General features: G+C 35.3%; 8 protein-coding genes across 19 annotated transcripts; 3 read left to right on the top strand and 5 right to left on the bottom strand.

Moving 5' to 3' along the window:
* Positions 1–7957: 7957 nt before the first annotated feature.
* LOC130728217 (SPX domain-containing membrane protein At4g22990-like) lies at positions 7958–19511 on the bottom strand. 2 transcript variants are annotated; one of them, XM_057579602.1, is made up of 11 exons: positions 19384–19511; positions 15654–15854; positions 14986–15106; positions 14149–14460; positions 13873–13986; positions 12835–13289; positions 11649–11950; positions 11341–11522; positions 10612–10802; positions 9368–9501; positions 7958–8444 (listed from the first exon to the last, which is right to left on the bottom strand). In XM_057579602.1, the coding sequence occupies exons 2-11, from the start codon at positions 15704–15706 to the stop codon at positions 8206–8208; spliced, it is 2103 nt and encodes a 700-aa protein (XP_057435585.1). In that variant the 5' UTR covers positions 15707–15854; positions 19384–19511; the 3' UTR covers positions 7958–8205. The 2 variants fall into 2 exon arrangements, with proteins under 2 accessions (XP_057435585.1, XP_057435584.1); XM_057579601.1 differs by lacking the exon at positions 19384–19511 and adding an exon at positions 16292–16627.
* A 6212-nt stretch (positions 19512–25723) lies between these two features.
* LOC130714360 (uncharacterized) lies at positions 25724–26187 on the top strand. Its single transcript, XM_057564261.1, has 2 exons — positions 25724–25879; positions 25981–26187. Exons 1-2 carry the CDS (start codon positions 25724–25726, stop codon positions 26185–26187), a joined length of 363 nt encoding a protein of 120 aa, XP_057420244.1.
* A 5896-nt stretch (positions 26188–32083) lies between these two features.
* LOC130728216 (uncharacterized) lies at positions 32084–34992 on the bottom strand. The gene is made up of 5 exons (XM_057579600.1): positions 34887–34992; positions 34712–34801; positions 33303–33505; positions 32723–32899; positions 32084–32266 (listed from the first exon to the last, which is right to left on the bottom strand). The coding sequence occupies exons 3-5, from the start codon at positions 33480–33482 to the stop codon at positions 32255–32257; spliced, it is 369 nt and encodes a 122-aa protein (XP_057435583.1). The 5' UTR covers positions 33483–33505; positions 34712–34801; positions 34887–34992; the 3' UTR covers positions 32084–32254.
* Positions 34993–40627: 5635 nt separating this feature from the next.
* Positions 40628–47399, top strand: LOC130728215 (protein mak16). Of its 2 annotated transcripts, none has more exons than XM_057579599.1 (11): positions 40628–40784; positions 41522–41589; positions 41708–41841; positions 41946–42055; positions 42348–42466; positions 42568–42665; positions 44830–44917; positions 45007–45129; positions 45252–45360; positions 45971–46107; positions 47019–47399. In XM_057579599.1, the coding sequence occupies exons 3-11, from the start codon at positions 41780–41782 to the stop codon at positions 47061–47063; spliced, it is 891 nt and encodes a 296-aa protein (XP_057435582.1). In that variant the 5' UTR covers positions 40628–40784; positions 41522–41589; positions 41708–41779; the 3' UTR covers positions 47064–47399. The 2 variants fall into 2 exon arrangements, with proteins under 2 accessions (XP_057435582.1, XP_057435581.1); XM_057579598.1 differs by having other exon boundaries at positions 41699–41841.
* Positions 47400–51134: 3735 nt separating this feature from the next.
* LOC130728213 (chalcone synthase 4) lies at positions 51135–52802 on the bottom strand. Its single transcript, XM_057579596.1, has 2 exons — positions 52467–52802; positions 51135–52264 (listed from the first exon to the last, which is right to left on the bottom strand). Exons 1-2 carry the CDS (start codon positions 52642–52644, stop codon positions 51273–51275), a joined length of 1170 nt encoding a protein of 389 aa, XP_057435579.1. The 5' UTR covers positions 52645–52802; the 3' UTR covers positions 51135–51272.
* A 2442-nt stretch (positions 52803–55244) lies between these two features.
* LOC130728214 (chalcone synthase 4-like) lies at positions 55245–56818 on the top strand. The gene is made up of 2 exons (XM_057579597.1): positions 55245–55554; positions 55689–56818. The coding sequence occupies exons 1-2, from the start codon at positions 55377–55379 to the stop codon at positions 56678–56680; spliced, it is 1170 nt and encodes a 389-aa protein (XP_057435580.1). The 5' UTR covers positions 55245–55376; the 3' UTR covers positions 56681–56818.
* Positions 56819–59886: 3068 nt separating this feature from the next.
* Positions 59887–64204, bottom strand: LOC130728212 (pentatricopeptide repeat-containing protein At1g62670, mitochondrial-like). 5 transcript variants are annotated; one of them, XM_057579594.1, is made up of 7 exons: positions 62259–64204; positions 61550–61623; positions 61397–61462; positions 61213–61302; positions 60619–60742; positions 60275–60439; positions 59887–60191 (listed from the first exon to the last, which is right to left on the bottom strand). In XM_057579594.1, exon 1 carries the CDS (start codon positions 63943–63945, stop codon positions 62332–62334), a length of 1614 nt encoding a protein of 537 aa, XP_057435577.1. In that variant the 5' UTR covers positions 63946–64204; the 3' UTR covers positions 59887–60191; positions 60275–60439; positions 60619–60742; positions 61213–61302; positions 61397–61462; positions 61550–61623; positions 62259–62331. The 5 variants fall into 5 exon arrangements, with proteins under 5 accessions (XP_057435577.1, XP_057435573.1, XP_057435576.1 ...); XM_057579590.1 differs by having other exon boundaries at positions 60275–60742; XM_057579593.1 differs by lacking the exon at positions 60619–60742 and having other exon boundaries at positions 60275–60605.
* A 904-nt stretch (positions 64205–65108) lies between these two features.
* LOC130728210 (F-box/kelch-repeat protein At3g06240-like) lies at positions 65109–69444 on the bottom strand. 6 transcript variants are annotated; one of them, XR_009015601.1, is made up of 4 exons: positions 68163–69443; positions 67690–67798; positions 66674–66980; positions 65109–65424 (listed from the first exon to the last, which is right to left on the bottom strand). XR_009015601.1 is itself a non-coding variant. In XM_057579588.1 (3 exons), exons 1-2 carry the CDS (start codon positions 69358–69360, stop codon positions 68200–68202), a joined length of 735 nt encoding a protein of 244 aa, XP_057435571.1. In that variant the 5' UTR covers positions 69361–69441; the 3' UTR covers positions 67516–67798; positions 68163–68199. The 6 variants fall into 6 exon arrangements, 2 of the variants coding, with proteins under 2 accessions (XP_057435571.1, XP_057435572.1); XR_009015599.1 differs by having other exon boundaries at positions 66680–66980; XR_009015602.1 differs by lacking the exon at positions 65109–65424 and having other exon boundaries at positions 66436–66980; positions 67765–67798; positions 68163–69444.
* Positions 69445–70315: the final 871 nt, after the last annotated feature.

Below are 70315 nucleotides of genomic sequence, written 5' to 3'. Positions count from 1 at the left end.
CAACTCCTCTAGGTGGCGGCCTCTCAACCTTTGTCTGATTTCACTTTACTCATTTTTTATAATAGTATTAGTAACTTAATGATGTGAGCAGATAATGTCATATATTATATTATTCATATATTCTTGAATTTCGAAATAATAATGTGTCTCATAAATATTTTAAATTTCAAATTATTATTTCGCCTCATTAATATGTTAAAATTCAAGAATGATGAATTCCTAACATTACGATAACAAATTGATAAAGGAACAAAATAATTAATCTTAATCTTTTTTACTATAGAAATCCTTTTTTCTTAGAGAAATGTAATGAATTTTGTCCTAGATTTGGTTATTTTAGTTATTAACTTTCCTCACAACATTTAATCTCATTTATGAATATAGACAAAGTAAAATTTAAATTTATTAACAATTATTGTATATTTGAGTCCAATAATGATACCAGATAATAGTAGAAATTAAATTTGAATTTCTCTTCAACACAAAGTAATGTATTTAACACTAACGTAATTTATTATTCCTTATAATTAGACTATTTTGAAAATACAAAAATAAGTATATTGTTATAAATACCCAAGTAACTAGTTTATATATCTAACAAATTTTCTTGCACGTGATTATTTTCTCTATTGTTTTTTTTCTTTGTTTTCTGAAAAACATAACATCATGAAGGGTACCAGCCCACTATGCCCAAGCCCAATCCCTAGCAAACCCTATCCTTTTAACCTCTCAATTCTTCTCACCATCTCACTTTTCTTCTCCAGCCGTCACACACTTCCTGAAACCCTAGCTTAACCTTTTTTTCTTTTCTCTTCTTCCCACTTCCCCACCTAAACCGGCGGAACCCTCCACCCACCATGACCTAGCCAGCCAATCTCATCTCTTTTCTTCTCCACCTTGCCGCAACAACCCTCGTTTTCTCCCTTTCCACTCAAAGAGCCCTTGTCTTCAGTTGTCTTCACCATCTTCATCATCAATGCTCCTCCCACTGTTCATCAATGTCATCCTTGCCTTGTCTCTTTCTCCTTGACACATATCTGAGTGTGCATGCTTCAAAAGTTACTCCTTTATCTTACCAAAGGAGTTGAAGTTGCAGATCGGATCGTAAGAGGAGTTGATCTTGTTACGACAGCTACGATCTCTACACGGTAGAGGTAATCTCGTCAAGGTGGAGGCAGCTTTGGTTCTTGGTTAAGAGCTCCTCTAATTGGTTCATCTCTATTTATGAGTTTCTCCATTTATTTGGGTTTTTTCAATTGATAGATTATTTCCATGGTTCTGTAATTGTTATGGTTGTTCATCTTTTGTATTGAATGTGAAATTTCAGTGATAATTATGAGTCTTCATTCTCTTCTACTTTCTTGTATTGTATTAACTCTCTCTTGATTTTACTTTCAGTTACCGTCTAACTGATCCAACGCACCTGCAACCAGTAAAATCTGAGAACCGACCAAACCGGTGATGTGAACGAATGGTGGCGGGCCTACGTTTTCGTGATTTCACACAACGAAACTGATGCCCGAAACCGACCGTATTCGTTCCGATAGACAACCCTATTTGGAACATTGCAGGATTAAAGTTGCGGTCTTTGATACCCTAGGGCAGTGTATTCTGGTGTTTTAGACAACATCATGGAAGTGTTTGAACAAGGGTTTAACTTGCCGACTGACTAGTACCATGATCCTCAACCCAAGGTTAGTTTTTTGTTGACTGAATCAATTTGTCATCACAAGAGTTCTTGAACTCAATTACTGGGCCTGTTTTTAATCTTTTATGATGTCTGCTTGATTGTTTTTCCTGTTCCATCAACTGAATTGTTATTGAAAAATTGCTCTCCAGTATTTACATTCATGTAATTCACTCCTTCTTTGATTTCTTCATTCACCAAATTGAGAGTAATTGGCAACAGGTTTGCTCATTTGTGCTTTGCTTCATAAGCATCAGGGAGCAGGATAACTTCATCTTGGTTTTTTGTCTGTTTTATTTCATCAAGGTCCATTATATGAGGTTGTGACATATCCTAGATTGCAACCTGGTTCAGTTTCAGTTTCATACGCAAAATCACTCACTTCCTTCGGGGATTTTGCTTATTAGTTGGTTCAATTCCAGCAAGATAGCCAAGATCAACTGAGGGAGTGGGTGAATCTGTGTATGGAATGCAAATCGAACTAGGTTTCAATCAAGGATATGCCACAACCACGTGTTATGGACCCTGTTGAAATCAAACATACCAATAACCACAAGGCCGAGGAAGTTGCACTTGAAGCTGAGAATATTGTGTTTGATGCAAAAACAGATGTCATAAACCAATTATCCGAAAAGCTTAAGTTGTTGGGTAAATGACTCTGAATGGTTTTATATTATATTTCTAACAGATCTCTTTGGAGATCAACTCTCATATTAGTGCTCTATCTTGCAAATTTTGGTGTTTGAGACGACGTCGTGGAAGGGTTTGAACATGGGTTTAACTTGCCAGCTGACTGGTGCCATGATCGTCATACTAAGGTTAGCTTTTTGTTGATTGAATCAACTTGTCATCACTAGAATTCTTGAACTCAATTACTGGGTATGTTTTAATTTTAATGATCTTGGAACTGTTTTAGTCCATTTTTTGTTGTCTGTTACATATTTCATTTCCATCAGCTGAATTTTTTGAAAATTGGATTTGCAGTATTCACTTTCATGTATTTGGACATAAATAAACTTTTTTTCTTCAATGGCTTTGCTTATATAGAATGGAATTTTCAATTTACATGAAATTAATGTTCAAATTCATTCATCAATTCTACTATTTTTTTGATATGGTTGCTGATCTCTTAACCTATAACATGATTTAGATTTGATACCGTTTTTTTTCCAATATCATTGCATCTTGCTGATGAAAGGAATTGATGTTCGTTACGGATAAGTAACTTAATTACAGAAACACATGTTGCATGTTGTAGAGTACTAAATAGTAATCATGATTCTATGTTTGATAATCTATCTGCTTTCACAGTTTAAATTGTCATTTTCTTTATACTGCTGTTGATTTGCTTTTCAGGGATTAGTTATGGGGGATTGGGCATCGCCGCCTCGATGAGGGTGCTTTACCCTTAGCTGATCCTACTTCTAGCTTCTAAGTTGAAGAAGTGAACAAGTGTCTTCCTTTCTTCTCCTAAAGAATGTTGGTCCTGCATCTATGGTTCTGAGGTTTCTAACTTGGTCTTTGATTGTTTTAGTGTTCAATCATATTGAAATTCTGTTTTTTTTTTACTCAATGGTCTCATCTTTTCTTAATTGTTACTTCAGCTACTTAAAAGGAGTGGAAATCTCTGTCACACACCAATTTAACCATCTTCCCCTTTTTCTACCAAGACACATATTTTTGCCAAAATATCAAATAACTTGTGATGTTTTTTATATTCATGATAAACGTTCTTTGTGAATATGTTAGTAGCTAAACTACATTCAACCTCTATGTAGCTAAGAAATCATTGTTTTCCCCTATTACAAGACAGAGGGGGAGGAAGGGAGAAGAGAAACTGAATACTTAGTGAGGTAGTGGAGAATCTGAATACTTAATGAGAGCATAGGGAAAGCTTAAGTTTCTAGGTGAAGACACATGAATAATTTTATATTATATTTAACTATGTAATGAAGTAATTACTTCATGAGTCGGACCATTTTCAAAAGCCTTATTTTGATAATTTAGAGTTGGTGGCGCATGCGGTGAATCACACATGCACACCACACCCATTTAAATGACAACTTCGATATTATGATTGCAGTATTACACAAACATGGACACATGGGACACATTATGCTATTCTGATGAGCTGTTATGGGTTGCGGATCCTCTTCCAACTCTTATTCTGTTGAAAGATGTGAGTTTTTAATTCTCTCCTTTGCTGAATTAATTTCTTTGTGCTCCACCAGCATAATGATTAGCATGAGTGGTGTTTATCTTTTATTTACTCTCAATCCGTAATTAATTTCCAAATTTGCTTGCTTGAAACAATTTTGCAATATGAAATGCAATTGGTCATTGATTGCTCATTAGGTAAAATGAGAAAGAAAAAAGCTACATTTTGTATCCCATTTCTCTAGGGCATATTGACTTCGGGAAGTTTTACTTAAATGAATGCATTATTAACCTATCAATCACTTCTTGAGTATAGTAATCACACTAGTAGTTTTTTGTTCCTAAAATGAATATATTTTTTTCAAAAATAAAAACTTCTTAATTCTTTCTAAAATCAATTTCTTAAACTAGTGAATCTAATTTATTTAAAATACAGTAAGAGTATAACAATCTCTTGTTACAAGTTCAGTTATCAACTAGAAATAATCAGCACATCATAATTGAGAGTCATTAACAGCGGGTTCCCTTGCTTTTCGCTTTGCTTCTTAAGCATTAGGGTCTAGCTTAGCCACCAGGATAACTTCATATTGGTCATTTGTCCGTTTTGATTTCAGCAGGGACCATGATATGAGGTTGTGGGATATTCTCAATTGCAACCCGGTTCGATTTTGGGGTACAGATGTAGATTCACTCCCTCCCTTAGTTGATATTGATTATTAGTTGGTTCAATTTCAGCAAGATAACAAAGATCAGTTGAAGGAGTGAATGGACCTACCTCTGAACCCCAAATCGAACTAGGTTGCAATTGAGGATATGCCACAACCTCATGTTATGGACCTTGTTGAACTCAAACAGACAAATAACCAAGATGAAGTTGTCATCTTGGCTAAGTCATACCCTGATGCCTATGAAGCAAAGTGAAAAGCAGGGAACCTCCTGTTAATGACTCTCGATTATGATGCGCTGATTATTTCTATAGTTGATAATTTAACTTGTAACAAGAGATTGTTAAACTCTTACTGTATTTCAAATAAATTAGATTCACTAGTTGAAAAATTAGATTTTAGGGAGAATTAAGAAGTTTTATTTTTGTAAAATGTATATTTATTTTAGGAACAAGAAACTACAAGTGTGATTACTATACTCAGTAAGTGACTGATACGCTAACAATGCATTTATTTAACTAAAACTTCCCAAAGTCAATATGCCCTAGAAACAATATACAAAATAGAATACGGGTTTCTTGTTTCTCATTTTACCTAATGAACATCATGACTGATTGCATTTAATAATGCAAAATTGTTTCAAGCTAGCAAATGTGGAAAATAATTACGGTTAGGGAGTAATTAAAATGATATACACCACTCATGCTAATCATTATACTGGTTTAGCACAAAAAAGGTTCATCGAGGGAGAAATGCGCTCTTCGTGACTCCCAATTTCTTGTGAGAAAAAGCCGAAGAATGATGGAGATTCCCGCTAAATGGATGGAGTCATCCCCACCAATGAGAGGGGTCTGAACATGCATCTTCGGTGGTAAGAAGCACAAGGCCAAGGAAGCTACACTTGAAGCCGAGAATATTTGGTTTGATGCAAGAGCAAATGTCATCAACCAATTATTCTAAAAGTTTATGTTGTTCGGTAAGACTATGAATTATTTTATATTATATCTCTAAAAGATCTCTTTGAAGATCAACTCTCATATTAGTACTCTATCTTGCAAATTGATCATACTTGGCACCTATTGTATCCTCTGTAGTTTGGTTTCACTCCTTTTCTTACCTTTGGAGAAAGATCTTTCATTGTGTTTGTATTTCGGAATGGTCCTAGAATCCATAGAAAGATGTGTATTGAGTATGGTGTGGTTAACAAATGTTGCGAAGATTGTGGTCAAGTTGGAAAACTGACTTGCTTTTCACCTTCCTTCTGAAAATGGGTATTTAAAATCTGCTTGTTTCCTCTTAGCTCTGACCAAGTAACCATGTATGATCAGTCTAGTTATTTACACAAGTCTAGTGTATGATAATTTGTTGCCCTCATTTTGTTTAATGACCACCTTTGAATATAGGCTTTAAAGAGAGTAGCTGAAGAAGAGTTCAACCAAACATGCAGCTGTCGTCACCTACGCGCAGGGACGAATCCATGTTGTTTAACATGGGGTCAAATGCCCCCATGGGATTTTGATAAAAGTTACTAATAATATAGTAAAATATTTAGGTATGAAGTATTATACTGTTCAGTAACTAATAATGCACCCACTAAATAAATGGAAATATAATACTTAGTGATCTTTTGCCCACACAGCGATACACTTAGAAATTTGCCTCCCACCCACCCACATTCATTCAGCTTCTTATGTTTTTAGTTTAACAAATTAATTACTCAATTTTTTGAAAACCTTAAAATCTGACACCCTCTTGTACAATGCCTCTGGTTTTTTCTTATTTCCCCTCCTTTCCTTCTTCCTCTTACCTTCTCAAATTCTAAAAAATATATAATGTTTGAAAGAGAGGTGCTGAAGTACAAACGTGAATGAACAAAGTATGGATGAAATAAGTCTCACATTAGAAAGAGTTGAGTAAATTATAAGTGGAATGACTCACTCACTCATTGCTTTAACGTTTTGTGGTATGTTCGTAAGATGATGTTCAAATCGCTTATTCTATCTAGAATAATGTATTTGGTGAACTCTCAAACTCTCTCTTTAGCCATTAGACTATGCAAAGCCTCATGATCCGCTGCGCCACTTTAACTGTAATATCAATGCTTACAACATAGAAATCTATTATAAGTGTGAAAATAATTTTGCCCCCACAACATAAAATTCCTGGATCCATCTCTGCCTGCGCGGACACACATGTTTGAACCGTGATATTCCTATTAGTTGCAGGGTGGTACTATACTCAGTGTGAGCTGCATTTTCTCAGCTTTTAACAATTACTATAACCCTCGCGGTGTTGTGGATTTAGAATGAAATTTAGTATCAAACAACAACTAAATAAAAGTTTGCATGCATAGTAAACGCATCAAGCAATAATAATAGAAGTATTAAATGTTAAACATAAGTAGTTAGGAAAGAGAGACAGGTGAGTCATTTCGAGTTTCCCATTTAACAATGTCTAAAACGTTAGTTAATGATGGATTGTAAATGAAAATTAAATTGAGAACACATTGAAATCTGCTAAAAATGACAAGAATGAGTTCGAGTGTGAAACTTACCATAAAGTGGAGAATGAGATTTTTGGAGGAAAATGAGCTTTACTAGTTACAAATAATTTGACATATGACATTGTTGGCAAGCATGGGCTATTATATAATATAGTTACTATGTTATCTTACTCTTGATTTTTAGGATGGAGTACTTGTTTCTCAAGAGAAGAAGACAAAGTATTGTGGGTTTTTTTTTTAATAAGCACAAAGTATTGTGGGTACTATGGTGAAGGACATAACCAACGATCTAGCTTGCTCTAGAGCGGTTTGAAACCTTGTTTGCTTTTCTCAAGAGAACAATGTCTTCATATTTCTATCATTTGAACGTTTATAGACTTTTGAACGATTTATGCTCGGTGTTCAACTTTTTAAGGTGTTTTTCCCTCATGCTCTGGTGAATCAGAATATACAAATGATGTTTTTAATGTTATGGGAAGAACATTCAGATTTAACCTTGTTTTATAGAGATTTGTTGTGCTATACATATAACCCATGTGGCATATTTGGGTCATCATCATGTAGTTTAACATTCTCTTTTGACCAACAATTCCATAAATTTTCTTTCTTTCATGCTTTCTTCTTAAAATCAAGTTCTTTTGAGCTTTGTGGCAGTGTCTGGCTAAAAAGGTCCTCATAAATAAGAGGAAAATCATCACCTATGAGCTAGATTTTGGGATAGAGTTAGGCCCAACCTGAATTCTAAGTGAATTTTCTGTTTAAAATATATCAACTTCAAGGGAAGAAGGTTATTTGGAAAAGAAGATCTTCTTCCTACATTATCCAGAGAGATTATACCTCATTTAGGTATCTGCTGACACTGGCTAATACAACATTTTCAATTCTGATAACTGATCAATGAGCAGTGTTTTATAACTATATAAAGGAAGATAAAACAAAATAAGAGAAGCAACAAAAACTGAACTTTTATTGCTTTGAAACCTGACACTTATTTTTCTCAACAAGAAGCAGCTCATAGAGCAAAAACTATCGCATAAATGCCTGAACTAGGAAGTGCAGCTACTTACTCCTAAACATGTAACCGACACCAATAAAACCACTAAAAGCTACATCATATTCTCCTAAGAAATTGAGCAAATATTTGTCCCATTAATATATACATTTTCAGATTCTTAAGGTTAACAACTATTAAACTAATAGAGAGAGTTGTAGGTGTAGCAGGTAGCAAGAATGGATGAGATGCAGATGAGGAGTGCAGGGAGTAAGGTGGCATTCAGGAGTTTACTTTCACTCAGATACCCCGCGATTGTTATCGTTGCATCTGCGATTACTCGTGCTAGAGTTCCTGCTTCTGTTGACAGTAATCCTCCATTAAAGGTTCCCCGAGAAAGCCTTGACGACATAACTTTTGATAGAAGTGAAAGGTTCACTCCTGGATTGATCAAGCAAACAAAATATGAAGCCATGTTCAAGAAGCAAATTTCTTCTTCAGATTTCAGAAAAAGATGAGAAACAAATTAAATATCAAAGCATGTCATTATCTAGCGAAGGATGATGAAGCAAAAAAATGGATCCAAAACTTTCTCATATGGGAAGAAAAGGCATCAACCTGAAAGATTATCACTTAAAGTAGACTATTAACTTATGGCCAATGAGTGACAATATAAATTATCAGTTAACTTGTAAAACAATCCATTTGTTCCCTTTTTTTATCCTCAATAAGAAACCACCAAGCTGTTTATAGGTCAAATCGGATATGTAATTATTTAAAAAATTGTTGGAGACTCACATGGTGGATCTGCAAGCAAGATAACTTATACGTTGTTCTATATCTCCATGAATCTAGGAACTTGTGCTTGTATTGTATCATTTGGTCTAGGTACCGGAACTAGTAACATTGAAGAGTACACGAAAGATTGGTAGACTTTGTTTGTGCAATATGTTAGGAATTCTTAAAATGTGATCAAGAAATAAAAATAAAAAATAAAGAAGTCTAACATTGAATAAAAATGGGTGTGATAAATAGTTTGTTAGTGAAAGAACTCATACACCCATTGCCTTAAGGTTTTGGGTGAAAGATGTGGTGTCCTTCACTAATATGGTTTGCTCCTCATCCAATGTGGTTTTAAAAATATGCCCATGACCATGCCCCTCTCATACCATAACCCTGAGATATACCCTCATACCACAACATAACCAATACTTATTGCATGGTGGTTACAAACTATGTACCTGTTCATAGTCATCAGATTAGTTTAAGCAGTGTTGTTTTTATCTGGTGATGATGCAAAGTTGTCTGAATTCTTCTATCCATGTTTGTTTTATTTATTACTATATAGTATGAGAATAAATTACCTTCAAGAACTTCAGCAAACACAAATGTGATAAGGGCTGATCCTACATATTGAGTTGCTGAATAAGGGATTATTGTATGGAAGCTTAGGAGTAGTCCAATGCAAACCATGATTTCTGATGTCAGTAGAACTTGCCTGCAAGTACAAACACATCAGAAAAGAAAGATCTTATGGATCAGATAATAATAGAGAAAGAGGAAAGATTTCTAAAATGGACAAATTATAAATGTGGTGCAAAGAACCCGTTTGGATGCAAACCAAATAGCACTTATTGGAGTTTATTTAGTGTTTTTCTAGTATACAAGCTACAAATAAGCCTGTATCTAAAGGCTCAAAGTCTATTTCTAAAATGTGCATCAACCTATGAGCAACTTAAAAGATTTCTTAATAAAAATCAAATCCTAGAGCTTGAGGATTAAAGACTAAATAACTGTTCACAGTGGATATTTTGAGGATCCCTAGGAATTTAGTACAATTTTTTTGCTGTTATAAAGTCTAAATTGGAAGTTATTATTGTATCATTAGTTTAGCAGCTAACTTTTAAGACATGGGTATTTTCTTTTGGGATAATTGGTTCTTGACATGATATCAAAGTCTCTATGACTAGTGGTCTAGAGTTCGATATTTGCCGCCACAAATTCTTCTAATATAAAAAGTGGAATGTCAGGTGGGTTGTGTATTGTCAACGCTTTAAGCCCAAGTGAGCTCTTGCGTGAGGGGGCGTGTTAGAAATATAATATAGAATCATTCAAAGTCTTTTACTCAATAGCTTAAGTTTTTGGGATAATTGGTTCTTGACATGAATGATTCATAAATAACTCCAAGTTTTCATCATTTCCAACTCGATATCAGAGTCTATTTTAGATCTAATATTGAACCCAAAATTCGGCTTTCATTGTGATCATCCCCTGAATTTCCACCTTCATTGCAGTCAGTTTTACAAACTCCACGCTCCAAATGTTCAACCATGGCATAAAAGGAGTGTGTTAAGATCTCACATCAACTAGAGACATGACTGAAGTTATAAAGGCTTTGGCAATCCTCACATTATGAGTTAGGTTTTGGAGATGAGTTAGGCCGAGCACAAACATATATGCCTGTGTGTGTGCGCTCGTGTGTGTAATAAAGGTCTGGTATACTTTAAATGGAATATGGTTCATTCTTAACGGTCCCTCTAGCCATAAAACATAAATACTGAGTATTACAAATTAATTTTTACTTTTAAGATATTAGTTGAAGGTCTACCTTTCTTCAAACATGTTGCTGATGTAGTTTCCTACAATGATATTTACAGGAAGCACAGTAAGACCAAGGCATGCAAGGAAAATGGCTACTTTGCTGGTTGACCAAACGAAATAGTATTCGGTAATAAGGCTTGATTCAGCAAGTATGATCTCCATTGCATACTTGAGCATAAAATACACAAATAATTGAACCTGATAAAAATATCCACAGTTAGTGCAAAACATTGAGTCATACTTCATACTATTATAACTAACAGGACTACTTTTTCATGTTCATTTTGAAGAAGGTTCAAAAAGAAAAAACAGATATGAAGAAAAAATTTAAATTTGTTCTTTCACGGAATCACAGTCTATAAATATATTTTCACAAATCTGACTGAGGCTTACCCTTTAACTGAAATTCCAAATCTCTTACTATTAGTGTATCACATCATCTAAATGAAACTATATTTATCCCTTGTAAATTCAAACTCAGCAATTCAAGTTACTATTCTTGAATGTGTATTTTGGGTGAATTTGAGTAAACAGTATGGCAATAAGCACTTAGTCAGGGTGAGTTTAAGAAGCTTATTGGAATAAGCTCAAAATATGTTATAGGAAATTTAAACCCATATTAATAAGTTAATCTTGGAAGCTTATGAAAATATTCTCAAAACGGCTTATAAATACGTTAGAAACTATTTACATAAACTCTCAAAGATTTGCATAAAAGTCATCACGAGTTTCTCACCTTTACCGATGGGGTGAGTAACTTAAATGCCATCACAATAGAAGTAACAGGCTTCTGAGATTCTTTAGCATCATCATATTCTTCTTCTCCTTCTTCTCTGTCTTCATCCTTCTCCTTTGCTTCTAAATTCATAAGTAAAGGTTGTGTATGCCCATTCTCAACTGCAATATGCACTGCTTGTCCTATTCATTTAGACCAAATGCAAAAAATCTAATTAAGAATGAAATATAAAACAACATAAGCATATTGCATTCTTAATTAGTGACATCCGTGTAAGTAAAAGAGTACAAGAAACATTGCTGACATACCAGTTTGTGCACGATATGGCACATAATTTCCTTCATTCTCGCGAGACGGTTCCTGGAAACAAGTCCACAACCACAATAGATAAACAAGCCATGCAAAAGCCATTACCCATCCAGGTAGAGTGTCTTGATTCATGGTGAACTTGTAAATCTTAAAATTAGTCTGTAACAAACAAGCAAGAGCTGGACCACAAGCCATTCCCAGAGCACTTGCACTAACAAAACCCGCTGAAGCTTGCATCCGAAGTTTCAATGGCACACAGTCACTGATATAGCGCCTATTAACGGCCCTTGCAGAGCCTAACCTGAAAAGGTCAATATCAATATATTGACCACATCAACAAAGTCAAGTTAACAAAAATTAGCAATTCCTTTTCCAAACAAATATGTCCTTATATGCATCTATGTTTTCTTTGTAGATCTAAGTTTATTTCTCTGATACGGAATATCAGATGCATACATAGTATACTATACTCAACTAATCTAACTGCAAGAAACTCCCTTTTGAGTCACACCTTTATATACTTTTTAGGCGGTTAGTCAAGAAAGAGGATGATAGCATTTTTTTATTCTTACACAAGAAACATAGTTAGGTAAAAAGACCAGATACTAGAATATATTTGAATGCTAAGATGGTATTAGAGACTATCCTAGATCCGATTATTGGAGACCACCCATAAATTGGTCAATCGCAGATGTCAGTCCTGCTACAAACTACACGCTCAAAATGTCCAGTCATAGGCTAGAGGGAGTGTGTTGAGAAGTCTTACATTGACTAGAGATATGTCTAAATAAATCCTTATATAAGGTAGAGCAATCCTCGCATATAATATAGGGTTGCGTAAGTCCTAACCCGGATTATAAGAATATCTTAGTTACCAATGTTTATTTTCATTTAGAACATAACTGATTTCATAAATGTTTATATTAATCCATTGTGTTCAATGCTATATCTATGCACATACATCATACGTACACAGTTGATTCTTTTTAAGTCTATGCTCCACTAGGTGATGATAAAAATATACCAGAATCTGAAGTAGCTAAGCTTTCTTAATAAGATAAGCCAAAAAAAAGTACATATAATGCTCTGCAAATTTTGATGTATCTAGAAACTAGGAAGCAAATATTAGCTTCCAATATGGAAAGCATGTCAAATTGAGGAGTTAGAGTAAGACAAATAGCTTACCCACAGAAAAGACGTCCTGCCAGAAGAACTGCTATTGAGTTCATATCATAAGCCAATGCATACATGATGTTTCCAACTAGAAGAACAATGCTACTGAAGATGAGTGGTCTAAGATATGATCGGTTTGACCACGCACTAAAGTAAACCGAAGAGAACACCTGCGCAACAGCCATTGAACCAATGACCACGCCGCACACGCTCGCTGCAGCTCCAAGGTTCAAAGAGTAGTTGTCTGCTGTAGGCACAACAATGTAAGTGTTGACCATATACAGAAATGTGTTTGCCAAGTTCAAAAGAAGAGACATGAAGTGATATCTCTCATCAAGAAGATGATCTTCAGATGGAGTTGGCAGTTCCTCTTGCATGATAAGAGCACCTCTTCCCAGAAACTGAAGGAAATTTGTTGAATTTGATAATCTCCCTACGGCTACTTTGATAGAATCAAGAACAGGATCCTTTAAGATAAGTCAGAATGAAACTGTCATCAAGTGCTGCAAGAATATCTTTAATATTATGAATTATAAAACAAGCTTATTTCATTAATCAACTATCCCAAAAACTTAAGTTATTGGATATAAAGCACACATAAATGGTTTCATATTATGTTTCTGACAGCCCCCTCACGCAAGAGCCCCCTTGAAGCATGACAATGCACACAGACCAACCTACCATGTGTTGAAATTCAACTTTTTATTACAACAATGGGGGAAAAAAGGATTCAACTCTAGACTACTTGGTCATAAAGGCTCTGATACCATTTTCAAATTTGGTTTAGGCCTGACTCAACCTCAAAAGCTAGCTTAGAGGTGACGGTTGTTCTACCCTTTATAAACATTTATTGGGTCATATCTTTAGTCGGGACTTCTCAACACTTATGGTGTGAAAGCCCATTGATAATTATTAACCAAAATTTCATAAACAAACTCTATGCTTCCTTTTTGTTTCCCTCGAATTGTTATTTACAGCAAACACAAGAACAGTTGGAGAATTTGAGGGAGTTAGCATTGTTATGCATATAAATTTGAATCAAGAACTAACTTGATGAACATAAGAAGGCTGGTCATATATAGAAATGTAGCTTCCTTGACACTGTTGTAAATCCTGAAGGTCTGCAAGATTGTGAGTTAAAACTCCAACTACAGCACCAATCCCCTGCAGAGAAGCAATTACATGATATTGCTTCCAACAATATAAAAAGAAGCTATTGCATGATACAATCTTACATTTTTGTAACTTTAGTGTTGTAACATTTAATAAGATACATACATGACTTGAAGAAAAAAATTACACAAGGTTAGAATTTAGAGACATTACCACATGCCTGAAAACCTGCCTTAACTGGGAATAAGGATGATTTGCGCGCGTCTTGATATAGTAATCTGTGAATTTGTAGCCGAACCGTTTATCAAACTTCTTTAAGATCTTTCTCAGACCAATAGCATTCATTTCCACAAAATGAAGGACCCTTAAAAGATCTTGGCCAACGTCACGATATGCTTGTTGGAGTTCAGATATGTTTGTATTATTTGGCTGCTGTAGAAGAGTTTGGTGCTCTTGTCCAATATTGGATAGCCTATGTGAAAGTACTCCTTGTTGTACAAGCAGAAACAAGACAATTTTTTCTACCTGAAATTCAAGAGCAAGAAAAGAGGCCTTATATTTTATTAGCTGTTATTAGATCAAATATGCTTAAAAGCACTTCTAAGCTCAAAAGTTTGAAAACTTTGAGTGAGATTTGTCAAAAAGGGCTATGTTTGGATATCTATTGGCCAAAAGGCAAACAAACATTGGCACGTAGGTAAAAAGGGGAAGGAACTCTTCTGATGAATTAGAAACAAAGTTCATTTAGATTATAGTACTCAACTTTTATCCAAACACATACAAAAGCGCTCTCGGGCTCTTCCCACGCATTCTTGTAAAAGAAGTGTCCTAAAGAGTAATGTACAGATTGACAGATTCTATACAAGGGAAATTGACAAATCTAGGATAATATCAGAAAAGGGGATATATGCATTCAAGTATTATTCAAGGGTAGTGTCAGTTCTGGTTTGGTTTTCTCATGTACTAGTTTTTTTATCTTCAATGATAGATGTTTATCTTTCAATTCAGAAAAAATTACTAGAAATAGGTATTCAATTCAGATGAGATTACCTGATTGTCTAGAAGCATTGAGAAATCTCTGAGAACATTGTGACGATTTTGAGCTCCAAACTCTATTTGTTCTGTATATCTCTTGACTTTCTTCTTCATTAACTTATAGTTGATGTAATATCTGTAAAAAGTTAAAGCATACATTACCTGAATCAACACAATCATTTCTCAATCTGGTACAAGTATTATATTATGACCAATCTTAACAAAAGAAAAAGCATGAAATCTATAATTGAAGGGTAGCAGAGCCAGATTGTCACTCAGAAACATGTATGCAATAAATGAAGCAGCAATGTCAATCCCTTCAAGAATTATGTTAACAATACTAGATAGTAAGTATTAGAACTATTCGGCGGCTCTATATATAACAATCTCATAGTAACATTTCATCATCTTTTTCAATAATGATAGACTATTGGGTCAAGTATTCTCTCTCCCCGTTTTCTCTTATTTGGGACCATGTGGAAGGGATGTGTCTTCCTGATTTTCTCATATCAAGTATAAAAATCGAATACTCCATGAACATTACAAAAGAAAATAAAAAGAAATATACTGAAGGGCACTAAATATAACTAAGAAAAAAAACCTTCAAGAATGTCTGGTCTCAGTGAATTAAACGTACTTGCCTCAGTCGAGGATACATGTGATTTAAGCTCAGATAAACTTACCCTTTCCATTCTTCAATTTGTGATTCTCTCAACTTCTTGCCGAAGCCAACCATATTATTCCAGGCAGAAAGATCAGTGCACCACTGTATCAAGCTCTTCAAGCTTTATAGAGATGGTGAAATAGTAGTAGAAACCTGGTAATAATAGCCGTGACTCTTTTTTTCCTCTTGGAGTTCAATGCTTCATTATGGATTTTGATAACTGAAACCAGAGAATTTAACCCAATTAATCTTAAACATAAAATACTTAAAGAAGTACTAGCACAAAACTTGAAAGGGAAAATTCAGTTCAAACGTTTGATTTTCTTCCATATTGTTTTCATAGCTCAACAACTAATTTTTCCCTTTAATCACTCACATTTACTTCCCATGATCAAGGAGATCATCATTGTCAAGGAAAAGAAAGAAAATCAGCATTAAATGATAGAATATAGAATATTCTTTTGGATTCACGGAATAATTTCCTTTATCAAATTCAAAAATTCGATTTTTGAGAAGTGAAAAGCCACAAACAGAACAAAATCAGCATTAAATTCAAAACCCAAAACAGAAATAGTTTTGTGCAGAAAAACCAATAATCCTGCCAAGTTGATGATTTCCAAAACTAAAAAAAGAGCTAGAAAAGAAAGAAACCAATACCAAAGTTCAAATTAGTGAAACGCCCTTATGTACACTAATAGCATGTTTTGATCGACTTCCTTTTCTTCAGAATCAATTCTGAAACTCAGAAGCTACCCAGAAAAGCTTCTCACCAGAAACAACATGTCATTGTTTGTGTGGGCTACATATGGCTCTCATGTGTGCTCAAGCTTCATTCAATAAAAATTAAAAATTCAGAAACTCAAGTTCCCATGAGAAAGAAAGAAAATTAGTTAAAGGGTAGATTTCCATGTCGGTTGAAAAGGGTTGAAGTGAGAATCATGAGAAAAGAGAGTGGTGGTGGTGATGAACATAACATTGAGTTAATGTGAATGTTTTGGCACACACAAACACAATAGTGTAAGTGGATGTAACAAAGTGTTAAGTAACGAGAGAACGGGTATTTAGGCACACGTGATCTTCTGTACTTTGAGGGTTGAAGTTAACTATATCCTGCTGAATAGGAGCATGAACTGACTTACAACCTCACACCGAGGCACCAAACCAAACTAGAGACAAATCCTACCTTTATACTATCCCTGTTACATTATGTTCTATATTTTTTTGAAAAATTAAATAAGGTTATTTTTCTAACATTCTTCTATAAAAATCGTCATCTTACTTTTTATGTCACAGCGTTTTTTTTTTAAATGTATGTCACAACATCAAACAACATTTTTTGTGAGACAGAAGTAGTATTGTACAAAAATTGTCCCCGAATGTCAACTCAAGTATGGGATAAAAGGTGAAGGGTACAGGGTTTGAACCCTAAGAAATGACTAATTTACTAACATCATTAACAGCTAACATTTGCCTATAAAAAAAATATTGTACAAAAACTATTTTCAATTAGCATGTGGTAAGAGCTATTTAAACTATTTTCTAGTTAAGGAGTGTGTAATATTTTTGAAAGGAGCATGGAGTATTTCTACAATATTCCTACAAAATAATTGAAATTTTGAAAATTTTGATGTTGTGAAAAAAAAAATTTCTGCACGAGTCACAATACTAACTGAATATGATTAATGCAGATGTCTATTGCTTCTAGTACGCTCGCTCGAATTTAGAATCTTTTGATTCATTTCACATGAAAGCTTCTCACGGGTAACCTCATGTGTGGTAAGAGATCTCTTAGGAAGGATGACCATACCATGACCAAGCAACCATATACATGACCAAAATGATTCTTTTCAAAAGTATATACATGAATAGAAACCTGGTACCTCAACGACAAAAAAAAACTTGTACCATTGATCAAAGTGCCTTATCCATTTGCTAGGATTTATGTGTATAGCTAGATTTTGAAAAATCACATCGCATTGTATGTTTAATAACTAGAGTTAGAAGACCGAACCGAACCGGACGGCCAATCTGACTGATATGTCTGAGAACCAGGATCTTGGTTGATTTGGCCCGATCAAATAACCAGGATAAGTGAGAACTTTCTAGAACCAACCCAAACTCAATAGAACCGGTCAAAAATTACCTGAACCGGTTCGTACTTTTTATGTGCTTTTTTTTACATTATTATGATTTATGCATGTAGATCCATCACCTTGTTCTTAAAATAAAAGTTAAAAATTTAAATATTGAAGGTTGAAAAATTGATTCCCTTGCGGCGCGCTGAGACATATTGTGTTAATTTCATTATATATATATATAATTTTATATATACGCATTTAAAAATATTTATTTAATTGACCAAAAGTTCAACCATAGTTTCATCATTGAATTATGAACCGGTGTCTTAACCGGTTCAATAAAATATCTGATATTCTGAGAAGAGAAAAAGGATGATGCACCGACAGTGTAAAGTTTTTTTACACTGTCAACCAATCAGATTTCAAGGATGTGCCACGTCAATTAATAAAATTAAATAAAAAGAGAGATTTTCTCACATCCTTAAAATCTGATTGTTGACGGTGTAAATAAACTTTACGCCGTCAGTGCATAGAAATTAAACTCTTCAGAGCATCTCCAATGCTAGTTCTTATTTCTTAGTTCTTAGCACTATTTATGTGGGCCCGTATTGCCATGTGTTTAAGCAATTCTCAAGCAATTTTGCTTCAACCATAAGTTCTTAGTTCTTAGAGCAACTCCAACCCCAAAATTCTTATCTGGTTTCCTAACACACTATTCAGCACTATTCAGCACTATTCCTGTGGGCCCGTACTGCCACATCAGACTTAAGAAACTCCTAAGAAACTGAAGCAGATTTTGCTCCAACCCATGGTTTCTTAAATTACTAATTGAAGGGTCCTACCTGTGTCCCACCATACAACATAAATTAATAATATTTTTTTTCACTCAATTTAGATTTAACATTTAATACTAAATCAATACTTCAACTTAAAAATAATTTAATTAGAATTAATACGAATTTAATTTAAATTTAATTTTACTTAATATTTAAAACAATTAAATTTAAATATCGGCATGTTAACTTTAAACAAAAATAAAAAAGTACATTATGCTTTTTATAGCAAAAACAATTTTATTGAATGATATAAATAAAGACGAAAGAAAATACATGACAATGAAAAATAAGAAAATATCATTTTTTAACTTAAGAAACCAAAAAGCATAGTTGCTTGCAGAAGCAACCATGCACTGTAGCTAAGAAACTGAACCTGCCAACTGAGCAAGCTCCAATGCTGAAAAAAATAAGAAACCGTATCTTAGCAACTCCAGTTGATTTTTATTTACTCTCATATATCTCCCTTAAAGTTTCAATTTTTATTCACTTTTCCTTCTTCATTTGATTGCATACCCATCTCATTCTGGTGTGCGCACCTCCAAAACAGATTTGCCATTTGGATAAAAAAAAATTATGAAAAGTTGCAGAAATTTTAGGAGGGCTGAGAACCTCCTATAGTCCTATATATGTCCCAAGAAGATCCGCCACTGGGTATCGATCCCACAAAGAATAAAGTCCCATCCCAAAAAAGAATAAAATAAAATTGGCCGAACAGGTGGTGTACCCGAGACAATCCTATTCTTTGGGGATATATATTAAGTGTATGTTTATATTTGGGGATGAAAAGAAAATTAAAGAAAAAATAAAAGCACTTATGCTACTTGCATGGACTTACAAGAGTAGAGATGAAAGTTGAAGAAAACATTCCATGAGTAATGCTTTTGCTTTAAGGAACTTGTTTGAGAGGAGCTAGCAGAGCGCAATGGAGAGAATTTTGTTTGGAAATAGATGTGGAAAGTCTACTACCAAATGAATACATTTGATACAGTTCACAAGCATGTCATATATATATAGGGACAGAGAGGCCAAACTCACCACTATGCTACCCTGTTGGCTTTAGAAAAAGAAAATGCAACGTCCATGGGCTATCCAATAGGGCCGTGTAGAGAGGTTTTGGGGCCTAAAGCGAAAATATTGAAGTGATGAAAAAAAAATCTTTTTTTAGAGAAGAAATAACGAGTGAAGAGCAAACTTATATAATACTATATTATATATATAAGTGATTAAAAATCTAAATGTTATGAGTGACACAATTTAATATTTTTAGTTTTCAAAATGTATAAACAACAACTATTTTATTTATTAATTTTTCGGAAAAATGTAAATTTGTCAATACAAAATAATACTACTAATAACTACCAAAGTTGCACATCCCACGTTGAACTTTTAAGTTCTCACATTACATTATCCATATTACGATTAATGTTGCATAATTTTTTATTGTTTCATTACTCTATCAATTCTATAATATATCTTATATAGTATATACATACAAAATATTTTTGGGGCCTTAGGCAATTGCCTACTTTTCCTAGCCTCGACATGGCCCCGCTATCCAAAACCTAAATTGGATTTTTAGTATGGTAAGAAGAATCACATGATGATTTTAGTAGTTTTTTACCATTTAGTGCGCACGTTTTGTCTTAAGTTCAAAAGTGACTTTACAAACATAGGTCTTTTTTAACTATTTCATTCCATAATTGTTGATGTAATAATTATTACGAAGATATTTTTGGTTACAGACAATGAATATTACTATTACATATTGCAAATTTTGTAGAACATGTTTCAAAAACTCAAACACTTTTCATGTGCATGCGATGTAAAATTAAAATGTAATTGCTATTGTATGATATCCAATTTAATTAATTGAACTGAATTACTAAAACTTTCCAATAAACGGAGTATACGGTAAGAAAAACGCTGATTATTGATAGTTAAAAAGTTGTCGGTAATTATGAAAAAATGTCAGCAATGCTAATTTTTCGAAGACCTAAAAGTCATAGGTATTGGATTCATCAATAAAAGTTATCAAGACGACTTTTCAAAAGTTGTCAGTAACATTTAATTTTAACAGTCGAAATCGTTGGACATTAGTATACATAACTTACCGACGGACTTGACCGTCAATACCTTACTGATGATTACAGTCGTTGATAATTCCATCAATAAATTTTGACGATTAAATTGTCTAAAATGACCATTGGCATTTAGCAAGAAAAAATTAACATTTATAAAAATAAATGATCATACATCATCATCATCATAGTCTTGCAATAAATTTGATATGAGGAATTTTAACCATCATTACCAACATGTGAAGAGGACCCAAAGTAGCATGCAGATGATATTAGAGCAGAGCGAAGGAGTAGCTGGAGTATGACGAAGAGAAGCAACATCTGAAATATGCTCAATAATAGTAGATGAAGTAGCCATAAATGGAGTAGGCTAAATAGTGGCAGCAATTCTCTCAATATCAACACTTTAATTATCCATTTGATGCGGTCAATCACCTTTAACATGGATGTGAAATTAGAACTCATTTCTTACAACCACTCATCCTATTGGGCACTCATCGCCTTGATATTTGCCCATATCTAGGCCTTTTGGTTCTCAATATGCTCTCACAGTGCAGCCTGCTCATGCTCCATATGTTCTCGAAGTGTATCATTCTCCCTCTCCAACCTCGTTATTGTCTCCTGAAACTCTAGGGTAACCTTCGAACTAGAGACCTTAGACAATTGTGAGGCTCGTAGTCGTGGCTCTAGTTTAAGGGGTGGACATTATAAATAGGTCTGGAGCGAGCAACCATGTCCTCGACACCATATATCTGACCCATCTACTTTCCCCCACTTGTGACGATCCATATTTGGGTACGAGTAGAGGAGTCAACCTCTAATGAATCCCCATCCACTACAAGAAATGGTCATTTTAGGTCAAAAATTAGTGTCGGCCCTCACACCGACGCAAACTGGCACTTTGGCGTCAGCTTCACCAACGCTAAGAAGACGCAAACCTTAAAAAAAACTACGTAAGTTTAGCGTCAGCATACATCTGATTAACGTCGATTTGGGCAGACGTTATAGTCAATATCCAACGTAGCGTCCACCACCAACAATTAGCCGTGGCTATGAGCCAACGCTCCATTCACTGGCCGACGTACGTAGCACCGACTATATTACCAATGTTATTCCCATGGGTAAGATACTGTTTGCAGGCGTGAAAGTTAACATCTGCCAAGCCAACACCAATGAAGATTAATTTCTCAACCTCAACTTCTTTATAAGTCTCTCTCTCTTCCTCATTCTCCACAAACTTCCTTTTCACCATTTCACACACTCTCCATGTTATGTCTGTATCTCCTTGCTTTGTTGTCCCTCCCCATCACCCTCCTCTGATGCCTCTCCCCTCTCTCTTCCTCTGTCATCGCCCCTCCTCCTCACCTTCCTTCATCTCCCATCACCCATCACCCTCCTCCAACATTATGAGTTGCCTCCTCCCTCCTCCTCTACCACTGTCACCCTCGCCTCCTCCCTCCTCCTCTACCATTGTCACCCTCACCCTCGACCCCTCCCAAGTCCTCTTCCACACGGCCTCACCCCCTTCTGGAGGCCCTCATCATCCCTTAAGAGAATCTATATATTCTGCCTCTTCATTCCTCATATGCCACCTTTACCCTCCTGCTTAACCTCTCCCTCTCCCTCTCCCACCCCCCATTATCGTGTCGCTCCCCACGGTCATGCGCCACACTACTTCCACTACCAATTTGCTGGTATATATGTTGATCTTATTTGTTCTTTTTTGTTTCTCATTTTCCATATAGCTCAAGCAATGGAAAAATAAGGCAGCAGCACTATTAGTATTGCATGTTGAAACATAACAAGTCCCACATAGAATAGACTGATGGGTCTACAATAGTTTATACTCTTGTTATTCTTAATTATAAGACAATTTATAAATATTTTAGTGTTCTTTTATATAAGAACCAGTTGGAAATTTTATAAAAACTTATTACTCATTTCTAAATATATCATTGCATTTATTAAATTTTTGTAATTCCGAAATTTTGATTATCACTAGTAATTAATTTTCTTCAACATTACTTAGTATTAATTAAGAATAAATAAAAAATTGTATAATTTTTTAAAACTAATAATTAATTAACTTCATTTCATGATTTTTTTATTAACCGTAATTATCTTCATGGGATCTTATAATTAGAAGTAAAATTGAGGAAGTAACATTTTTAGACCACACGTCATTTTGGGTCCGTGCCAACAATATGGCAATATTGGAAAAGCCAATCTGTAAAAGTCATCTTTATAATATACTTAGCTGATATTTTCCTTGGACCAGTTAGACTGTAGTGAGGGTTATTGATTTGGCTGATTTCCGGAATAAATATAAACCAATTAAATGGCCTGAGTACAGGATATGATATCTGGTAGCTGATTTTATTTTTATTTTTATTTCTTTCCCAGTTAGTAAGAAAATAAAAGACTGAATACTTGGTTTTTCTAATTGTAACTTTTTTAAAGATTAAGGTCACCAGTTAATTGGAGTCTAAGTGCTTAAGGGCTATAATCTGCAAGATAAATCATAAAGGCAAACAAAAGGTGGGCCTAACTTTGTGCTGGATTTATTTTAGATTAGGAACTTTTATCTTAGTGGAAGACTTAAAAAGTACTCCAGCTGAGAATGAGGTTAGAAAAGAATCTTGGGAGACACACACTTAGCCCACCCACACAATTACTACCCCTTCCTAATCAACTCTCCACTTTGAAGATAAAATTTGTTTTATACATTTGTCCACTTAGCATTTTAAGAGAGTATTAAACAATGTTTTTCTAAATAATAATATTGTAGGAATAATAAATGAGAAAAGATAAAATGCATCCCAGGGGTAAAATAGGAATACAAATAATCATTTTCTGAAAATTAATATCATTAATTGCACTCTTTATTATGTGTGTTTCTCCTCTTTGTGGACAGTTAAACAGAAACATAAATGGTATTTTTTAGAGGGTATCTACGACATTTATGTTTGTGAGAATCAAATACACACCGTATTTAAAATTGCGGAATATAAACTATACATTACACATTTATGTTTGTAAAAGATTGTAAAATATTGGGTGTCGAGAGAATGTACGAGGATGGTACCTAAATTAATGCTGATTTTTAAAGTTGTGTCAGTCAAGGAGTCATGTTGTGGAACAATTGTTTAGCACTAGTGATTCATAGGCCACTCAATAGTGTTAAACCTCTCTAAACACTCACTTTTGTGAGAGAAAAAAAATAGCATCTCAAAGTGAAAAATATATTAAAAAAAATTACTAATTTTTACTTTGTCACGGCCGTCAAATACTGTGACAAAAGTAGGTGTTTAGATTTTGGAGTGATAACCGGTATGAGAGGTACAACTTTTAGTTTGAAGAACAACTTATCTAGGGTAATGAAAAACAATCTTTCTCCTAGACATAAGAATCTGGTTGAAGAAAAAAAAACAAACAGATATTTTGTGTTTTTAAGTACATGATACATAAAAATAAATCAGAACACTTTAAAATAAACAGATATTTTGTTTCACTTTCTTTTGTTCGACTTTCTAGAAATTTTACCCTGGATTTCCTAGTTATGAACGTATTTACCTACGTTAATTCAGTTTGGGTGGAGGAGGTTTCTTAACTGTTTTTACTTTAGTGTCTACTGATGTATTGACTTTAATGTCTATTTCTTCTGAGTGGTACAATTTATATTTTCGATGTAAAAAATATATTATATCTTTATTAGAAGATATCATCACAAGTTATTGATTACTATTTTGTCTAAGGTAAAATCGATCAGGTATTTTCCACATGAGAAAAAATTGGAACATTTACGGGCCAGTTTTCTCAACATAGTTTTTTTAACTTGAGATATTGACCTTTTGGTAATCATGTTCTTGATTGCCTTCCTCTTTTAAAAAAAAATCATGTTCTTGATTAAAGTAATTAAAATTGTTTTAATTTCCACCTTAAAATATAAGTTATTTCGAGATTTTATGTGCTCTGAGAGCTGTAACATGATGCTTTTGTCAAATAAATTAATGGTCGTTTGCAAATAGTCTATCTAGCACATGTAAGTGCTGTGCTTCTTTCTTGATTCAAGTGTTAGGCCACGATTCTGTGACTGTAAGTGGTAGGTCTGGGATTTTTTTTAATGTTAGTTGCTTATGAAAACCAATATTTACCTGTACATATAAGACTTTGGTAGTTTAGAAGATAAAAAAATGTATCTTATGAGAAATGTGTTTATATATGAGAATATAAGAATAAATTAAATCATGATCATTAGATTTAATTATGAATGATCAAGATTAAATCATAAAGTCATGTGAATTTTTTAAAAAATTACATGACATTTTTAAGTGGTTGTGTGATCATTTAAATAGTTATAATCTAGACCATCCATAATTAAATCTAGCGGTCATGACTTATTCTTATGTTGTCATATATAACACATTTCTCATAAGATACACTTCTTATCATTTATATTATTAACAATTTATAACAAAATATGATTTATATCAATCCAATGAATTGTGAACACACACCACCTTGATTTTTCGTGTTAAGTTTTGTAAATTTAAATAATAAATAGTTTGTAATTATATTATTCATATTTTCATATATATCGAATCAAAATGTCTACAAGATGCGAATCCTAGATATAAAATATTTTAGACTTTTTATCGATTGAAAAAAACGAACGATATAAATTTTTTTTGGCTTAATTGCACTTTTGGTCCCCCACGATTACAAAAGCCACGATTTCGGTCCCCAACAAAATTTTATTGCATGGAGCGTCCCCCACGTTATGCTCCGTTAGCAACTTTAGTCCGGACCCTCTATTCCGTTAGTTTTCAAACGTTTCTCTCTCCTAGTGGCCACTAAGTCATGACATGGCACACAAATAAGAGAGAGAAGGCTCACATCTGCCTTGTGCCTCTCACGTGACCATTCCAACGGTCATCTTCATCCTTTCCTTCCCGATAAAAACCCTAGGCAAAGGGGGGTTTTTTCTATTCTCTGCAATTGGGTCAGCAACCAACGAATTTGCGAGCCATAGGTGAAGTATTCGCTGGTTCGAATCGAAAGGAAGACGAGATTGAAGGGAAGCTGAGGTTTGAACCGATGGGTGGTAGCTGCGAAAACTACAGTTCGTGTTCAGCGTCTGAGAGGAGAACGACAAAGAGATTGTGTGATTGTGGAGTGGAATCTCCACTTGTTACAACATGGAATGGAGGAGGCAACCATGGCAGGGCGTTTTATGGGTGTGGGTTGTACAAGGTATTACCTCTTCTTATTGTCTTCGTGCTTCATTCGTGCTCTGTTTTCATTCATCATCTCTGTTCAATATTCTTCCCCTGTTAATCTTCATTTGGATGCAGGCATATGGGAAGAGATGTTGCTCCTATTTTAGATGGTATGATGAAGATGGCTATGGAAGGGACAACAGAGGTCGGGAGCAGAAGATAATTGCAGCAACGGCAAGGAAAATACAGGAGAAGACTAAGACTGAAAAAGACTTGAAGATTGCTTTGGTCATTTGTGTGTTTGTCATAATTTTGTTGTGTTTCACTTATGCCATTAAGTGAGAAATTTAATGGCATGATGATGAAGCTGTAGAAAGTTGTCATTAGGGCCATGACAATTATGTAAGTTGGGTATTAAGTGAGTTATTTACATGTAAGACATTTTCCAATTTTGGCAATGGAAATTTAGCAATGATAATTTATTTATCACATCCATTAATGGCAAAATCACAAGATGTGAGCATCACTGATATATATAGGGCTGCCTATATATATCATGAATGACTATATAAGCTATCATTCTCTCATCCATCATGAATGACTAAACTTCTGAAAGAGATATAAATAGAGAAAAGCTACCATTCATTGGTCATAATGGCAATAAGTTTGCATCACAAAAGAGCCAAAATGGCAATAAGTCAAACACACATTGGTAGCAACCAACAAGTCAATTACAAAACACATGTCATAGAACAGAAATCAGAAAACATAACTGTCAACAAGGCAATAAGTCATGGCTGATAAGCCTTAATTACATAACATAAGTCTTGGAACATGGAACAGAAATCATTAAACATAAGCCAAACATAATCCTATTACATCAACTGCATTCCTTCAGCCAATTACTTTGTGCCCATTGGATCATCAAATGTCCTCTTCTTTGATCCTTCTCCCTTCTACAGATTCTTAGGTGCCTTTGCCTTTCCTTTTCGCTTTGGTTGAGGCTCAGGTGCCTTTGCCTTTCCCTTAGATTGAGTCTGTGATGGTTGAGTGGGCTGTGATGGTTAGGTCTGAGGTGGTGGTGGAATGTCTTGGCTCTGAGGTGGGGGTGGAATGTCACTTCCAGGCTCATTGATTGTTATCCCTCTTGACCTTCTTCTCCTTTGTTCAGGCTACAATATCTCTATGTTGTCCTGCAATTTAAAGAACAAACATTTGTAAATTGCAGTCACATAGAACTTGCAGTCACATTCATAAACATTCATTAATCACTTGTACCTTATTTCCCCCAGTAGGTATTTCTCTATCAGCTAAATCCTTCCCCTTGTATGTCCTTTTGTTATGACCATACTCTCCACACCTTTTGTATCTAACAGTTGAATGATGCCTCCTCAGTGAGTTAGGGTTCTTTTGTTCATCATTGGTTTTTCTTCTTGCTTTCTTTGGTCTGCCTGGAGCCATTCTGACATATGGAGGATTCAATGGCTCTCCCGGGACATCATTCCATAACTTAGGGCCATTGTTGGGCAGAATCAGATAGGAGTAAGTTGACAGGAATGTGGACTTCCTGTTCCACAAGAACACAGATTCACAGGAATAAATATAATGCATAGGAATGTGATAACTAAAAAATGAGAGTGTAGGGAATGTTTTACCTATAAGCAGCATCTACAAATCCCTCAGGAGCTCTTTTTGTAAACCACATGCAAGCAACAGCATGTGCACAGGGAATTCCAGACAGCTCCCACCTTCTACAAGCACATGTCATGTTATCCAGATTACATGAGTACTTTTCATTTTCCCTCACAACCTCAAAGACAATCACATCTCCATTTCCATTCCACACTGCAGTCCACCTATCTGAATACCTCTTTGAATCCTCTAGTTTTTGTTGGATCATAGGACAAAGCCATGTCTTCCACCTCAGCATCAAATCCCTTTGTCTGACAATCCTATTATTCATGTAGAATTTTAAGCCCTCCAACAGTGAGATGATAGGCTTATCCATGTACTCTAGTATGGCTCTGTTGAAAGCCTCACACATATTGTTTACCTGCAAATCACAACATGTGTTTGTGCTATACCAAGCTCTAGACCACATTTTGGGTGGGATACTCATCATGTCTTGCCAAGCAGCCTCATTCATAGCTTTCAGGTTATCCATTGCTACCTTCCATTCTTGCTGAGTACTCACCCTTGCAGCAGTCCACAAAGCTAATTTCAATTCAGCCAGGGTACTTCTTCCTCCAATTTCCATACAAGTGTTTCATGCATAGCCTATGCTCCACATTGTCACCTAATTCAGCAATAACAGGGACCAAACCCTACACCAAATAGAAACCAAATTGTGAAAGTTTGTAATAGAAAACAGTAAATAATTTAAAACATTAATGTGTACAGAATTACACAATGTTACCTTTTGCTGGTCTGAAATGAAGGCCCAGTTCTTCTTCTCCACACTATCCAGATCAGATATGAGCAAGTTGACAAACCAACTCCATGAGTCTTTTGTCTCAGACTCCACAACTGCATAAGCAATTGGAAACATTTGATTGTTTCCATCCTTCCCCATAGCTGCCAGTAGTTGACCACCATAAAGCCCTTTTAGGAAACAACCATCAAGGCCAATTAATGGCATGCAAGTCCTTGCAAATGCTCTCTTTGTGGCTGCTAAGCACACATAAATCCTCTCAGAAACAGGCCCTTTCACCCCCATAGAACTCTTTATGATCACAGTGCTCCCAGGGTTGCTTCTAAGCAACTCACCTACATACTTCCTCAGATGAATGTACTGATCAGTTGAAGCTCCCTGGATCAGCTCCAATGCCTTAACCTTTGCCCTGTAAGCTTTATGCTTGCTTATCAAAATTCCCCATCTGGATCTGGCTTCATCAATCAGACCATTAAGCTTCATATCAGGGGTATACCTTAACATAGGCATGAACTTCCTTGCCAGCCAGCTAGTCTTTGCTTGCCTATTGTAAGTAGTCCTACAGCAATTATGTTGTGCTCTATGCCCAACAAGTTGCCAAAAAAGCCTTGTTGGTGTTTTGCTAATCCTCAAGTAGAAAGGACACCCTGGCACACACTTCACCACCATTCTCTTCTTATCATTCTTGGTGATCGTCACATTCTTCTTCTCACTCAAAGCATATTCTTTGACAGCATCCTTGAAAGTCTCTTTGCTAGGAAAACTTTGACCTATCTCAAATTTCACAGGCTGACCTTCTACAGCTTTAAACCTGGGAAACCTTCTCTCAGTACCTTCTTCAGCTTCACTTTCAGTAGGACTTTCTACATCAGATGAATCACCATAATCGGAGAAATCTTCTACCCTGGAAGGTTCTGGATTCCTTGATGCAGTGGCAGCAGGCATAGATACATCATCATGAACAAATGCATCATCAAATACAGGATCTTGATGAGGTGTAGGCAATGGAACCTCTAACAGAGACTCCTCTGGAAGCGCAGTTGCCCAGTCCCAATTTTCTGCATAGTCACTGTCATCAAGAGATACACCAGACTCATCAACACCTGAATCAGACCCATCAGCCTCTGGGTTGTAGGTTTCATCATCAGATTCCCCTCTTACTACATTCCCTTCCACATGATCAGCCTCAGCAACCTTCTCACCCTCAACCCTCTGCTCACCCTCAGCAACCTTGTCAACCTCAACAACCTGCTCACCCTGAACCCTTTCCCCAACACCTTCAACAGCCTCAGCAACCCTCTCAGCCTCAGCCCAAAAATCACTTTCCTCAACAAGCTTCTCAGTAACCTTATCCTTCTCAGCCTCAGCAACCCTCTCATCCTCAATCCTCCCCTCACCAATATCACTTCCAACTACCTTGACATTTTCCCTTTGAGCCCTCTTTTCAAACACCTCTGGCCTGTGATGGACTACATAAACATCAGCTTCAGCCTCTGCCTGGTGAACTGAAGCATCTTGCACTATTTCAACACAAGTCTCTACTGAATGCTGGACATATATATCAGCTGCACTTTGATGTTTCACAGCAGAGATGAATTCTCTTATGTCTGCATCACAGCTAAGAGGTTTAAGAGCACCACAATGAATGGCCCTGTACCAGAGGCACTCATATTTGTGATACCCCAGGCTTTTTACATGCTTACTCAGCTCAATAGAAGAAAGCTTGTCCATATCCCACCCTTGTACAACATGAATTGCACCTCCCAAATATGGGTCAGTGGATAGTAATGTCAATTTCCCACCATGGTGTATATTAATATCCACTGAATCAGGCACGATGGGTCTGAAAATATTAAAATAGCCATTATTCAATCAAGGTGACTATAGGACAAAATAAAGGGAATAAATCCACACAATAACCCACAAAATGAACGACAAGGAAACAGAGAAAAGGATTAAAGGCTTACATAGACACATAGTTCGAAGGCAGTGGGTCATCACCACACAAATACTCCTCCAACGTCTTTCTTCTCTTTGGGACCACCACCGTTTCAGGAGGCACGAGGTCGTTGTGGTCCCTCATCCCACGCTTCCTCTCTGGAGTGGTTTTCATCTTCATCAGACGAGGCTTCTTTGGGGTCCTCTTCTTCGGTGCCATAGCTTCGTCGTCGTTTCTGTAAGCTTCGCCGCCGTTCACGCTCGTCACCGTCAAAGTCTTCGTAAGCTCCGCCTCTCTCTCACAAATGTGCTACAGTGTTGCTATTTTGGACCCTAGGGTTTGAAAGAGATAGTTTAGATTCGAAGGTGGGGGCCTCAAGTCACGTGAGACGCACATGACAGTGCCATGTCATGACTTAGTGGCCACTAGGAGAGAGAAACGTTTGAAAACTAACAGAATAGAGGGTCCGGACTAAAGTTGCTAACGGAGCATAACGTGGGGGACGCTCTATGCAATAAAATTTTGTTGGGGACCAGAATCGTGGCTTTTGTAATCGTGGGGGACCAAAAGTGCAATTAAGCCAACTTTTTTTTATCGATATATAACTTTACAGCAAAGACTATAGTTTAGATTGAAGCTGATTTTTCCTAATATTGTAAAACTCAAAGTGCTTTCGTTTTAGGGTGTGTGATCATGGACAATGCCCTTGCATCCTTTAAATGCTTTCATTATATGAAAAAGAGAATTATTGTAATGGAATGATGACGCTTAAACTGGATATGTTAAAGGCATACAACTGGATTGAGTGACCTTTTTTAGAGTTGGAGATGTTTCACATGTGTTTCTCTTGTAGTTGGGTTGATTTGGTTATGAGTTGTGTTTCTACAGTTGACTTTTCAATTATGCTTAATAGAAACCCCCAAGGCGCCCTTTGGTCCTCATATAAATGTTGCGTTAGAGACTTAGAGGATCCCCTTTAATTTAACCTTATTTGTTCATTTTATGCAGCGAGGCTTTTTCTGCTTTTATTCATAATTTGATTTTGGAATCCTCTTTGCATGGGATTAAAAATGTTCGGTCTGCTCCTGATATCTCTCATCTTTTGTTTGCAGATGATTGTTTTCTTGAGCTTTAATAGTTGTTAGGAGTTAAGGCAGTCGAAAGTTTCAATAAGCATTTAGGGCTTCCTACCATTATTATTTTTTTGAAGCTACCATTATTGGTAAGTCGAAGATAACTTAATATTGAATATTAAGTTTGATAAGTATATATGATCGTAAATTTTGAATATTTTAATTATATTTTTAGTTTTAGTATAAACTATTTTAATTATAATACTCTAATAATTATTTGAGAGAAAATAAAACATTATAATTGTAATAAATTTATTTTTTTAAGTAACGTGAGATTTCATTATTTTCAAAAATTTAAAGGATGAAATTGTAATTATATTTTATACACTTATTTTCTGTCCTTCCACTTTCTTTTATGCCAAACAACATAAAAAATCATCCCATGTTCCTTTCACTTTCTTTCTTTTTCCTTTCTTAACTTTTCTTTCCTCTCACTTTTCTTTTATAACCAAACAAAGCCTTTGAGTCATTGTGTGAAATCCAATAATTCAATGTCATATTTTTAAGATAATTACAAGTCATTAGAAAAATCTAAAAAATCAACAAGGTGTTGATCTTATGATAAGCAAACTAAACCACGGAAGGGAGATGACACAAGTTTGAACTCCGGGAAAAAAACATTTATTGGGAGGAACAACTAAACAAAAGAATAGGGCAATGAATAGGGAAATCCGGGTCAAAGTTAAAAAAAAAAAAAAAAAAAAAAAAAAGAACAAAAGAATTGCAATTAGTGGGTAATAGTAGAAGCTAAGTCACTTCGAAATATTTGAAAATCAAGTCTTTTACATCTGAAAGACCGCAGATCAAAGTGCTACAGGTTAATAGTAGGATTGCTTTACAAAAAGGACTATTAGCTTGCTTTTCAACAGGTGGTTGAGTGGTTCTGTCATCTACTTCCTTGACAGACTAAACAACTTCCTGCAAATCAAAACAACATACAAAAACAAAACAAATTAATTTGCATCAATAAATATGTAAAGAATACAGTCAGCACAAAACATAAAGTTTGTTTCTTTACATGAGAACCTCTTCCTAATGAGAGTATGAGACCACAATCCTACCAAGAACCAGTGCAAGTAAGAACCACAAGACCATAAGCAAACATTAATTCTCTTTCATACTCAGATACTCTGGCTACTTAATCAAGAGACCAGCTGTAAGCAGATTTTATTTTACTAATGTCATTGCTCTCTTTTCCAATCGATTCACAAACAAGAAAGCTAATGAGCCTATGCTCTCATTTTTATGTAAAAAACAGATTAATGTATGATTAAATGACAAATGTGCATGTTTATTATGATAAATATGTAAAGATACTAAGAAAGAAAGAGAAATATATTTTAACAAATCCATGATTTATATGTAACTAATTACCTTACACCACAGCTTCTCCAATAGGGGAAATTCATGCTCGAGTACCAACAGTCTATCACTAAGTTCCACCATCTTCTCCATCATGCGCTTATTTTCACTCCGAATATCATCAACGGGATCTTTGCAGAGATAGAAACCAAAGTCAGGCTCCTTCTTAGCAGCTAGGTCATCAACTACCTAGCAATCATAACAGAGTGTCTGTTAATTCATAAAAAATCCATCAGCAACAATGACAAGTGAGAACCACGAACAAGTAAGAGACTATAAACCAAAAGCAAACATTATTACTCTTTAATACACTACTGAATACAGAGACCAGCTGTTAGCAGCTTTTACTAATGTCATTGCTGTCTTTTCCAATCAATTTACAAAAAAGAAAGGTAATTCGTCAATGCTCTCAAATTCTTCTGCAAACATAGGCCAGAATTACAAATTAAATAGAGTAAATGCTTTTGCTCCCTGTTTAAAACTTTCTAAACATTATAATGTATGATTAGATGACAGATGTGTGTGTTTATATGTGAAAAGTTACTAACAAAGAGGGGAAAAAAAAAACATATCCATGAATCATATGTATTACCTTATGCAACCGCTTCAATGTGGCAACCTGTTGTTCAAGTGTCAACAGCCTATCTTCAATATCCATTATCTTCCCCTTCAAGCGTTTATTTTCACTATGAATATCATCATTATCACCAATGGGATCTTTGCGGTGCCGGTGAACAAAGTAAGCCTCCTTCTTCGCACATTGAAGCGCCATCTGTCTATAATCTTGATGCAAAACTGGATCAATTAAGCAATGAAACAGAGTCAATGAAAAATGAAAACTGTGATTGTAGTATTGGAATATGGAAGACTCAGCAGTGAAAAACCCACCACTGCCCAGGGTAAGAGCTCTTATAGAGAGTCACAGCTGTTATTCATTCTAACAGAAAAATGATTCACAATTACAAAACCTCTATATGGATGCAACCTCATCTCACTCCGTAAATAATTCTTCCCTCCCTTTTCCCTACTTCCAGCTCACCTTTCTTAGCACCTCTCCTAGAATAGACCCTCCAAATCTGAGGTCCAAAAGACAGTTGGTGAATCCATTATCCACTCTTCCTTCTCAGCCCGTAAATCATTTGGGTTCCTAACAAATCTCTTCAGACAATTACCAAACACCACCTAAAACAATTCAATCCCAAGTTGGCTGTAGCACCATCATCAAGAAGCCAACACCAGAAACAAACAGAACACTAAATCTAACCCTAAAACAGGGTCGCTGATTCCTAAACCATAAACCCAAAATCACAAAAAAAATTCATTTGATTCATAGCAAAAGAAAAAACATTTCTTTATTCTGACTAGCTAATCCTTCAAAGTAGACGTCCACACTGCCAATCCCAGAAACATGCAAGTGGAAAGAAAGAATACAACTACTGCAACAATGAAGTGCAACATCCAAGAACCAGGATTACTAACATATCAACTAGATAGCTGAAGTGAAGAACACATTAGCAAGCAACAGTGTTGTCAAATAGCGGATATCACGGCACTATAGCGCTATAGTAGCACTCTGAGGGCTCACTGCTATCCCCTATTTTCCGCTCTTAGGACTTGACATAACGAATTTCTGTCATTCCAATATCTGCGATTAATAACATTGGCAAGCAATAGCACTGCCTATAGTATATCATGATGAAAACCGCAAAAGATGGGGGAATCAGAAACTAGAAAAGCACAAAAATGACCCATTTCATATGCTGCTGATCTTGATCACCCATCAGACTCCCCCATCAAGACCAAAGTTAGGATCTTTCAACAACCCATTTGCTGCGTGAACCGATTCAATGTGGTTTCTCAGACCAATTTCGAACCTTTTGCTTGTTTTTCAGACCAACGCTATGATTATATACGATACAAACTACACAGTAATCACGGACTCCACATGAAAATGATGAAAAACCCTAAATAAATGAGAAAAGGAGAAATGAAATGAAGAACCTGAACAATGTCTTCGAATCTTGAATGTGGTTGTCTTTGCTGTGAAAAGGGGAAATTAAGAACCCTAAAAAACAGATTTTTGTGGAAATCCTGTGCAAAAAAAATCCCCAAAATCAAATCAAGAAGGGAATGAGAGAAATTGAAAGAAGAAAAGGGTTGAGGAAAAGACTCTAACGTTGATTGATCGAGATTCAGGTGATCACACACTCGCACAGTCGAACTCGGTGGTTACAGAGAGCAAAGACTCTACTTTTAGGGTTTAAGAGGGAGACTTGAATTTGGGAATGATGACGATCAGTTACATCATGCTTTATTTATTATTATAATTTTTTAAAAATATTATAATTTATTGATTTTTTAGTTTTGTAATGGTATAAAAAAAATATTTACTACAAATATATTTTTTAAAATTAATATTCCGGCATGAGGTAGGTTTTGTTGGGAAATAGACAAATATTTGAAGAAATCCGGGAAGAAATATCAAAACTAAATCAAACTAAAAGAAGAGAAAGACTCTAACACATTAACATTGAAGAACTTCATTTTAATATAATATATATTGCTTATAAAAAAAAACATTGAAGAACTTGGTTGGGGAGAAGAAGCTTACGAGCTTCAGGTGGATTCACTAAACTGTAAGAAGTACTATAGTTGATTGTACTGGGGTTTGTTTATGGGATTGACAAATGGTAAAGGGTCTCTTTAGTTTGTTTATTTCTTATTTTTCAATTTTTTTTAAAAAAAATATGTTCGTTTGATGGAAAGCACTCTTTAAAATATCAACAAAAAGACGTTTTCATTTTCACAATGAGATGAAGAACAGTGATGGTGGAGGCTGGTAATGGTAGTGGCGGCGACAACAGTGAGGTTATATAGTGGTGGGACAATGGTCTTTATAGCGATGATGGAGGTGACGACGATAATATTGTGGTAACGCACTTTAGAGGTGCGTTCATAACGCACTTTCAAAGTGCGTAGGTAACGCACTTTCAAAGTGCGAGCGAAAATTGAAAATAGATGTGCGGGGGTCTGAATAGATGTCCGGGGGGGTCGGAATAGAAATTACCATATTTAAACTACATCTTCTCACAATACTCTAAAACGAGCATAAGAGAACAAGAAAACACAAATATAAGCTTAAAGTGTTTCCTGATATTAGTCTTGGTCCGTTAAACTAGAGAATTTGAGATCTTTATATATAGTCTTGACCTCTCTCACCCTTCACCATGCTAGGCAATGTGAGACTTCTCAATGTTTATGTTTACCACTTTTTTCCTTTATCAACATTTATAATGTGATACTTACATTGCAATCAACTCCAATACTCGATTCATAGTAATTCAAATTGATAATAATCATAATTTAAGACATACATTCCATTATATATTTCTAATTCAAAGTAATAATCTTTTAGGAGTATACTTCTTAAATGTGGAAAAAACCTTTACTTTTTTGTTTCTAATTTTTTGTTTTAACCATAGTGACAGTCGTGGAACTAAAACCTCCCATCACTTGCTTAAATGATAAAGTGGTAGCCCCTACGTCAACCCCTTCAGTTACAAATTTCTAATATATATTTTATATTTATATGTTAAGCTTAGAAAATTATAATATAAATCATATTTTGTTTAAAATCCACAATATAAATCATATTTAAAAGTAATTTACTAGAAATATATAATAGAATGTTCTTATGGCTTCCTTATCGTATGAGATTATTAACATTGCCTTCCGCCCTTAGACCACTTACAATGGATGTTTAAAATGTTTGTTGAGTTTTGTTTAGGGGTTGCAATGGGTGTGAAACTTTGTTGAGAGTGATTGGGAGGAGAGAGAAACGGGTAAAATGTTGAGCTTCCTCAACATTGTTGAGCCTCCTGCTGCACGCCACGCGTCAGCGTCCGGATGGCCTCTCCCAGGCGCGTGGGCCACACGGCCAGACAAGGCGCGTGACGCGCCTGGGAGGAGGGAGGAATTTTTTTTTTCTACAGCCGCCACGTGTCACGTTTCTGTTGGCTGTCCGGATTTCTTTTATCCTTATCTTTTAAACTCAATTATTTCATCAAAAAAAATATTTTCTGAAAAAAAAAATATACCAAAATTCATGATTTTTTTTTTCTCTATAAATAGAGACTTGGTTCGTTTGATTTGGACACAAAAAAAAACCAAGTTTTTTCACTCTCTTATTATCTCTCTCACCATCTTATTATCTTTCTATTAGCTTTTCTTTTGGTTAAGGAAATAAAATAAATTATTGTCTATAGTAAAAAAAAAATTGTTGAGTGTTTATTATTTAATTTAATTAAAATAATAATTGTAATTTTATGTAAATAATAAAAACAATAATATAAAATTAAATAAAAATATGAAATAAAAAGTGGTGGGGTAGGGTGAGTGGTGGGGTAGGGTGTTGAGAGAGAAAACCATTGGAGTGGGTAATTGTTGAGAGTTTGTTGAATTGGAGAGAGAAGATGATGTGGAGTGTTGGGAAGAGAAAAAGTGGGGTAAAAAAGGGGTAAACAAAACTTTTCTTGTTTAACCATTGTGAATGGTCTTAGAATATCTCGTTCCGACAAGTCCGTAAGGAAGCCAGTTCTTGTACGGATTGGTTGGCAGCCTGTAGCTTGTGTTTGCAATGTGGTCATTGCTTTGTTTCACCCAAGGACTTAGTTCCACTCCTTAATAGGAGGTGTTGTGATGCTCTAATAGAGCTGTCAGTACGGGCTAGCCCAACTCGGATGGGCTAGCCCGTCACAGGTTGGTTGAAAGCGAGTTGGGTTATGTCAACCCGGGGTTTTGACGAGTTAGAAAAATATGAATCCAAACTGGCACACTACGAGCTCGCAGACTGACTCACGTGTTGAATGAAATAAATATAAAAAAATATGGAAAATAAAGAAATTGGATTAAAAAATGTTATAAATGTTATAAAAAATAATTTCAAAAATATACCTATAGAAATTGGTATCAACTCATAAGCAAGAGATTCATCAACACAATTATTTATCTGTCACTTTTTTTATAACCCTGTCGCATTTGATATATAGTAAAAGAATTTAATTAACATGATTTATCAACACAATATTTTACTGTCACATTTGAAATGAGCTAAATAATGGAATAAAAATAAATAAAACACAAAAATTTGACTCAATTTAAAGAAATAAGACTTTTCATTTTTTTTATCTATAAATAATCGTTAGAACTAACCTTTAATTTTTTTTTTGTTCCAAGAGGAAGATTAACAGCAAAAGGAAACAGGACTATCTAACATTATCCAAATACAATGATGCATAAACAAAGGGTGGTGGACTCGTCCACATCTTAATTGAGAACCAACTCTACCAGCTTCACGAGCTAGTTGGTCTATCGTATTGTTCCTTTCTCGGTTTTTATGAAGCAATTGACAACTTTGTAAACTACTCTTTGCAGCACACACACGTCCAATTACTTCCCGATCCCAAAAAATGAGCAATATCCATATATGTTTGCAGGAGAGTGATGATTTGAAGGCAATCTAACTGGCACACGACGTTCCTATACCCAAGCTCAACAACATGACTCAAACCCAGCTCCACTGCCATAAGCCCAACCAAGAAAGCACTACCACGGTTGTAGCTAACCAAAACTCTAGGGATCCAATTCCCAGAACTATCCCGAATCACAGCCGTGCATCCCATTCTCCCGACAATCGGGTTCCAATTACTGTCGACGATAATGACCACGTGCGCTGCAAACAAAGCATTAGAGTTCACTGCCACTCGAACCAAATAATTTTTTTTTGGCTTAATTGCAGTTTTGGTCCCTGATCTAACATGATTGTGCAAAAGTGATCCCACATGTTTAAAACGAGCGGTCAATGTCCCTAATGTTTGTGCCGTGAGCAATTTAAGTCCTTCCGTCCACTTCTGTTAGTTGACTAACGGAATTGCTGACGTATGCTTAATTAATTGACATGTCATGTTGTGTCACCCTGCCACATAGATAAATAATTAAAATATTATTATGAATTCAAATTTTCCCAACCTCTTCTTCATCCCAGCAAATCATAACTGTCTTTAAATCTTCATCTTCATTATCATCATCATACTCATTCATCTTGATCTTTAGAAAAAGAAAAAAACAGAAACACTAATAAATTCAAACACACCCATAATTTATGCAACTTATCCAATATCCACCATAAGTATCATTCATTCTCCATGGCTTTCCAATCATACAGGGGGCTTTTACATTAAAATGGCGAAATGTTAAAGATAAGAAGCCGATGATCTAAAACAGACAAGAGGCTGGCTACAATTTTCTTCAATATATGTTAGGAATTATTACAATAAAGAAACCAAAAACCCATATACGCCCAGTATACAAACAAAGGGGAAAATCCAAAAACCCATACACACTCAGAAAGTACCAGAATCCATGTCCTTGGCAATACCCCCCATCGCTCCAAACCTCTCGAAAAATCAATTGAGTTCCCAGAAACCTGTTCGTTCAGACTCAGAAACCTATTCGTTCATCGTTTAAAACCAGAAACCGGTTAAGAAACACAATAGCACAACCTGCAAAGTAAATCACCAACATTCACGCATAACACATAAAATTTGTACTTTCAGAAACCCAGATTGAGAGATTGAGACCACAAAACCCTTCACCCAACCCCCTCTCCTTCCAGAAATCAAACACAAATCCAGAAAATTAATTTTACCCACCGAACCTTCACATCGCTCCTCCATATCCTCGCCCTAGCCATCATCTTCCTCCTCTCACACCCACGCAAACGGATCTGGGACTCCATTATTCTCCCATAGATCTATGACTCCATCACTCGATCTGTTGTTGTTGATATTGCTGTCGTTGCTGGGGTTGGGTTCTTCCCTCTCGCCCAAAATGGTTTCATTATAGGGATTGGTGAGAGAGGGGACAAAGGTGGGTGCGTCTTGTTAAGTGGTGGTGGCGTGGTGTGGTTGGGGTTTGGGGTGGTGGTCTTGGGGGTGGAGGTCTAGTTCCAGATCTGAGAAGAAAAATATAACAGTTCTTTCAAAGGTGCAAGAGCCGTTTGGTTTTGATTTTAGATTAAGTTTCCTTTTGTGCCTTTGAAGAAGGTGAAAAATGGAGGTTGAATATGATTTTCTGGTTAAAGAAGATGGAAACTGAAGGTTGAAGATGAAATTTTTAATTTGGGAAATTTTTTTTTAATAATTATTTATCTATGTGGCAGGGGGACACAACATGGCCATGTCAATTAATGAAGGACACGTCAGCAATTCCGTTAGTCAACTAACATAAGTGGACGGAAGGACTAAAATCGCTCACGACACAAACGTTAGGGACATTGACCGCTCGTTTTAAATATGTGGGATCACTTTTGCACAATCATGTTAGATCAGGGACCAAAACTGCAATTAAGCCTTTTTTTTTAATGAAAAATACCTCTAACCAACAGATTGACTCGCTTAACCCGCTGACCAGCGGGTTAAACGAGTCGGGTTGCACTAACCAAGTTTTTTTCGAGCTAAATTTTGACTGACCCAACTCGGCTCATTTAGCCAACCCAGCGGGTTAAACGAGTCGGGTTGCACTAACCAAGTTCTTTTCGAGCTAAATTTTGACTGACCCAACTCGGCTCATTTAGCCAACTCATCAAACTGACTCGTGAGTTGTAACCCATATTGACAGTTCTACGCTCTAGTGCAGTGTTTGTTTTTATTTGTCTGGACACAAAGAAAAACCATACAATTTTTGTTTTATACATTGGAAAGATACTATACAAATTTGAACTAATTGAATTGATTCAATGAAAAAAAAAGAAAGAATTGATTGGATGATCGGGTTCGGGTCCATCCAAACCCATGACCACCATGGTCGGGAAGATTTCAGGGGCAAATTTGGAATTTAAGAGGAAATAAAAACCTAGATGAACCCTTTTGCCTCACTTCCTAGAAGGCAGCTTACGCCTCTCCTTCTCCCTGCTCTCTCAAGTCCCCACCGCCGCTATCTCCGCCTCTCTCCGGCGAGCTCGTCCTGTTTTCCTCTTCTCTCTGCGTTCTGCGCTCTGCTTCTGTTCTGCTATCAGGTAGGCTTCAGCCACACCATGTTGCCTTGCCTTTTTACCCCTTTCTCTTCCAATCTGCTGTCTTCAAGAATATGAATTTTATTGCTATTATCTATAAGTTAGATTTATCGTTTTTTTAATGGGTTTCCTTTGAAAAGAGCTTTTGGACTGTGAAATCAGTGTAGTAGGCTTTTTCTTACCTTGGAGTAAACTATAAAGTTACAATCCTTTTAGCTGAATAATGTGTTTAGTGTTTGACATTAAAGGACTACATGGATTGAATCAAAAATCCTTGGATGCCCTTGTGAATGTAATTGAAAGTTACATGAATTTTATTTGTATGGTAGTGATGAATATTGTTTACTCATTGTTATGAGAAGTGGAACCTTTCACATGAGGACATCTTTGAATTTGGCCCGACGAGTGATTTGTATGCATGATCGAAGTAAGTGAATTAAATCGATATGTTAGCCACCATGAAGAAAGAATAGTATAATTTTGGATGAAATATGTTGTTTCACCCTTTTTAAATGGGATGAGATATTTCAATCTCAAAAAAATGTTGTCTTTAGGTAGATGGGGGATAAAGTTTGTCCCAAGTTCATGGTATATTTATACGCCGACTCAAGCTGAATCAAGGTCTTTATTGAATGGATGTTTAACATATGTATTTCTTCATGTGTATCATATCTATATGTATATATGATTATTGATATTGTGTATTCTTCAATTCTGACTGCTGACCTTCTTGTCGACAGGTTCTTTCTACATTTGAGGAACTGATAAAACAGTGTGAACTCTGTCCAAATTTCAATAGAATAAGAAGGTAGAACACTTTGAGTTGTGATTCAGTAAGAAAGTTTTGTTTTTTATTATAAATGTATATAATTATGTTACTTATTCGAAGGATATTTAACTAAAATTATATAATTAAGGTGTTTCAGACTGCACTGGTGAAGCTGACGCTCCCTTAAACCACAACACAGAAGTAGGACCTTAAAAAACTTGCTTCAAAGATGCAGCACGATGAGGTTATATGGCAAGTTATCAGGCACAACCATTGCAGTTACATGGCCAAGTAAACTTTTTTTCAGACCCTCTTCATAATCATGGATTTTCCTGTGCTGTTACTAGTTCAAATTGTTAACGCCTCTTTTCTCTTTCTTTTTCTATTTTGTTCAGAATTCCGACGGTGATTTTATGTAGAAACCCTTACAACGTCACTGGACTCTGTAACCGAAGCTCCTGCCCTTTAGCTAATAGTCGTTACGCCACCATTCGAGATGACAATGGTACTTATGCTTACCCACCTTTTTCTTTCTGGGTTAGGTGTCAGCTAGAATTAATGCATATTGCAAAGTAGTCAAATGCTTGTGGGGTGTGAGTAAATCTGCACGTTTCAGTTTAGAAGAAGTTAAAGTTCTGTGTTTTTTTTTTTGCCCACATGAAATAAATTAGCTGGTTGTATGCAACATATCAATGATTAAATGGTTATATCCTTATGAATGGAAATGCAATCAATGGGGACTATGGAATTTGTGGAAGATCATGCAAATAATGATATAATTGCATTGGATGCTGCAGGAGTGTTTTATCTTTACATGAAAACTATAGAAAGAGCTCATATGCCAAAGGATTTGTGGGAAAGAGTTAAGCTGCCTAGGAATTATGAGAAGGCGCTTGAAGTCATTGACAAACATCTGGTACTGCATATTTGTATTGTTTTACAATATTAATATATTTGACTTTTTACTTTAAGTAATTGTTGAGATTGGTTGCTTGCCTGACCTTTCCGCATTGGCAGATGTATTGGCCCAAGCTTCTTATACACAAGATCAAACAACGTTTGACCAAAATGACCCAATACCGGATACGTATGAGGAAACTTGCTTTGAAGACAAGGTTTGAAAGTGAATTTTCAGTTGCATTTTATTCTATCTTGTTAAGCAATATCTTATTTCTCTATGTGGAGCTTGTGTTACAGATGCTCTAAATTTCAATTCCCCCCCCCCCCTACATTTTGATTCTGAATATTTGAATAGCTAATTTGGTAAGTGCAATTTTCTATGTTCGTGAGTGTGGGAAATATTTTGATAAAATATTATCAGTTATCATTTTCTTTTTCATTGATAATTACAAAAATGTTACCTTGTTTTCATTTTGTTTCTTACTTTTACAGAGTTGTGAAGGAAATATTGTAACTCTTCTTATTGTTGTCATTATTTTCTGGAAAAATCTTTGAAACCAGGAGAAAAGAATAAAAAGAAAGTTGTATTTTGTAAGTATTGGTGAAAACAGGAAATGAAAACATTTTTTTCAACCCAGACTAGCACTAAAATTTTCTGTGAATGAATAAGAGTCAGAAGAACTTTAGCAGATGAAGTAAAAATTAAAAGCCCTATAATTTTAAATCTGATTTTGAATAATGATTTGCTAATGGCATATTATTACTATTTAGGCTCAATTTTTCTTGTGCCTTGAAATTATGGAACTGATCCAAGACTTAACATTTGTTTGATTACCTTCTCAGTTTTCTGGATTAAAATATATTTTCCGAGACAATTTTTAAAACCTGTTTTTGACGAAAAAAAAGAAGAAAAAAAGAAAAAGAAAATAAAAACCGTTTTTACGAACAGTTTTTAAAATAGCTTCTGTCAAACATTTTTCTTTTCTTTTCCTGCTTTTAAAAAATAAACTATTTCAGGAAACAATAATCTAACAAGCCCTTAATTTGCTGTTTTATATATACAATCTCATGTAGATTCAATTTCAAACACATCAATTTATTGAGGGTATGCCATAGATAGGTGTCCACAAACCGATGGGGTGTATGGATTCCAGAGAAAATTAAGGGCACATATGTTTTACATTTATGTTTGCATTACTGGACATCCTTTTTGGCATCTAGAGAAGCCAAATAGATGTTTTGCTGGCATCCTCGTCAGTGTTATCAAATAGCGGCGTTATGCGGCTATAGCGTAGCGGATTTTTGGCTAATCGCGACACCGCTATTGCCTGCTATAGCGCGCTATTCCCGCTATTTTCCGCCAAATAGCGGCTGAAATAGCGGATTTTTAGCTCACCGCGATGGTCCGCGATCGCGATTTGATAACACTGATCCTCTTACAGTTATACTTAACTCTGGTGCTGAAACATCAACTTTAGGGGATGTAATATTACCTCAGTTTCAGAAGAATATATTTTTCCAGTTGTTAGATGTAGTTTTACGACCTTTTTATTTGGTAATTTGACACCCAAAGGAGGGACTTGGTAGTTAGTGAATGAGAGGCATCCTATCTTCTTAATCAGAGGATAAAATACATTGGAAAGAAGTTGGCAACCTATATTTTGATTGATTTTTTTCCGTCCAACTTTATCCCACTTCTTTCTGTTGGCTTCCTGCACCATATTTGTTTAATTAAGAAACACTTTTTGAAAACAGTCACTTGTAATGCACCCAAAACATTGTCTATTTATGTATTTAGAATATTTATATCAGTAGAAGTATGTCTCGTATAGGACTTGTTAATGTATTCACTATTCAGCCATTCTGAGTATTTAATGATATATTGTGATCATATGCCTCACCCTCAAACATAACGAGATTATTATTATTGTTAATCAACAATCAGTTTGACCTCATTTAGTTTCGTGATAAGTTCCCTTGTCCAGTCCAGATTTTGAATCAAATTTTATTTCAGTGTTGTGTCCTTATGGATATTCTTCAGATCTTTGTTATTTTACGTGTGTGTATTATTTTGAATATGATGTTATAATTGAGGTAGGATCTGTTACAATCTCACATTTTATTTATTAAGTCTGTATGCATGTTTTTCCCAAATCCCAAGTAATATTGCTTATGAATTTGAGAACTTATTCATCCATTTCTGCATATTGCCTATTTCTTTTACTTTTTTCGGGTACAGCCTTTTGAATACACTTATAAATTTACATTATTATAACAATTTCGTCTCCTTACTCTATATTTTAGGCTGTTGTTCATAGCAGTTTCTCTATAACAGTAGCCTGGTTTATCATGTTAGTTACTGTGGTTGTTGATTTACAGGGAGAAAATAAAGACACTTCCAAGGAAGGAGCAAAAGAGAGAAGCTAGAAGAGAAGCAAAGGCTGAAATAGCAGCTGTGTTAGATAAGGTTCTATAGTGAATTCCTAATTTTACCGGTGCTCATTAAATTCTATGTTGTCTTCGGTTTTCTCATTTTTAGTTTTCAATATTGCTTAGGCTATTAAAAAAGAGCTGGTAGAACGCCTTCAAAAACAAGTTTATGGTATTGTGAACATCCGTGAAGAAGTTATTAAAGAAATTATTGCTGATGCTCAGCAAATTCAACCTGAGGATGAAGAGGTTTGTATTTATTAATCCATTTCTCTCTGCTGCCAATTGTGCTTAATCAAAACTATTTGAAATATAACTAGTGAATTTGTTGCCTATGCTTAATTTCTTAATTTTGTTTTTGAATTGAACAGGATCATCCAGTAGAATTTGTTGAAGGTTATGAATCTGGAGAGGAAGATGACATAGAAGATTTTGATGGTTTTGAGTCTCAGGGCGGTGATGGTGATGAGAATGAAAATGGTAATTTTACTTTTGAAGCTTTGCAATACATATTGCGTATTTTTTGCATGTTAAATTATGAGTCGCCCTTTTTTTTGGGTATTGAAATAGTGGTGTGCATGATATGATAGTTAAGTGAGTCATGTAACCCATGTTTTGCACTGACATGGGTAAACATAACAAATAAGAGAGTCGTATCATGTTTGATATTTTTCAACTTCAAAATAAGTGCTGAATATTCCAGATGAAAATTTCTTTGGCTGCATAATTTCTACTTTCGTAATTTGCATTATATCTTCATTTCTTCTAGTTCTGATGTTGTAGTCAGATTTTCCAAGTCTGTGTCCTTTGAATCATAGATTTACGATCGCATGTATAATGTATTCTGTTGCAAATATACAAAGTTCTACCCCGCCAGAAAAATGCATATTACCAGTCATATACAATGTGGATTCCTGCACGGGGATCACGAGACAGCTGTGTTGCCTGTGTTATCAGTTATGTTGGATTATGTTTTTTTGTTGTTGGATGAGAGAGCCTATTATGAGAAGCAAGCTCTCTGTGAGTTTGGGAAAAGTTTGAAACGTACAGAATTAAAAAGCAAAAGCCTGATGAAGTCCTACTAATGCAGCTGGAAGCACTGATGATGAGGAGGCAGAAGCACTTGATCAAAGGAGAGCAAGAAGGAAAATGACTTTAGCTTCAAAGAGACATGAAAAGGACATCCTTGATTCTAAATCAAAGAAGAAGGCAAGGGTCCTTGTTGAGGTAATTATATACTGTTCTCCTCTATAAAAATGGTCTGTTCATTTAAATGCTGTTCGATTTTTGTGCTGCTATGAATTAATTTCTGTGAACAACAACTTAGGGTGTATATGCTGCTGGTAAGTTGCAGAAATATTTTAGACTTGAATATGTTTTTGCACCTAAATATGCCAATTTTTTAAATTAGTCCCTCTTTAATTAGTCTTTGAATATTTGAAACTCGTGGTTTTAGTCCCAAAAAACAACCTAGTAACTAGTAAGGAACCAATATAAAAATATCATATTTTTAAGTATCAGAAATATATCCAAACAAATATTGAGTTCTTCTGCCAATGAGAACAGGGCACACATGCTTCTATTTTTTTGCAAGTTATTGACAAAGCCAATCCTGTTGACTTCAGTATGTTGTATGTGCATGTTTTATCCATATTCTGACAAATTATGTGAACCGATCAAATCCCTGCTCATTCCCTTTCTCTTGCTTGCTTTATATTACTCAGTTTAGGCTCTTTGTATGCTCTGCTAACTGAGTTGTAATAAATGATTATGCCAAACATTTTGTTGTTAATATTCATGTGTTTGAAGAGTAAAAAGCACCAATTGGTACCAGCTTTAATTTTAGGATTAACTTTTGAAAAGCAGAAGAAATACCAAAGAGATGAGTGCTCTATGGTGTCAATTTAACTACCATAAATTTTTGGCACCCCAATTTTTACTCTCATCTTAAACATTTTTATTCTATTCCTCGCCACATAACTTATTATCTCTAATCGTCTCTTAGTTCCTTTCTTATCCTTCTTTTGCACCCTTTATGTAAATCTAAATGCACTCTGTGGAGTAATTTTCTTGTTAATTTTCAACAAATAATTAGGTTCCGTGCCTGGTATTACAACATTAATTTTCATTGTTTTCAGGTGGAGCATGAGGATGCTGATGAAAGACAAAGATTGGTGATGTAGTTGCAGTTCACATTGGTTATTGATAGGAGAAAATCTGGTATATGAGAATGGAGTTTTAATTTTTAATTCTTCTAATTAGTTTGCACTTCAGGGTGGGGCACTGAATTTTTTTTCCGCACTGGATTCTAAATTATAGACATTTTATTTTTCCTTCAGATTTTTCAGTTTGTTATAAAGAAAATCTGTGTTGGCAATTGTCATGTGTAAGTTTGTTGGATAAAGCGAACATCTCAATCCTACATCCACTGAGGATGTTACTTTTCAAATTTTGTATTACGTGGATCTTCACGATTTTGGTTGAAAGAGATTACATGATTTTCCAACAAATTTTATTTATGGATGTTCCACTGTTTGGAATTTTTTTCCCTGGTGTGAAAAGAAGAAAGTGATATTTTGATTAACTGCTCTTAAAAAATGAAATATGGTTTTGTTCCTGATTTAGAGCTATTATTCATTCTTTGAGCCAAAATCCATGAGCGTTTGAGTCACCAGTGTTGAACCACTTTGCATTTTTCTAGATGGTTTCTCATTCTCTTTACTGTGATTCCCTTTCTCTTTGCAAAACAAGTGATTCCCTTTCTCTTTGGATCTGAAACTCCTCCCAATGACCACGAAATCGTGCATTATCGTGAAGGATCTTGACTGTTTTCCTGGCAAGGAAATCACAATTCCCAGTTGTGACAGCATTGGAGATCTATAACTTATGGAAAGGATTTTGAGCTTGCGCTGTAGGGAAGAAAGGGCAATGATGTTCGCAATGAATAGCAAGGAGGGGATCCTTTGGAAACGAAATAATAAAATATTATCACATAAGTATATCAATGTCATATATTTATAAGATGCCAATATTACATACCCTAAGGAGGACGGGAAAAATACAATGATGACTTATCATATGTAGAACCCTCCCACTCTACATAGACAAAGGTGGAACATATGTTGAAATCACAAGCAGTCATGAGTCATGAGTGTAACCTTCCCTACCAATATAAGCTGCCTCAGAGATGAACATAAACTTTTATGTGAGGACCATATATTGCACCAATACAATCTTTAATTGTAATACCTAGCATCATTCTTAGTTTCATTAGGATCATCATTGAATGATGAATCTGCTGGTCTAATAATGTCCCTTGCAAGTCCACAAACAGCTTTTAGGACACTGGTATTGTCTAGATATTGTTTCTCAATAATGATGGAATCATTCCTCTAGATTATCAACAAGCTCGCTGACCCAACATATATTAAAATAAAACAACATGCTCATTAATTCCCACGTTACGAGTTGAGTTGGCCTTAGGTTAAACTTGTTTTGCAATGCACTACATAAATGAAGTAACAACTGAATCTTCATTCTAAATATTTGGTAACAAATTAGATGGCCACATTCTAATTGTCACAGTTGGCTGAGTTTATACTGAGTTTATGTCATCATCCCCGGTTGGAATGCACATCCAATCCACATTCATGACCGAACCAGCCAAGCATACAAGATTTTCAACCCAACCGATCTGACCAGCTCAGCCGGGTCGGTCCAGTTTTAATAACATTGAACAAAATCACATTAAAATATATCATAAAATATCCAAACAATCGCAAAAAGACCAAATAAACCTATTTTGGCCGAGACTTAATCTATTCCAAGCTGCAATGTAGGTCCTCTAAGTGATAAAAGATAAGACTATTTTCCCTTTTAGACATAAGACTAATGTCCATGTAAAATAGCTCACTCTCAATAATGAGCCAATGGCAGGTTCCTCAGCCTCTCTATGCATGCACCAACGGTATAGATCCAGGATCACTTGAGACATAAACTTGAGGCATTCCAAGATTTTGATTACTAGTAGTAGTAAGTAGCCTGTGCCGTGCAATGCACGGGTATTCATTTGAAATCCAATCTCAATTCTTTTCTTAACATAGCTCCTTGATGAGGTGATCTTATATTAAGGCCTCGGATATCTAATACACTCAACATGCATCCTTTTTTTTAAGTAAACTCATAATATTTAGGTATTATTACTCTTAAGCTTAGGGAGGGCAGTGTGAGAAGCCCAAATAAGGTTCTTCTTGTGATATTGTGTATTTCAGCTGATTGATGATGATACTGTAGAGTGGGATGTTATTAGCTGCAACAGATTCAATAATGTGCCATCAATTAGCTAAATTATCAGGTGGGAATGTGGGATCCTTAGACAAACTGACATGACAATATTTAGAGCAAGGAAAGTCTAAAGTTCGCTCTGAAGGCTTTCATCTTCAACACTTCATTTGCAAGACTAGCCTACAAGAATCATGTTGACAAGAAGGTGCTTTTTACGTGAATTCAACACCATTTGAATGATAGAAGAATGCAGCTGGGAATAGGATAATGCTTGAAGGATAAATCATCCTTATACACCTGGGATAGGTATTTACACTTGAGAGGCAGAAAGAAAAAAAGGGTGAAAAGTGATATGATGAGAAACAGGGCCGGTCCAACCCTAAGTGAGGCCTAAAGCGAACTTTAAAGGGAGGCCTAAGTGAGGCATTTTTGTCTAAAAAAAATTTCTTTATTACATTTTTTATTTAAACTTTATTTTTCTAACTTTTGTATTGCATCCAATTCCAATTAGTTAGTACTTTACGGTCCTTTTATATTGTAGAAAAAGGAAATTTTTATTGTATCAAAACTCAACATAACCATGAAACCATCCCCTCATGGTCATGCCGACATGGATACTGGAGTCTGGATAGGCATACCGCATACATGATTAAAAGCAAACTAAAATAGAAATCAGAAAAAACAAAACAGCAAAGAGGCTAGGGCGTAACTACTTACAATAAAGGGAGTTTTGTTTTCCTATTGATCTTCTCCCGTTCTTCTCAATGGCTAATCAAGTAATCAAAGAAAAAATAAATTATGGAGGAGAATTCTTTTACAAAGGATATGAGAGTTTGAGAGAGTGGCAGGGAGAGTAGAAACGTTACTAGGATTTAATTGAGAGAAAAGGAAAGGTCAGAGAATAAAAGGTGAAGAAAAAGAATAGGTAATATCAATTAGTTGTCAATTAAGATTGCTAATTTAGTAATTGTCAATTAAGATTTTTTGAGAAAAATTAGGGAAGAAACAACTAACAAAGTGGTAGGTAATGGTGAGTAACAAAATGGTAGTATTTTTTCTTTTTTTTTATTTGAGGCCTTATTTGCAAAAATATGAGGCCTTTTTTACTTTGAAAAAAAAAATATTTTTTGAGGCCTAAAGCCCTTGCTTGGGTCGCTTGACCCTTGGGCCGGCCCTGATGAGAAAGAAGAGTGGTAGAAAGAAAAAAAATCATGTGTAGAATGATGGAGATACCCTTGAGATGTATATAAATTATTGTTGATACTTGAAACAACAATTACAATAAATGCTCCAGCATATGCCTAGAGAACACCATATCCATGTCTAAATTCTAATGGAAAATACTTGTGAATTCCCCTGCTGCTAATCTGAGCTACTATAACAGCAATGATTTGTTCTTTAGATGTTGAGAATGAGAGAGAAAGAGAGAGGGAAAATAAACTGAATGAGAATCAGTTATTGTATTATTATTCTTTTAACTCATTACAAGTGATGAAGCACTCTTTATACATGAGAAGCTTTCCTAATTCTAACTAACTGAAACTGTTACATAACAGCTAGTAACAACTCACTAACTGCCTCTAAAGGCATACTAACATACACTCAAGTACATCATACTAAAAAAAATAGAACACGAGACCTCATATCTCTAATACCCATCAGTGCCTTAATCGGTCTACAGCCAAACCAAGACCACTGGTTTTCACATATCAGATTAAAAATTGTTCCACTGTATAATAAGAAGATCATGTTGAACAATTTCTATGGCAGACTCTTAATTTGTTAATGTACATTGATTGATTGAAAAAATATACATATATTTTGACTTGAATAGAATAATCAGAAGCATCACTTACATTACTAAAAGAAACAAAGAAACTAGCGGCATCCTGCAAGCATCTTTATTTTCTTATCATCTTTTATACACAGCATTTATCTCTTAACTGTTAAGTATTCATTCTTCAAACAAATGAATAAAGGCAATCAGCCATTCATTATTTTAATTTGAAGATACATAATTAAACTCAATATGAGTTTATTTTCTTTCTCATAGATACAAAATCTAGTGAGTTTGTGAGTGTTACAAAACAATCAAATAATCAAGCATATTAAATAGCCACACTACGCAAAACAACAGTTTCAATGGTAAGTCCAGGTCCAAAACCGAATAACACACCCCATTCAAGTCCTTCACCAGTGGTTTTGAGTCCATCTTGAGCTGATTTCTTTCTCATTTCATCTAAGATGAATAGGACACATGCACTTGACATGTTACCATATTCACTTAGCACTTCTCTAGTGGCTCTCATCTTTTCAGGTTTCAAGCTCAACTTCTGCTCAACTTGGTCAAGAATCGCTGGGCCGCCAGGGTGTGCAATCCAAAAAATTGAGTTGTAATCAGATATGCCTAATGGTTGGAAGGCCTCAATTAGTGCTTTCTCAATGTTCTTTGAAACAATCCCAGGAACATCTTTAAGGAGATGAAATGTCAATCCAACTTCACGAAGGTGACCATCAATGGCTCCTTCACTATCTGGAGCAATTGTTTGTGCAGTCCAAACTAACTCAAACAAAGGTTTCTCAATTTCTGGCACTGGATCGGAACCAACAATGAGTGCGGCTGCTCCGTCTCCAAACAATGCTTGCCCAACAAGGCTGTCTAGGTGAGTGTCACTGGGGCCACGGAAGGTAACTGCAGTAAGTTCAGAACAAACAACTAGGACACGGGCACCTTTGTTATTCTCAGCCAAGTCTTTAGCCATACGAAGCACCGTACCACCTGCAAAGCACCCTTGTTGGTACATCATGTACCTTTTCACATACGGGCGGAGACCTAAGAGTTTGGTGAGTTGATAATCAGCACCGGGCATGTCCACACCACTTGTAGTGCAAAAGATTAAGTGGGTAATCTTGGACTTAGGCTGACCCCATTCCTTGATAGCCTTGACAGCAGCTTCTTTGCCTAGTCTAGGTACCTCTACCACCACCATGTCTTGCCTAGCATCCAAAGAAGGTGCCATATAAGCACACATGTTGGGGTTCTCTTTCAAAATATCTTCTGTCAAGTGCATATATCTCTTCTTGATCATAGATTTGTCACCTGGAATCAATAATAAAGGAATGACATTAGTATAACAAAATCAAGACAGCAGCAGAATCAATCACTCTTACAAATGTAAATAAATATTTATATATTTCTTTTGAGTTTTTACTCTAATAGGTTGAATGTATGGAAGAGAGAGTAAGTTGAACGGTCTATCAACAACAAAGAAAATGGAGAGGGAAAAATATAGAATGCTTACACATGCGCTGAAATTTCTCCTTGAGCTCAGTTTTGTGCTCACTGTTTGTAACTCTGAAGTAGAAATCAGGATAGGTGCTTTGATCAACACAGTTAGCAGGATTTGCAGTGCCAATAGCAAAGATGGTTGCTGGTCCTTCAGCCCTCTGAGCCTTACGAATCTCAGCTACACTCACCATCTTTAAATTCTTTAAGTTTCTTGCGACTGATAGAAACTTGGATTACAAATGAAGCACAGCAAAATTGAGCTCTCAAGATGGATGCACTGAGTTGCAGTACTTGTTGTTGGTTGCTTGTGTTAGAGAGAGTTGTGGTGTGTAAAGTTGTAAGGGTAGATTGGTTTTTATATGTGTGGGAAGGTGGATGAGGGGAAAGGGAAGTGTAGTGTGGTAGCTGAAGGTCACGTTATGATTCTTCAGTTGCCTTCTTTATTCAACAATCACGGACTATATTACTATTATTTTATCAATGGCTGGCTGCGCAGTCAAATGTACGAAGTTTGGTGGAAATTCCCGGACGCCTCTACCTCATTGTTTTAGTTTCATACTTTCATTGACTAAAACAGTAATTGGCTTATATTTTATATGCTATTATCTAAAGAAATTCTAAGAAAAAAAATGTTGGATAGAGAATCAATGGGTGTAGATATTACAAATTTGGAATATATAATGGATGTGATATAAAATATAATGTTACTAGAAGTGTGAGATAAAGAGAAAAATTAGAATAAAAATGCAAATTTGAACCTCAAAAAAGTCAATTATTGGAAGACATAATTACAGTTTTTCAAGCAGGTAAAGACACATGTCAAAATATATATATATATATATATATATATATCCAATAATATTATTCATTGTGAATATGATTTTTTTAAAATATTCTTAAGTAAATTATATAAATGTATTTTATAGGTATTTAATGCTTTTCAAGAATATTTTAAAATTTTATTTTATCAAAAAAATAAGTGATAGAATGAGAGTAAACAAAAAATAAATTATGCCAGGAAATTTTTACATGACTTATACTAAATGCAAAAATGTTTTTTTTAAAGAAAAAATGTTTATTGAAAAAATAAATACAAAAATGTTGTATTCTCATATTTATTTATTTATAAGAAATCTTGTAAAATACCTTCAAGCTGGCACATCTTTAAAACAGTAGCAGCAGTAGCAGCAGTGCAGCACACATTCTCAGAACAATTATGAATCGTAGTCACCAAGATTATATTTGATATGACATTTTAGCTAGCTTAAAATCTCTTTAAAAGTGTTTGGTAAAAGAGCTAATTTTAATAGTTTTTTTTAAACTAGCTTATTTCAATAGCTTAAAACTTATTAAATCTATTCTCATTTTTATCCTTATCATTTTTAAAATTTCATCATTACCCTTTTTATATTTATAAAAACACTAAATCCTAATCATTTTTATTTTAAAATAATTACTATTCAATTTTAATATAAAATTATAAATTTTTTTGTTACTTTATTAAACTAAAATATAAAATTATTTGTCTTATTCTATTTAATTTAATAAAAATATGAAAATAAAAATTAAGTTAAGAATTGATATAATAATTTGATTAAAGTAAAATATTTAAAGTGGTAATTATTTTAATATTATATAAGTTTTCATGTTAAATAGAGTAATATTAAATGTAAATATTATCATACAAGAATGTCCTTTTCACCTTGTAAGGGTTTTAGCTTCTAGCTACCTTATAAACTTATAACGTTCCAACTAATTTTTCAGCTTTTAATTAACTTATCAGCTAGGTCTTCCAAACATACCCAAGTAGGCATGAACCACATACACCTTGTTTTTCCTTCTTATTTCTCACTTTTTTTTATCACATCTTATTTCGCATTTATTACTTCTATATTGTCATTCATTTCTTACTCTGATGTCCACACACATCGAATGTCTACCCAATATTTTTCTTCGTAGAATTGCCTAAAATAATAGCATATGAAAATAAGTTAATTATGGTTTTAGTCAACTAAACCATCAAATGAGAGTTTCAAAAAAAAATATCAAACGGGTGATTGGTTCAAGTGTTGTACATGCTCTACTTTACATAAGTAAGGTGTTGATTTAAGTCTTGTGAATGAAAAGAGAGTATATAGTCAGTCCTATCAAACTCTAAATGTTATTGCTTCAAACAACATACATTGTCGCTTAAGATAATACCCGTATTTAAAAAAACTAAACCCAAACTAAAATAATGAAGTAGAGAACGTCAAAAAACTTAAAGACGTCTGAGCCTTTCCATGAAACTCTATAAACTCATTTGACTGCACAACCATTGCCCAAAGAAAGAAATTGTAGAATGAAAACGTGATGTTGAGTTGAGCTACCACATTCTAATCATTTTTCCCCATAAGTTCAAAACAACTTATGGTAGGTCATAAGCTGTTTGCATAAGCTCTATAAACACTTACAAAAACGCTTATGCTATTAGATAAATTCAATTAAACTCTTCCAAACGGCGCCTAGATCGCTTAATGGTGTGTATGAAAAATATTTATTATGAAAGATTTACTCATTTAATATTTATTGTGAGATACTATATTAGAAGAAAAAATGAGATAAGAGTGGGTGGGTCTTAAGAGTTAAGACTCAAATTATGTCCACCTAACTTGGTAATCGCAAGGTCATAGAATGCGCACGCAGCCAAGCCAGCCATTGACCAGACAAGGAAAGAAAGAATGAAATCGTGGAATAAAAATGTTCGTCAACTTCAGCTACCACCACACTCACTCCAATCCACCTTCACTGCACTCCGCATATAAATACTTATCTCCCCACTCAAGTTTCCACACCACAACCTTCTCTTCTCTAACACCAAATTACATTGCTTCTTCATTTGCTATACAAATTTACATCTTTCCCAACAAACTTCATTTCAAAGATGGTGAGTGTAGCTGAGATTCGCAAGGCTCAGAGAGCTGAAGGCCCTGCAACCATCTTCGCTATTGGCACTGCAAACCCTCCCAACTGTGTTGATCAAAGCACTTACCCTGATTTCTACTTCAGGGTCACTAACAGTGAGCACAAAACAGAGCTTAAGGAGAAGTTTCAGCGCATGTGTAAGCATTCTATATTTTTCTCTCTAGCTCCATTTTTTTCTATATAACATTCATTTACCTAGTCATTATCAGATTGGTTATGTCGCTGTGTTGATTTTGTTGTACTAATGTTGTTTATTTATAATTGATTTCAGGTGACAAGTCTATGATCAAGAAGAGATATATGCACTTAACTGAAGATCTTTTGAAAGAGAACCCCAACATGTGCGCTTATATGGCACCTTCTCTGGATGCTAGGCAAGACATGGTGGTCGTAGAGGTACCTAGGCTAGGCAAAGAAGCTGCTGTCAAGGCTATCAAAGAATGGGGTCAGCCTAAGTCCAAGATTACCCACTTAATCTTTTGCACAACAAGTGGTGTAGACATGCCCGGTGCTGATTATCAACTCACCAAACTCTTAGGTCTTCGCCCTTATGTTAAAAGGTACATGATGTACCAACAAGGGTGCTTTGCAGGTGGCACGGTGCTTCGTCTGGCTAAAGACTTGGCTGAGAACAACAAAGGTGCCCGTGTCCTAGTTGTTTGTTCTGAACTTACTGCAGTTACCTTCCGTGGCCCCAGTGACACTCACCTAGACAGCCTTGTTGGGCAAGCATTGTTTGGAGACGGAGCAGCCGCACTCATTGTTGGTTCCGATCCAGTGCCAGAAATTGAGAAACCTTTGTTTGAGCTAGTTTGGACTGCACAAACAATTGCTCCAGATAGTGAAGGAGCCATTGATGGTCACCTTCGTGAAGTTGGATTGACATTTCATCTCCTTAAAGATGTTCCTGGGATTGTTTCAAAGAACATTGAGAAAGCACTAATTGAGGCCTTCCAACCATTAGGCATATCTGATTACAACTCAATTTTTTGGATTGCACACCCAGGCGGCCCAGCGATTCTTGACCAAGTTGAGCAGAAGTTGAGCTTGAAACCAGAAAAGATGAGAGCCACTAGAGAAGTGCTAAGTGAATATGGTAACATGTCAAGTGCATGTGTCCTATTCATCTTAGATGAAATGAGAAAGAAATCAGCTCAAGATGGACTCAAAACCACTGGTGAAGGACTTGAGTGGGGTGTGTTATTCGGTTTTGGACCTGGACTCACCATTGAAACTGTTGTTTTGCGTAGTGTGGCTATCTAATATGCTTGATTATTTGATTGTTTTGTAACACTCACAAACTCACTAGATTTTGTATCTATGAGAAAGAAAATAAACTCATATTGAGTTTGATTATGTATGTTCAAATTAAAATAATGAATGGCTAATTTCCTTTTTTCATTTGTTTGAAAAGGAATACTTTACTAGTAAGAGATAAATGTTGTCTACATTTAAAAGATCAAAAGGAGATAAAGATGCTTGGAGCTTGTTTCTTTGTTTTTTTAGAAATGTAAGGATGCTTCTGAATTTTAACATTTGTATTTTACATTGGTTTTAGAAGATGAACTACTTACAGTTCCAGTGATAAAAATTAGCTACTCTTTTTGGTAACCTGTCTGCGTTCTAATTAGGGGGCTTGGAAATATTTCATTGTCAAAGTCACTACTTGAGGTCTGTCCCCACTTACATCTTTGTTCTTCCATATTGGTAAATGGTATGACTTCCTGAGCCTTCATACATGTCTTCTTTGAACAGCAAGCTAGTTGTTAACTATAGATTCATATTCAGATAAGTGGACCTTCGTGTATGCATTCGTTCAATGGTTGCTGCCTATCCTCTTTCACTTATAAGTCATGAATTTCAAAACATTATCTTTAAGAGAAATGTTTAATCTTACGAAACGAAATGTAAGAATTTTAAATCTATCTTTAATGATCATCATGTTGCTTCTATGTAGATTTCTGACCTGATATGGTTCTTTATACTAGAGAAGCAGAATGGGCGCTCGCTCTGTATAGATCTCACACATGATGCTCCCACTAAGGTGCTTTTGAATCTTCACCGAGAGGATGCCAACGAGTTCTAGTTCTATGCCATTGATGCTTGCCAAAACACCTGCCTCCGCCTTAAAAGTTTTGCCATAAATGTGGATGAGATAATGAATATTAGTCTCAATGTTTTCCACAGTACTTTCCTTAGTGGCCCATACAAAGTTATTTCATACCTGAGGTGAAATAGGTGTTTTGGAGTGTTTTTTGAATTTTGAATCTTTGGTTTTCAGTTCGAGTTTTTACTGAATCCATACATCAAGTATCTAATGTGATCATTTCAAGGTTTGTAGCATTGTTGTTATTTATCTTAGCTTGCTTGGGTAAATGGTGAGCTTTTTAATTAATGATGGTATGCTGCTGAATTTTGAGATTTTAGGGCCTTTGGGTATCTAGATTGATAACTTCTTTGCATTTGAAGAGATTTTGGTGCTTTCTAGCTTGATGTGCGAAGCAAGCCAAGTCGTTTGTACTTTGTAGTGTGGAAGGTATTTTTGTCCTGTGTTCTCTCTGTTCACTTTGTAAAGAATTTTAAATATTCATTCATTATAATGCAATATTTCATTTTCAATTTCTGATGGTATTGCTGTAACTTTATGAAGGGTGTTAGCCCTGATCTTGTTGCCTTATTCATGCTTATAATGTTATGGTTAGGTTCCCATTATTTACAAGGGAATAGAGCATGAAGGATGCACTCCTGATAGAAAAGTGAAACAAATGTAACAAGATGCATTAACTGCGCTTGAACGAAGGAGCTCATGAGTCATTTATTTAACTAAGGGATGGAGACATCGGAGCCATTAACTTGCTCATGGTCATTCGTAAATTGTACATGTATTGCTGAATCCAAGGTGAGCACTCTACTGTTTTTGTTATTTTATTTAAATGTTATGTACGTGACTAGCTGGATACCAGTTTGTAGAAAGAAAATTAAAGGTTTTCTGCAATGTCCTTGTTTGCTTGTTAAACAGGGTTGACAGTTGACACATGATGATGAGATTGAGATCCCTTGTGTGTACTGTCTAGAGTGTTAAAAGGGCAGTACTTCATTTCCAGAAGCTTAGGGAGGGCAGTGACCATCATTGGTGTGGCAGAGTCACCTTGGATGTAAACTCTCAATGAGGTTTTGAGGGGTGGGCATGCTATGCAGTTGTCCTTCTACTATAGCCTTGTCCTACTCAGAAAGAATTTGCCTCTGAAAAACGTGAAGTTTGAGCTGCAATTGCTATCTTGCCTAGTTTGTTACATATATGATTCTTTTCAAATAAACTGTTGAGGCCTCCTAATGTTATGCTTTTATTGTGTCTTTGACAGAGAATGAGTCTATGTTTAGCTTTCGAAGTATTTACTCTTTAGCTCTTGAACTGGAATATATATGTTTGGTTATCTGAAATTAATATTTGAAATGCGTTATATGTGATTGCTTTATTGAAACTTTTTAATTTTAATTGTTTCAGAATTAATTCTGTTCCTGAGTCCCAAGAATAGTATCAAGGTAAAGAGAAAAGAAGGAGGAAAATGATAAGTGAAGAAGGGTAAAGCGGTATGTGTACAGGGTATTAAAGGCATGACTATTCTGAATAAATTGATGAATGGCATGTTTGAGAGGCTAGCTGATGGAGCTGCCAAGAAGAACTACATTGGTAATATGACATTGTCATCAATGGAGGTTCAAGTGCAAGTGAAGTTAGTTTTTCCGGGGGAGCTTGGAAGCATGCTAGTGCTGAAGGTGATCAAAGCTAAACATTTATACTTTCCATGATGCCTGATATAGGCTGGAGTCGATACAAAATTGCTTTGATGTTTAAGTATGGTTTTGGTACATATGAACTTGTACTGTGTACATTAGTGATGTAAAGCCAGTTATTGTTTATTTTCATTGATTTGAAAATACATGAATTTCTTGTCAAATGGAACTGAAATTGTCTGATGTGCCCCAAAAAAAGTCAAATGTAACTGATATAGATAGTCTACTTTGTCTGTAATGCCAAATGAAGCTGATACTTGTCTGTGAAATACCAAAGTTGTTGATACTTGTCAGCAGGGCATGAACTGATTCTTGTCAGCCATGTCTTTTTCAATTACTTGCTTGAAAATTTGGTTTGAAACAAAATGGTATCCTCAATCAATCAGTTTTTATCTCACTATCCCATCACATGGGTTATGGTAACAACCACTATACTAACATCCACACCACTTCATTAAGTCGCAACTCGCAAGTGAATACCAGAATAACATCGTGATTTTGTCATAGGAAGAATGGAGACTATCAGCTATCATGAGTAGTATGTCATCAGAGTCAACCTTGGTGTTAGCTTGGAACACCAATTTAAAAAACTAACTACCTCGGCCAAGATTAGAGAGAAGCAACAAGCAGCTCCATTCATAAAATTGTTGCAACACAAAGACATACAGAAAAACTGAACAAGTAATGAGACCAAATTTGAACACCAGAATCTGAACAAGGTTCAAGACCAAATATAAACATTATAAATAAATAACTAGATAACTAGATTCAGGTTACATTTCGAAATTAATAATCTGATAAAAAACCTAAGCAAATAATACCAAAAGTAATCTCTTCTTTTAACATCATCAACATCTATGCAATTGAAACTTGAAAGTAGCAAATAAGACTCTCATGTCTCAGTAGTGGTTTCTTCATGGCTCTTTTATGTTGCCGGATCATTCAGACCAGAGGGATGGTTATCTAAATGTTGTTGTGCCTACAAAAAAGACACAGGGACAAAGCAATTGATGATTTTATATAAAATTATAATCATATTATAAAAAAATAATGAATTAATACCTGTAAAAGTTCCTGAAGATGCTTCATTACCAGTTAACTCTATCTTTAAGTTGTTGATCCAATTCATAACTTTCAATAAATCTTCATCAGTATTTATCCCCGCAAAAACAACTTCATGAAAGGCATCACAAGCTTTATTGAGTCGTTGCAATTCAACATTCCCAGCTAAATGATCAAAACCACATCTAGTAAGTGTGTGCCTCCTTTTTACATCCTTCCTCCAATGTGAGGAAACATAAGGTAGCACTGACTATCCTTCCTCCAATGTGAGGAAACATAAGGTGACACTGACTATGTTTTATCTCTGAGCTTAAGCACGGAAAGGATGTGTCTACATAAAATACCTTTGAACTCAAATAAGTAGCATGTCTTTCAATAAATCTTCATCAGTATTTATCCCCACAAAAGCAACTTCATGAAAGGCATCACAAGCAGCTTTATTGAGTCGTTGCAATTCAACATTCCCAGCTAAATGATCAAAACCACATCTAGTTACAATAGTTTAATCTCACACTCATTCATACTTTCCTATATACATGTGGAGGAAAACATTCTCTTCGGTCTCATCTCGTGCATTCCTTTGTTTCATTATAGTTTTAGTTGGCTAGTAATGAAAGGACATCAGTTTTCCATGTTTTAAGATATGCTATGTTAAACTTAGAAGAAGCAATATATTCAAATAATGTGAAGAATGAAAATCCTCAACATGAATTCCATTCAAATCGAAGAGGAACTGAATGAAATACAACACACACAAAACAGAAACGACCTTATGAGTATGAACAAGAACTGAATGAAAATTATGCCAAATAAACCATTTTTACATCAATGAATTTTACTTGAACCAGGTATGAGTATGTTTTGACATTGATCTAAGCTATAATCTTTAGTTTTTGTGAGACTGGATTCTAGTTTAAATCAAATGATTACGGGATTACCTTGGTCCAGCTACTCCAGAACCGTTGCAGAATGGCCCCAGAACAAATTTGACAGAACAGTGAATGAGGAATGGCCAAGAAAAAAAATACCTAGATCAAATTGAAGCACAGATTTGGCAATAAATCAAAATATTGGAAATAGGCAAAACAACAAAATGATTATATTTTGTGCGATATAACATACTTGATTTTAGTGGTTTGTGGACATCCACCCTTGGATCTTTGGATGATACACCTACACCACAGAAACCTGATTGTTTGGGATGGAAGGAAAGGTGAGAGAATTACTCCACTTGATGAAATTCAAAATTCTAATAGATGGAGAAAAACAACCTACCAATCATTGTAACAAATAATAATAGCCGGTTCTGTTGTACCAAATCTTCTATTGTACCCAATCTTTGTATGCTTCTGTTGGTTTAATTTTTCGAAAGGACTTAAATTAGATAAAACCACTTGAAGAAGATTCTAGGAAAAATCATTGCCACTAAAATCAACAATAGCTTGTTGAGAAGCTCTAACTGATCTAGTAAAAACAATCAATCCAATTAGGCACGGCATAACCAAGATGTGTGATAACTGCTAAGGCTTTGATTACGATTACGATAGCCAAGATGTGTGAATTTCAACTCTTTTCTTTGGAAAAGACATTGGAACCAAAAATGAGACAAGCGTTTGTTACCAAAGGTACAAGCAATCACGTAGATTCTACTTCATTTGTTGCATGATAATTTTTTTATCAAAAGCTCTAACTCATGATCAATAACTAAGAATATAAGGACAAATAAGCAGATTAAGATTACATAGGAAGGAATAAGGATGATAGCATAGTCATACGACTCCGACAGTTAACCTAAGGGTAAAAGCATTAAGGCATAATAAATTTTAATATATATAAATCAATCAAAACTGCTTCAAGAACAGTCAAGCCACTGTGTATTCCAACTTCTTTGACACAAGAAACAAGCATCTGTTAACCATTTATAGTTTCAAACAAATTGAACATGAAAAGATGCAAAACTTAAATTAGAACTTAAGTATCTAACCTCTTCTTATCAGTTTCCCGAAGTCAAACATCCCAGCAACCATTTCATGAAGTTTTTGCCTCAACAATTCCCATTATTTCTCTAGAACAGCACGAACAATGGGATCAAAAGTCACAGCATTTGGAAGGCAATTATTCTCAACCATTTCCAAAAGCAACGCCTCGGCTTCATCAAGTAAACCCTCTTTACAAAGCCCATTCATCATAGTGTTATATGTTCGGATATTTGGATGACAACCTTTCTCAGAAAGACGTTGAAAAAATTCCTTTGCAGCATTTAGTCTTCCACCCTTGCAAAGCCCGTTAATAAGTATATTATATGTGCGTATATTTGGAGAAATTCCCATGTCAATCATGTGCTGAAATAAGGCACTTGCCTTGTCAAGGTCCTCATGTTTGAGATAACCATCTAACAATATATTATAAGTGATTAAATCAGGGGGTTGACCACTGGCACGCATCGCCTCAACTAGATCCGACTCATACAAGTTTCTTCCTGATTTGGACAAACCATCAAGAAGACAATTATAAGTCACAGTATCAGGGACTAATTTTTTCTCATGCATTTCTGCTAAGAGCATAATGGCTTCATCAACCATTTTAAACTTGCAATATCCATTAATCAAAGTAGAATAACTGATAACAGTAGGCGACACACCTCTCTCAACCATCTTATCAAACACTTCTTTCGCCTTATCTACATTGTTGCACAAACAATAACCATTCATCAAAGCATCGTAACTAACAACATCAGGCTTCTGACCTCTTTTGATCATTGCAGCAAACACATTGTCAGCTTCAGTGACCATTCCAAGTTTACACAATCCATCAATCAGTATATTAAAGGTATACACATCAGGCTGGACATTTCCTCGTACCATTTCATTCAACAACTTAGCTGCTGTTTGAAACTGACCAGCACTGCAGAAACCATGAATCAGAGAATTGTAGGTGTAAATATCAAGAGCTATTCCCTTAGCAACCATTTCAGAACACAAACCACAAGCCTCAGCCACAAGTCCATCTTTGCAAAGACCATCAATAACAGTATTATACATGATCAAATTAGGGGAAACTCCAAACCTCTTCATCTTTGAAAACAACTCCATTGCAGCTCTAGTTTTTCCAGTTTTACACAACCCATTGATCAATGTCCCATAGCAAACCTCATCAAACCTGAACCCTTTAGACACAGAATCATCATGCAAGTCCATTGCCTCCCCAGTCCTACCTTTCAAACACAAACCCTTCATGAGGGTTGTGAGGGTTAGCCTGTCCAACTCAAAACCCCTCTTGAGAATCTTCCCCAATACTGAAAAAGCAAACCCCATTTGACCCAAATGGGAGAAACAGTTGATGGTGATGCTCATGGTGATAAGGGAGGGTTTGGGGGTTCCCTTGAACTCCAACCGAGCATAAAGCGAGACAACAGTGCTGTAACGCTTGAGCTTCACCATTGAGCCCAGAACCTTGTTCATTTCCGATATGCGTGGTGGTGGGGAAAGGTGGAGCATGCGGTTGAAGGAAGCTACTGGGTCGTTGTTGTTGTCAAAGTTTGGAAGTTGATCGAGCTTTTTGCGGTGGCCACGAGCGTAGAACCTCGTATAAGGGAAGAAAACGAGGAAGGTTGTGGAGGAGGACAAGGTACGAGGTGAGTTGAAGAGGATAGCATACCTCGAATTCAGCATGTCGGAGAAGAGAAATCACCGGTAGTCTCAGCAGAACCGCCACAATGTGTCTGTAGTAGGTTGCTCCTCTTAAATTTATAATTTCTCAAACAAGAGAAAATTTCATCGTCGTGGCATGATGAAGCTGAACCCTACTTTTAATCACGTTTTCACATAGTTAGCAAAATATGTGGTGCCTGTAAATCCAAATCCATATAAAAGATTATTTATAAATGTGATGACCAGAAGATTTCATGTGGGAGGGAGTATGGACTATGGAGCCATCAAATATGTACTATAAGACAGAAGGGAGACCATGGTTGGGCCTCAATTTTCTACTTGGGATGACAATGGTCAATGGGTGAGTCTTAGTAGAGTACTTCCTCATACTTGCATTCTCAAAAATTATTCTTACCCTCTCTCATATCCGTACGGATATCAACTTAAATGTCTGTACCTGTACCCTCTTAATACTTATATGCTCGTACCTATGTGCTATGTCCGTTAGCTGCAGTTTAGTTAACCATTTCTTTTAAGGGCAGCACTTTCGTGATCAATTTTATGAATTGCACTTGTAGTGACTGAAAAACCAAAAGCCATGTGTATCAGGCATACTTTTGTTTTGGCATGGTAAGACTGTCCAATTTGTTTCATCTACTTACAAAATTAGTTAGACAACAATTTTCTTATCATATACTATTAGAATCTTGTTAAAAAAAATCTTGGAAAATGTCAATTGATATCTTCGCTAAGTTTATGATTTATCAAGTGTAACATGTAAAAGTTGCACTTTTTCATAAATACTTTTTTATTTTGGATTGTTAAGAATATTGTTAGCATTTGACTATAAAGATTTTTAAACCAGTGTACTTATGAAGGAGCAGTAATTAGACCAGCATAGAGACCTTATACCACTGGAAGAGGTAGAATAAGATGTTAAACACCCAGCACCTTTAACATATCATTTGGTTTAATTTGAAGGCTTGGAATTGTGACAATAGAAACTTGTTTTTGAAACCTTTTCAATTCAAGTGGCAACTTGAAAAGGCAAAAGCAAGAGTGGAGGATGAGAAGGACCCTCCTACATCAGGGAACTCATACGGAAAAAAGAAATTGAAAAGAAAACGATAGAATTTCGGGACCAATTAGCATTGTCTAAAAGTAAAATTGAATATAGAGGTACATGCTAACAACCATCACTGATTTCTCCTTCAACTGCACATCAAACACCTTACATACAATTGAAAAGTTTTAATATTTAACATCTAAAATGTCATTATCTAAGACAAAAAGAGCAGACGTTAGGTCAAACATTATAATAGGTCCAGATTATCATCGTAGCTTGTCGTGACATGTGGCCGCGGTGGTCAGCGCCACCACCCCGGAAGGGACTAAAACCAACTATTTCCCTTATGTTTAGGGGTCTATCTCGGCTTTTACTCCGGCGAGGGACGAATACCAAATCTCGCTCAAAGTTCAGGGACGAAAAACATATTTAACCTGATAAAATAAAATCAGCAATTGCAATGAATTGTAAACTTTGCATATCCTTTATTTTTGTGTTGGGTAAACAAAATTTGCAAATCCAACCAAGCTCTTTTTTTTCCAACTATTATTTTGATCCAACAGCCCATTAAAACCAGTAAGGGTCCGTTTGGTGACCAGGATAGGATAGGATAGGATAGGACAGGATAATAATCATATCCTGTTGTTATCTGTTGTTTGTTGCACCAGCAGGATATGATAACACTATCCTGTCTTCTATCCTATCCTGTCAATCATGTGTAAAAGTTATCCTGAGGGGAGCTAGGATAGAGCAGGATAGGATACCAGTTATATATTTTCTTTCAGTATCTTAACTCCAAATTAATTTATTTTAATATTATATAATTTATAATTTATAATAATATTAATTAATAAATATAAAAATATTAATTTAACTAAAATAAAAAATAAATAAAATTATTATTCATAAATAGTAAAAATAGACTACTCACTTACAAATATTGATTTATTAATAATAATAGACTAATTTAATATTTTCATCTCCTATTATTTAAAAATTATTTATCTACTTATATAATAATTTAAATATAAAGTATTTTTGAAATAATAATATTTTTAATTTAGTTAATTTTTATTGTTTATCACGTGTCACAACTAAGTGAAAAACATTGATTACAAATATTGATTTTTTAATAGTAATAGATTAATTTTTTATTTTCATCTTCAATTATTTAAAACTACTTATCTACTTATATAATAATTTATAATTCAAATATAAATTACTTTTCAAATAATAATATTCTTAATTTAGTTAACTTTTATCGTTAATTATCACGTGTCACAGCTAAGTGAAAACCAATCGGTTAACTGCATAATTTTATTTAAAATATAGGGTATCTTCAAAACAATAAAATAGGCTAATTAATAAAATTTAAATTAATTTTATTTATTTTAAAATATAGACTCATTCATGAAAATGTAAAGAAATTAAATTTAATAGAATGATCAATTTTAAATGTATTTTTTATTCAAATATAAATCTGATACATTTTTCCTTATCATATCCTGTCATTATCATGTGCACCTCAAACACAGGATATGATAAGAGTCTATCCTGGTCTTATCCTATCCTGTTGATATCCTGTTCACATATCATATCCTATCATATCCTATCCTGACCATCAAACGGGCCCTAAGTCTCAAATTCATTTCCTGAAACATTATCATAGAGCGAGTGGGTTACCATTACCAATATCTTTCAAGACAAAATCAACTCTAGTATGTGTGCCCTTGAAAAGAGTGCACAAACTTGTCCAACTCTCAAGCTATGGTGTTAGTATACATCTCTACCACTTGATCCCAGATTCTAGAGCTTTGCTATCTGCAGAAAGATTATCATAAAAAAAAGTGTAGACTTGGTAAACATCAAACCAGTAACTGAAACAGTATCACACTTTCCTTGCATCATATATTTACTGGCAAGAGACATGATCTTCCATGTATTTAAGTAGTTTCAAGCTGATTTTCTACATCCATCCATTATTTTTCATCTGCAATAATAATAAAGCCTTAGAGAAGATACAAGCTACGTACAGCACCATATAGGATTTCTATTGAGTATGTCTAGAGCATTACTTTCCTGTTGAAAAGTTACAGCATCCATAAATGAAAATCCTGTCAAAACCAATGTAGTTTCTACTGATAGCCTTAGAATTCAGGTTAGACCTAACTCTACCCCAAAAGCTAGCCTAGAGATGAGAATTTCCCTCCCATTTATAAGGACATATTAGGCCATATATCTAATCAATATGAGACTTTTCAACAGATAGTTCTTTTTCAGCATTTGCCTGGTTTCTAACTACAAATAACACATGATGGCTCATGGCATACATAACTTAGAGAACAGTAATTAATATCATATGATGCACTCTGCATGCATTGCAAACATTTTCATCTGCAGGCTCAATTAAGGCCTTTTTCTGTTTACACATAAAAAAACAAATCATATAGTGAAGTGAACATAACGTACATATATGTGCCAGAACATAAAATAAATAAAAAACAGTAAATTAAGAGACAGAAAGGGGAAAAACTGCTAACACAAGAATACTATTAAGAGGAAAGACATAAAGATACAAAAAAAAAAAATATATTAATTCCAATTAGGATTTGCTAACTTTCATACTTCGAAACATAATTAAATTCTAAACTCTAACTACACTCCAACAGAACTAAAATCACCACTAAAACAACAGATACCGGTTATACAAGACTTTTTCACATCATGTTTTCTTCTTGTAGTATCATCATTTGAAGGAAAGCTAGGACATTGACCTGACTATTAAGAGTATCCTTGCATGCTTCAAGCCTGTAAGAAAAATTAGCATATTGTAAATATCACCAAATTATATACTGCATAAGATTTTAGTTTGAGTACTGTTATTTCACACTAGATCATAGCAGTTTCTATTACATAGTTTTCCACCCAAATTGCCATTCATTATTCTGAGCAAGCGAGACAGAATATTTTCCCTATCCAACAGTGAATTCAGTAAACCTTAAAATATCAGCTTTCTTTGGAATTTCATGTATCACTTATTTATAGAGAGAGGAACATAACTAGCTAGGAAGGAGAGAGTATAAGATAGGTTAAAGAACCATTTTCATGTAAGCATGCATTTGGTAGATAGTAATAGTACTAAAATGGTGAAAAGGTTTGCAGAATTACATACATTGATACTTCATGTCTGTTTTTTGTTGGTCCGCAAATTAACTAGGGAGTGACAGTATACTTGCTGTATACATACGACTATATAATAGACGATATCTGCTCTCCCAAGACCAATCCCACGGATAAACTGGAAGTAGCTTTCCTTTATCGTTGAGTCTCAATAATCTTCCAAACTCATCTGATCCAAATACATCACCACATTTAGTGAAACATATTGGAAAAAAGCAGGGTGATTCATCATGAGTAGAGAAAACAATCTTAGTCCAAGATGATTGCACTTTATACTCTTTCATTATCCACATTTCAGCCATTTCACCATAAGCAGAGTAACATAGAGCAAGACATCCTGCCATCTCCCTTAAATCATATGGTTTATTGTTCAACTGCTGAGCTAAATCAGGTGACTGAGCAATCTTTGATAAACTCTTCCCTACCAAATCAAAAGCAAGAAGTACATGAAGCCTCGTAATTCTAGACGTAACCAACCAATGAAGGGACCCATGTAAGAACAAATCGCTTGGACAACCACAATCGAGATAGTGATATTCATTATCCAGTGGCAGCGAGCATGTTAAATTGGTTTTCAAAGAAAACAACTTAATTGAAGAACTAGGATCACCGGGAAACGAATTAATAGAAACTAACAAGTAGTCATCAGTTGATTGATCATACCCAAAACCATACTGAAAATGCGTATAATCACTAAAACTATAAGATGATGGAATTTTTCTATGGAAACCCGTTGATGGATTACACACAATGAAATGACCTCCTGGTTGATTGGGTGAACGTGAAAGTAAAAGTAGAAACCCTCTGCAAGAACCCAGGACCCGAAGGCTAGAAAATAAAGTATTACCATGAGAATAAGGCTGCTGTTCACGCGGGTAGTTGAGCACTGCAGATTCATCGTCATTGGGTGGTGATGAATCAATGTCTAAGGATTGGAATTTGAGGTCATCAGTGACACTGAGAAGGAGACGGTGGGTGGGTGAAGCAGCTAGGTCAAATTGGGATTTCGCAAATTGGGGATCGGAAATTACAGAGAGCCACGATTTGCACACTGATTTGAATCGGAGAAGAGAACTCACTGGTAGTCTCACCAGAATCGCTTCAATCAACTCGTCAGGGAGAAGAACGGAAGAGAGCGAAGGGTTCTCCGCCGTGCTCCTCCTTCGTCGTCGGCGTCGCTGCATGGTCATCTTTCACCAACAGATAGAGCTCAAAATCTATTTGCTCCTTCCATTGAATGGAAACCTAAGGCTATGTTTGGATTGATGGAACATAATGGAGCGGAGCGGAATGGAATATAATTGAACGGAATGGAGTGGAGCGGAATGGAATAAAAATTTCATTCCATTGTTTGGATATTTTATGACGGAGCGTAGGGATGGCAATTTTGCCCAAACTCATGGGTACCCGCCCGAACCCGATCCGATTTGACGGGCAAAATTCGAGTTGACTGGATTTGGGTTTGGGTTTGGGTTTTGCCCGTTACTGTAGTCATTTATGGGTATGGGTTTGGTATTAGTTAAATCCGTGCCCAAACCCGCCCAAACCCGAACCCAAAGATACCTGAAACATAAAATTACAAAAAAAATCCTCATACATATATATATTTATAAACTTTGTTCTTAGTGTTTGATGATCTCACTTTAGTGATGGATGAGGATGATGAATAGTATTTGTTATTTTTTCTTTCTATGAATTTCACTTTTTTTTTATATGAAAGTTCTGGATTGGATTGCTATTTTACGTAACTAATGGGTTTGGGTTTGGGTTTCGGGTAAATCCGAAACCCAATGGATTTGGGCATGAGTTTCATTTTATTGCCCATAGGATTTGTGTTTGGGTTTGGGTTTGGGTTCTGAGATATGGGTTTGGGTTTGGTAATTGTAAAACCCGTGCCCGATCCTACCCGTTGTCATCCCTAACGGAGCGGAACAAAGTTACCAGTGCATTGTTTGTATAATGGACGGAACGGAATATGTTATAATTTAGGCTTGATCCTCAAATTAGTCTCTGTCTTTGTCTTGCCGTCTGAACCAGGTCCCTGATCGGAAAAAATTATGGAATAAATCCCTATCTTTGAAAAACGTATGGAGCTAGTCCGGCGAGTGATGAAGTGTTACGCTGACTGTATTAATGAAGCTGACA

Source organism: Lotus japonicus, chromosome 1, assembly GCF_012489685.1.
Source record: "Lotus japonicus ecotype B-129 chromosome 1, LjGifu_v1.2".
In the NCBI taxonomy this organism is placed as follows: Eukaryota; Viridiplantae; Streptophyta; class Magnoliopsida; order Fabales; family Fabaceae; genus Lotus; species Lotus japonicus.
The sequence above is the reverse complement of the archived record's forward strand: the minus strand, read 5'-3'. Positions and strand labels throughout refer to the sequence as shown.

Coding starts and splice junctions, on each gene's coding strand:
- LOC130728215 (XM_057579599.1), top strand. CDS start 41,780: ATGCAGCACGATGAGGTTATATGGCAAGTTATCAGGCACAACCATTGC. Junction 42,666..44,829: donor AAACTTGCTTTGAAGACAAG/GTTTGAAAGTGA, acceptor GTTGATTTACAG/GGAGAAAATAAAGACACTTC. Junction 46,108..47,018: donor AGGCAAGGGTCCTTGTTGAG/GTAATTATATAC, acceptor CATTGTTTTCAG/GTGGAGCATGAGGATGCTGA.
- LOC130728216 (XM_057579600.1), bottom strand. CDS start 33,482: ATGGCGCTTCAATGTGCGAAGAAGGAGGCTTACTTTGTTCACCGGCAC. Junction 32,900..33,302: donor CATTGAAGCGGTTGCATAAG/GTAATACATATG, acceptor TATGATTGCTAG/GTAGTTGATGACCTAGCTGC.
- LOC130728214 (XM_057579597.1), top strand. CDS start 55,377: ATGGTGAGTGTAGCTGAGATTCGCAAGGCTCAGAGAGCTGAAGGCCCT. Junction 55,555..55,688: donor GGAGAAGTTTCAGCGCATGT/GTAAGCATTCTA, acceptor AATTGATTTCAG/GTGACAAGTCTATGATCAAG.
- LOC130728210 (XM_057579588.1), bottom strand. CDS start 69,360: ATGACCATGCAGCGACGCCGACGACGAAGGAGGAGCACGGCGGAGAAC. Junction 68,592..69,017: donor ACAGCAGCCTTATTCTCATG/GTAATACTTTAT, acceptor TTGATTTGGTAG/GGAAGAGTTTATCAAAGATT.
- LOC130714360 (XM_057564261.1), top strand. CDS start 25,724: ATGGGTGGTAGCTGCGAAAACTACAGTTCGTGTTCAGCGTCTGAGAGG. Junction 25,880..25,980: donor ATGGGTGTGGGTTGTACAAG/GTATTACCTCTT, acceptor ATTTGGATGCAG/GCATATGGGAAGAGATGTTG.
- LOC130728212 (XM_057579590.1), bottom strand. CDS start 63,945: ATGCTGAATTCGAGGTATGCTATCCTCTTCAACTCACCTCGTACCTTG.
- LOC130728217 (XM_057579602.1), bottom strand. CDS start 15,706: ATGGTTGGCTTCGGCAAGAAGTTGAGAGAATCACAAATTGAAGAATGG. Junction 11,951..12,834: donor GCAGGACGTCTTTTCTGTGG/GTAAGCTATTTG, acceptor TGACCTTTTCAG/GTTAGGCTCTGCAAGGGCCG. Junction 10,803..11,340: donor TACTCACCCCATCGGTAAAG/GTGAGAAACTCG, acceptor TATTTTTATCAG/GTTCAATTATTTGTGTATTT.
- LOC130728213 (XM_057579596.1), bottom strand. CDS start 52,644: ATGGTGAGTGTAGCTGAGATTCGTAAGGCTCAGAGGGCTGAAGGACCA. Junction 52,265..52,466: donor GGAGAAATTTCAGCGCATGT/GTAAGCATTCTA, acceptor TATTGATTCCAG/GTGACAAATCTATGATCAAG.